General features: G+C 36.2%; 2 protein-coding genes across 2 annotated transcripts; both read right to left on the minus strand.

Moving 5' to 3' along the window:
- Nucleotides 1-6,360: 6,360 nt before the first annotated feature.
- Nucleotides 6,361-8,028, minus strand: LOC149238571 (uncharacterized). The gene is made up of 2 exons (XM_089367001.1): nucleotides 7,631-8,028; nucleotides 6,361-7,508 (listed from the first exon to the last, which is right to left on the minus strand). The coding sequence occupies exons 1-2, from the start codon at nucleotides 7,817-7,819 to the stop codon at nucleotides 6,996-6,998; spliced, it is 702 nt and encodes a 233-aa protein (XP_089223127.1). The 5' UTR covers nucleotides 7,820-8,028; the 3' UTR covers nucleotides 6,361-6,995.
- A 40,741-nt stretch (nucleotides 8,029-48,769) lies between these two features.
- On the minus strand, nucleotides 48,770-50,155 carry LOC149238572 (uncharacterized). Its single transcript, XM_089367002.1, has 2 exons — nucleotides 49,882-50,155; nucleotides 48,770-49,743 (listed from the first exon to the last, which is right to left on the minus strand). The coding sequence occupies exons 1-2, from the start codon at nucleotides 50,062-50,064 to the stop codon at nucleotides 49,231-49,233; spliced, it is 696 nt and encodes a 231-aa protein (XP_089223128.1). The 5' UTR covers nucleotides 50,065-50,155; the 3' UTR covers nucleotides 48,770-49,230.
- Between the last annotated feature and the right edge of the window lie 21,934 nt (nucleotides 50,156-72,089).

Consider the following 72,089-nt stretch of genomic DNA (forward strand, 5'->3'; position numbering starts at 1 on the left):
AGAAATATCTACTGCTTGTTATTTAGTTAACAACTCACCTTCAGTTGCCATTAATTGTAAAATTCCTGAAAAAGTTTGGTCGGGTCAATCTTGTGATTATTCACATTTAATGATTTTTGTTTGTGATTCCTATGCTCTTATTCCAAAGAATCAGTATTCAAAGTTAGACCCAGAAGAAAAATGTTATGTCTTTGTTGGGTATGACTATGTGGTGAAACGATATAGGTTATGGGATCCTTCTTTGTGGAAGATAATCATTAGTAGAGATGTAACATTTGATGAATCTTCTCTTCTAAAATCAAATGTTAAAAAATTTGAACAAGAATAGGTATTGTTGAATCAACAAATTCAGTTGGAGCTAAACCTTTTTTCAAAAAGTTGAAAGGAAGGAGAGACTTTTGAAGAAAAAGGTGAAGAAGATGCAAAGGAAATTGTTGAAGTTACAGTACCAGTTTAACAAACAATGACTCTAAGAAGGTCTACAAGGGAAAGAAAAACACCCAAAAGTTATGAAGATTCTACTTCATCTATTTCATTGATCACTGAAGATGGGGAACCTTCTTATTATCAGGAAGTAGTGGATGATGCAGATAGCGAAAAGTGGAAAAGGGCTATGGACGAAGAAATGGATTCCTTAGCCAAGAACAAAACCTTGGATCTTGTAGAACTTCCTAAAGGTAGAAGTGTTGTCGGATGCAAATGGATATTTAAATTGAAGCGAAATATTGATGGAAGTATCGAGAGGTATAAGGTAAGGCTGCTAGCAAAAGGGTATTCGCAGGTTGAAGGTATTGATTTTTCATGAGATTTTTGCACCACTCGTAAAAATTGTTTATATTTGTATTGTGCTAGCACTAGCTGCATTACTTGACCTTGAGTTAGAATAGTTAGATGTTAAAACAAATTTTCTTCATGGTGATTTGGATGAAGATACTTATATGGCATAACCAGAAGGTTTTGTACAAGGTCGCAACAAAAGATTAGTTGGCAAGCTTAGAAAATCATTCTATGGCCTAAGGCAGTCTCCCAGGCAGTGGTACAAGATGTTTGACTCCTTCATGGTGAGCTAGAACTTTACTAGAAGTGAGTCTGATCATTATGTATACTTCAATAGTTTCAATGGAATATTCATTATCTTGGTCTTGTATGTTGACGATATGCTTATTTCGAGCAAAAGCATGGAAGAGATCAACAAGTTAAAGGCTCATCTCTCTAGGACGTTTGATATGAAGGATCTTGTAGCAGCAAAACATATCTTGGGCATGGAGATACATAGAGATACAAAAAATGGAAATCTTTGCTTATCACAACAGAAGTATGTCGAAAGAGTGCTTGAAAAGTTCAGAATGAACAATGTGAAACCTATTAATGCTCCATTAGCTTCCCATTTTAAGCTTTCTTTGGTTCTGAGTCCTAAAATTTATGAAGATAAGAAGTATATGTCTCATGTACCATATGAAAATGTGGTAAGAAACTTAATGTATGTGATGGTATCTACAAGGCCTGACATTTCACATGCAGTTGGAGTTGTTAACATGTTCATGGCAAATCCAGGAGAAGAACATTGGCGAGCAGTGAAATGGGTGCTTCGGTATTTGAGAGGCAAAGTGATCATTGCATCATCTTTAATGGTAGTGAATGATCATTTTGCGTATATGTGGATTCTGATTATGCAAGTGATTCAGACAAAAGGATATCTACTACATGTTATTCCTTTACTCCTGTAGGTGGACCAATTAGCTGGATGTCAAAGCTTCAAGAAACAATTTCTTTGTCCATTACGGAAGAAGAATATATAGCTACTTTGAATGCCAGTAAAGAAGCAATTTGGTTAAAAGGTCTACTTGATGAGATTGGAATGATGCAGGAGAAAGTGAATGTGTTCTGTGATAGTTTGAGTGCTATTCATTTGGCTACAAATCCATCTTATCACTACAAGACAAAATACATTGATGTAAGGTATCATTTTGTGAGACATGTGATCAATGGTGACAAAGTAACTCTCACGAAGGTCCACACACAGGAGAATCATGTAGACATATTCACGAAGCCAGTTTTAGTAGAGAAGTTGCGATGGTGTTTGCCTTCTCTTGTCTTGTAGAAGAGATGATGTATGTACATGGGCAAGGGATTAGGAAAATTGTTGTCAAGGTGGAGATTGTTGAAAGAATGACAATAATTATGTAAATAATGTAATTATGGGTAAATTTAGTTTTTTATTGATTAGTTAGTTGTATAACAAGAAGGAGTTACGTAACGAAGTAACACATATTAATTGGGATTTCCTGAGAGGCTTGTAACCATGGAGAATCATCTTTGATCAATAAGGTTTCCAATCCCTTGCCCCGTGGAGGTTTCCTTAACACATTGTCAGGGTTTTACCACGTAAATTTTATTGTGTTCTTTATGTGATTCAATTTTATGTAACTTTTCTTCCTTGTGGATGATTAATAACTTGTAAAGACCAGCATATATATGGTGCTCTACTCACAAATATGACTTGGAACACTCCGTATTTGAGCTTCTTGGCTCCTAGGATGTACCAGTAGGGCTCTGTGGGGATCCCATTTGATTCTTGCAGCTGGCCGGATGCACACTCAATGTTGTCCCATATTCCCAGTCCCATAATATGATTTCCATTGAGAGAGTTTTAAAATGTGTAGGAACGAATCCCTTTCATCTACTTAAAATATTCTTTCAGAATGGCAAGGCAGTTGTAGTCGAGCACCTCCTGTTTCTTTCTGCTTGACCCTATTTTATGGATATTCACAATGTCTCTAAATCTCAACTCTACAAATGAATCTATATCTCGGTGCTCCTCACAGCTTAAGTGTAACCATCGCCACTCCACCACTCTCACTACTGATGATGCCCAATTCTTTCCTAATTCATCTGCAATTATAGAATCCTCTTTCTCTCGAGATATAAAAAATTGTGACCTATAATATCATATAGATATGGAATATATTTTCAGTGTATGAACTTCAATAATATATGTTCCTATACTTCAGTTATGACTGTATAACATACTTACCCAGGAGCCATTAACGGTGTTAAGGGTTATCTCTTTGGTGATGCCTACCTTGTGAAAGGCGGGGATGAGTTCTGTAGTGATATGATGGGACAAATAGTATTCCACCGTCTTCCATTAATAACCAAGGATGTGCTCAGTGAAATATATACAGAACATGACCATTGTTTCACCCTGACTCACAACATAATTACACCACAGAACATTACAACAATTACCTGAATTACTCAGATTATCATCCAAAATCCCAATCACCCAATAACTAATCAACTAACAACCAACTTGAATACCTTTGGATTTTTTATTTTTATATAAACATACATAGACTTGAATATCGTGAACAATACCCAAGAAAATAATTACCATGGACATTACCATAGGTAAACATGCTATAGTTTCTAAACTAGACCAAATCCAACCCAAGAAAGATAATGTAGTCAAACTTAGCCATTCTCACCTTTATGCTTTACATGTTGCTTGTTTTTGTGTAGTTTTCTAATCTGTGCTAATTTTGTGTGCTTCTCCTTTTGAAACATATCTATTCACTTCATTTTTGCATTGTTTCTGCACCGCTTCTCATGTATGCACCAAAATTGTTCAAAATTTCTTCTTCTTGTTTTCTTCCTTCCAAAACTAGCTCCAATAACAGCGTTGAGGTGTTGACACTTATATTGCAACTCCAAGGTGTTGGTACTCGTGCTACGACTCCTAGTTTCTTCAACTCACCTCAATGTTGTTGTTACAAGTCACACTAAAAGCCACTGCTGCAACTCCTAGTTAGTTAATTGTCTAGGAAGGAGCTACAACTTTGGACAACTGGTAAAACATATCATCTGAACGACATAATTGTCACTAACAGATCACCCAACTCAGTCAACCAATCAATTTACTGATGAAGGAAAGTGGCAATGCAATTGGTTGCTCCATAAGGAAAGCATGAATCAACTATCACTTGTCACATATCTAATCATGTCGAAATTAGCCCAATTTTATATCTTTTGATGAATTTGTTCTAACTAGATGGAATAGTCAGATTCGTATGAATATCCATCGAACTCTTAATTTAGTTCAAACATTTTTATAAGTAGAATAACAAGAGATAAATAGAATAATATTTTGATGAATTTGGTTTAACTAGATGGAATAGTTAGATTCTTATGGCAATCCATCAAATTCTTAATATACTTCAAACATTTCTATAAGTAGAATAACAAGAGATAAATAGAATAATCAGTTAGAATTCAAAATCTAGAGAGAGACTTAGCTAGTTTTTAACTGTAATTTAATTTATGCAATATACGTTCATGTTAATTTATGATTCAAATTGATGGTGGATTGATTGACTATCGTGTTGATGTTCATTTAACTATTGCCTCATCTATGGAGGTAGGCCCCCCTTCGTAGCTAGGTACTATCGGTAACATTACAATGTAATTCTTTTGTTTCCATTAATTCTTTTGTTGATCATATTATTGACTTTGATATATAATTTTGTTACTTACAAAGTACTACAACTCTAACATTTAATATGGTTAATTACATGGTGCTATAATTCTTGAACATATACATTGTTGCAACTCTTCCAGTTCCAAATTTGATTATCACTATCATTCATGTGCAAATATAGTTGTAGCTCACAATTCATGTTAATTCTGTAGCTCACAATTAACCTTATAAGGCTTTTTTTTGTAGATTTAACTAATTATCGTGTTTTCAAATTTAGCTTATTTTTTAAAAATTGTAACTATCCTTGTGGTGTGATTCTTTATAGCACAACTAGTCTGAATCTCTTATTTATTACATATTTTTTACCCATTGTATTTCATGTGTATCCATATTATAAAATTCAAAGTCATTTAAAGCACTTTAACAAGCCACCCTTTACTGTTAATGAGTTTACTTTTGTACAAGTGTGTTTAATGTACACATTCCTCTTGGAATTTGATGTACTTTGTAGGAGTTATGATTATGTGACATATGTTCAGAAGTTGAAACTATTTGTTTCCACACTTAGGAATGTTGCGTTATTCTTGTTCACGAGTCTTGGTAACAGTAGCATCTGCACTTGTAGTCAAATGAAGAAGAATTTCCAGGAGAATTATCTCTAGCAATATATTTTAGTTAGTTTTTATTTTAATTTTAAGTGATATACTAATAGATTTTGTAGTTTATGATGTAAAATTTTTGAACCTTTGCTACTGGTGTGGTTTCCCAAGTGGCATACCGGTAGTAAGTGAAAAACAATTATGTGCGTTTTCTTAGATCTAATAGAAAATGTATGACCTTATAAACAAAAAAAACCAATGTCATTTTCCTTTTTTTTTCTTATTACACCTAAACCTTACAAGAAAAAACCCAATCTCATTTTCCTCTCTTTCTTTTTTACTTATTGCACCTAAAGCCACTTCCACTCTTCAATTTAAGAGAGGGTACCACAACATCTCTTCTATATTATGTTATATGAAAATACATATAAGTTAGCAATTGAGCCTAGAGGTTCATTCTATAGTGCAGTGTGAAGGGGATGTGTAAGTATGTTCATCCTCAATTTGGAGTTGACATATGTACCTCTTAAAATAAAAATAAAATATTTTGTTGAACACACATTAAAATGATTTTTTATTTTTGTTATTAACATATTTTTAAGTATACGTCAATAATTAAAATATTTTCTTCATAATTCACATTCTGTATTTAGGATTTACAACATTAAAATATTTTATTTTAATATTTTTTTATATATATAAATATATGAAGTTTTACAATTGCTGATTTTTGGGTTCCAGGTTTTGACAATCAACAACCCATGACATTTGGGCATGGTAATCTTTATGTAATCTCTATAGCATTCAAAAATACAATTTAAACAATGAAAAATTACACATTGTTTTTTCCACTCTAAATTATGTTTGCATATGAAGAAATTTGATCCTTCTCGACTGATGTTAGATGATCTGTGCTTAAGATGAATACTGATAATAGTAAAGTCCAAGCTAAATGTCAAATTGAGAATTTTAGTTTGTGGGAACTTCTTTACATAGAGATTATTTGACTACCTAGAGATTTCACTATTAAAATTAAAAAAAATACACAAAAAAAGAAGAAGATAAAAGTTAATTTATTTTTTATCACTATGTCTAATAATAAGATAAATTAAATTGAATAATCATCATCAAAATATAAATATTATTACATGAAAAAATTATTTTTAAAATAAATAAATTATTATTTTTATATATCTATATCATTATTTTAAATTATTGTATTAAATTTATTATGAATCTATCATTATTTTAAATTGTCCCTTTTTTTAAATTAAAAAATTTATATTCGAATTCAAGCTTCTGTGATCCATTTCATAATTATAAAGTTTTTTTTCGGAATGAGTCACATTGAAGATTTTGGTCGACGGGTTTGGAACCAACAAGTGTGGTTCATCTTCATGACACAGTGAAGAAACAGATCTAGGAAGAAGGTTAAATAGCCAGACAGGTCAACCTATCAGCTAGAAAAAAAAGACTATATTTGACAAGGGGAGAAGAGGGAAAAGTTTAAAACCGGACAAGAATGGGCAACGAACCACGATTAGGAATTTCGGTCAATAGCTTTGCACATTGTCAACAGTATCCTCCATCAACTATATATTCGAAGTTGTTGGGTCCACTTCCCTCCAACGGACTTGACTTGTAACTCGGTTTCGCGGATTTTTCCGAGCAACCCTCGCTGTTGTAACTCGCTTTCGCGCACTTTTCCGAGAAACCCTCGCTGAATTCTTCAGAGCAATTCTTCTTCACGTTTTGTCTTTGTGACTACAAGCTGATTGCGAGACTAAAAAGTCAAAATCCCCATGGCACTGCAAAATCCGTGAGAAGGAGGGAGCGTTTTTGGAGTGGGGTTTTGGTCGCTGGATCGTGGAAAGAGGGTCAATTTGGTGGCACTTTTATCCAATTTCCTTTTACCCTCTCTAACACGTGCTACCAATATGCATCACTTTCTCCAGCTGCGGTGAGGTACTCACAAAGACGACTTGGCACACTTCGTATTTCAGCTTCTTGGCTCCCAGGCTGTACCAGTATGGCTCCGCGGGGCTTGCATTTGGTTCTTTCAGTATAGCGGATGCAGAGTGAATGTTGTCCCATACGCCCAGTCCCATAATCCGCTTGCCGTCCACAGAGCTGTAAAATGTGTAGGAACGAATCCCTTTCATCTCCTTAAAGTATGCTTTCGTTATGGCCAAGCAGCTGTAGGCGAGCACCTCCTGTTTCTTTCTGCTCGACCCTATTCTACGGAGGCTCACAATATCCCCAAACCTCATCTCTGCAAATGATACATCTCGGTGCTCCTCGCAGCTTAAGTGGAACCATCGCCACTCCACCACTCTCATTACTGACGACGCCCAATTCTTTCCCAATTCGTCTGCAATTCTAGAATCATCTTTCTCTGATACGGCTGTTTTCCACACAGAAAAAATTGCGACCTGTAATGTCACACAGATATGGAAATATATTTTCAGTTTATGAATTTCAAGAATATATATATATATATATATATATAGCTAAATGTTTCTATGCTTCACTTATGACTGTATAACGTGCTTACCCAGGAGCCATTGACGCTGTTAAGAGCCGCCGCTTTGGTGGTGCCTGCCTTGTGAAAGGCGGGGATGAGTTGTGTAGTGATATGGCGGAGCGCGTCGTGAATATCGTAGCCTGTGATTGGCTTATAGATGGCCAGCGCCACTCTGCTGCTCTCCTCTCGTGGAAGTGGAAGTGGAAGTGGAAGGGCCATTTATTAATTCCTTTTAACGAAGCGGAGGATGGGTGGTAACAGAGGTAGCAGCTAATGTGAAGAGAAGGCACTTGAATCCTGATGTGATCAAATTGTCGCTGGATGGATGAGGGTGAGGAGGAGGAGGAAGATAAAGGAGCAGAGAGAAGGGCCGAGTGGAAGACCTGCAACTTCGGTTGGGCTTCTCAGCCTGCGCTTGGAAACTTCGAACACCGTACATATCCCGCGTCAGAAGTTCAGGGTATTCTTTCCGTTCAAAGTAGCGGTGATATGTTTGATTTATTAAATATAAAAAGTAATGACAAGGCAAGCCAAATGGACATATTCCAAAGAGCGTACAACGGGGAGTTGGAATATGATAACGCACAACGCGCGTTTAGTTGAAAGTAGGAATTTGAAATGTCAACACGTTGATTGTGGAAAGGAAGAAACCAACGGAAACACGCAAACAATGGGCAGCTTCATGACGTGTAAGATTACGCCAAGGTCTGCATAAAGAGTAAACGTTTTGAGTGCGCCACATTACATAAGATTATTGTTGAACTGAATATTACCTGCAAACGACAATGATTTGGATCCGGACAATTCAAAGATTATAAATTCATGTATGTTTGCATCGATTTAGGTGCTATCGACTCAGCTAGATTATCCATGTCTTTACTCTGCCCAATAATTTGCCTATGGGTGCTTTCGAATCTCTAGGTTTTGTTGTAAAATGCCATGCGTTCAAAAACCAAAAGTAACCATCAAATGCATGATACATTGTAGCAGTAGTTATATATGAAGCTGATTTTATATATATATATTATTTTTGTTTGTAATGAAGGTTTTAATTTAAAGTTAAATTTAGAAAAAATAATTATATTAAAAAAAATTAACTATTTTATTTAGATTTATAATTAGCATAATTATATTAATAAAGTGGTTGACCCTATTATTTTCTATTTTTTAATGGTATCAATCAACATATAAAATGTGGAAAATGATGACAATATGTGTTGATCACCCACTTTATCAAAGTGGTTGCCTTAGCTTAAGGCCCAAGTGTGTGGGGAGGACCAATATCATTATTGACTATGTTTGACATGTGGTTTATTATGGTTAAGTTAGAAGAGTGAAATATCGTCAACAAATGGTTGAGTATGAGTGCCTGTGGTTGTCCATATTAGACTAAAGTTGTTTTATAAAAGATCATAGTTCACTTTTGTCAACCATGGTTGATTGTGGTTGAGCGTGCTTCACCATGTTTTGACCATGATTGTCCATAATTAAATATAGATGGCTATGTTCACCATGGTTGAGTATGATTGGACATGTTGGCCATGGTTGAACATGTTCAAGATGATTGACAATGATTTGACCATTCTGCCTATGGTTCACCTTGTTTGACTATGGTTTAATATAGGCAAGTTATGGTTGACCATTATCACAATTATTTGGACAACAATCAATCTCACAATAGGTAGGCTAATAACTTAGCATAGCGTAATAGGATCAAGGAGTAGGAATTACATACACCCCCTCCTTAGGAAACTTCATCCCAAAGATAGAGTAAAGAGGGTACAAACAACTAAGGAGTAATAGAAGAATCAAACATAATCAAAGCACGGGAAAGATATATAGTAGCCAAAGTTATGTAAAAGCATATGAAGAAATTATTTCCCACTCAAGTTCATAGCTAACCTATATCCACCCATCAATCCCTAACCTAGTTCCACTCCCAACCTCTCCAACCTTTATTGCAATATATTATGTCATTAGCTATACCAATCAATCCACTGATAGAACCAAAATGGTCGATGCATCAACTATATTGACCTAACTTCCAAAATAAGAAACTGACAATTGTAATCACACATTTAGGGGAGTGTGTCCATCACAAACCTCCCACAACTTTACACAATGGGTAATACCTCCTCTACTCCTAAAAAAAATAGGGTTAACATCTAACATGGACCACACTATAGTGTTGGTTCTATGTTCTTGTCATCAAATTAATTAGTCGACAACTCATGTTACCTACAAATCTGCACCTTACCAAATGTCCTAATAGTGCATATCAAGTAATACAAAATATAATAAAACAATGTACGTCACACGTACAAAATTGTTTAAACTTAAAAACCACCAATAATTTATATAGAATAATATAAAATTATTATCAATATAAATATAACTTCAAAAATATCACCAAACATTTTACAATTTGTATATTAGGGACTAGTAAGATTCACAAATGTTTCTAAACTTTAAGATAAACTTCCATCCTTAAAATTTTCCCTGTCGATGTATCAACATCATCTAGTTACTAGCCATTTGTCCATAATTTGAAATTAAACAATATTACATAGCCTTCATAAATAATATAACATGAAAAATACAAACATGGCCTCAATATAAGTGAGGGGTTGTCACTACATAAAGTCTATGCATCCTCCTAAGTAGCAAACCCTAGGCTATACTTGTTCCACTAGACCTTAACTTAGCCCACCACGTCGCACTTAAATTATTGAACTCTATGGTCCAATATGTGTAACGGTTTGATCATAATGATTCCCACACCCAATACTTGTAATTGTCTCCAATTAAGTTTGTGAGATTCATAAAAAACATTATGTTGTAGAAAAAATACAAGAAAAATGTCATGAGTTTTATGCGAGTGAGATGGTAGTACAAGGTGATATGAAATATTCAAATTTTCTCGTTGACCCTATTAGGTATTATAAATCGAGGTGAAAAATTTGTCCCTTTTCGAAATTGAATGGCACTCTTATTGGGTCAGATATGAATAAAATCTTGGTCCCCCGCCTCATAACTTTGATCAATCCTATGTGATTGAAATTTATTCTATCTATCATGTATTTCCTGCAACCATTGTCGAATTTGAATCACTTTCTCTGCCATTTCTTGTATTAATTTTGGTCCTACTATAACTCTACCCTCCAACCTTTCTTGACTTAGTGGTGACTTGTGTGGCCTCACATACAGAGCTCGATAAGGAGGAATCCCATTAAAACTATGGTGTTTGTTATTTTAGGTGAATTCTACCAATAGTAAGTATTTCTCTCATTGAGTTTGAATATCCATAACACACATTCTAAGCACATATTCCACAACCTAATTTATTCTTTCAATTTACCCATTTGTTTATGAATTATATCCAATTTTCATGTTCAACTAAGTCCCCAACGTTGACTGTAGAATTATCCAAAACATATAAGTAAATTGAGAGTCTCTATTAGAAATGATCTTCGTGGGTAATCCATGTAGCTGGAAAAATTTTCTTATAAATACTTGTGCCACATCTATGACATCATTAGTGTTTCTCATTAGGGAAGAATGTGCACTTTTTGTCAACTTGTTAACTACGACCAAGATGGTGTTTTTCCTTTGTGATGTGAGTGGAAAACCTACAACAAAATCCATAGAGAAAACCTTCCACTTAGAAATAGGAATGCCATTCAATTGTGGGAATCTTGCTAGATTGTGATGGTTTTACTTCACTTCCTAACACTCAAGATACTTAGCAACAAACTAGACCATGTCAAGCTTCATGCCTACTCAAAAGAAAAGTTTCTTCAGGTCTGCATACATCTTCTTCACACTAGGATGTGCATAGTAAATTTCTTTATGGGATTCCTTGAGGATGGTTCTTCGTATATTACCCTCTTTAGGGATATACATCCTTCATTGAAATCTCAAAAATCCATCTAGTTCAAGTGCGTAATCCTCAAACTTGTGTTCTCTATGATTCCACTCTCGAGCATTGATGTAACTTTTACATACCAAATATCTCTAAATATTCTTTCTACCACATGCTACATTAAATTGACCCTTAAGCATACCAGGGAGAATATTTGTGGTTTTTTACTTAGTGCATCAATCACCACATTCTCCTTTCCCTTGATGTATGAAATCCAAAAATCATACTCACTTATGAATTCACTCTGTCGCCTCTATCTAGCATTCATATCCCTTTGAGTGAAGAGATGATTTAGGATCTCATAATTAGTGTTTAGCTCAAAGCTTCTCCTAATATGGTAATACCTCAAAAGTTTCAAAGCTAACATCACTGTTACTAATTCGTGTTAATGGGTAGCATACAATTCTTCATGTTTCCTCAACTTCTTGGATGCAGAGACCATGACTTACCCTTCTTGCATTTAACACCACTCCTAATCCTTGCTTCAAAGCATCTACAAAAGCTTTGAGGTACTCTCCATGTCAAGCACTTCAAGGATTGGTGCACTAGTTAGTAACCTCTTTAGCATGATCAGTGCAATGTTGCATTCATTCTTCTATTCAAACCTAACTCCTCTACATTGTAATGTGGTGATCAAGTTTCACAATATGAAAAAAATCTTCCACAAATATTTGATAATAATTTGCTATCCCCATGAATATACACACCTCATGAGTAGTTTTCGTTATCGACCAATCCATTATGGCCTTCATCTTTTTTGACACCATCAAAATCCCCTCTCCTAAAATGATGTGGTGGAGGTAATGATTATTCTTTTAAAAGAAAGAGAATTTGATTAGTTTTTAATACAACTTGTTTTCCCTTTAGCCTGTCAACACAATCCTTAATTTCTCTTCATGCTCGCTTTCATTGTCAGAATACACAATATTTTCATCTAAAGTGACTCACAAAAAGTGGTTTAGATGCTTTCAGAACATGCCATTCATGAGGATCATGAACATTGTTGATGCATTGGTCAAAGAAAATAGCAATACTATGAACTCATAGTTCCCACACCATTCAAAAAGAAGATATTGGGATGTCCTTCATCAATCCTTATTAGGTGATATTTACATCAAAGATATATTTTTCAGAAAATTGTTGCTCCCTTCATTTGATCAAAAATATCATATATTCTAGGTATTAGGTACCTATTATTCATTGTGGCTTGATTCAAATCTCTTTAATCTATTCACAATCTCATTGAACCATCCCCGTTATTGGCCAAAATCACTAGTGCATTGTAAAGCGAAATATTGTGTCTAATGAGTCATATTTCTAATAGTTCTTTCAACTACATATACAACTCACAAAGTTCTGGAGATGCCATCCTATAGCGTGTCTTGGATATTGGCTCCACGTTGGGCTTTAGTTTTACTATGAAACAAATCTCCCTCTCAAGAGGTAATCATAATAAATCTTTAGGAAAAAAATCCTTGAATTCTAACAGAAATGGATGTTGTTATAAGAAGGGTCTTGTTGTCACTGGGATAAACACCCTACAAAATTTTGCATACACTCGATTTTGGGAGCCTACGATAGATTTTGCAATTAGTCATTTGGTAGTCACTTCTTGGTCAGTTGATGCTTTGAGCTTTCTTCTTGGATAGGAAGTGTCGAAGTCACTTTCTCACAGATTCTCAGTCCGTAACAAGTGCATGAGCACATTTTTTATGCAAGCTTGAAAAATCATAGCATAGTCCATCAAGATTGTTCCTATGAAATGTCCAATCCATGTCGACAGTTAGTGCACATTAACAATGATAGTTTCTCACATTCTAGCTACATTTGTACTCCCATTTTGGTGAGTTTTGCAAACTGTCACTTTTGTGAACCTTTGTTTTCACGAGTGTCCTTTTAATGTTTTCAACTATCACTTTCACTTTCTTTCACTTTAATTAGTGTCTTTTTCATGTTTTCTTTTCTCTGACATGTGTTTCTTTCATTGTTGTTCACATATCACAAGCGTCATTCACACTTTAGCAATTGTCATATCTTCTCATGTTAATTATGCACAATGTACATAAGCTTGTTTTAGTGAAGAAATCCAACACACTCATTTCCAAAGGTTTAAGCATTGTCACACAAGTGTTGTCACGGTCCTCTCAAAGTGTACCTTTAGTGTCACACTTGTCATAAAGTCATCACAAAGTTGTCACATTGAGGGAAATATGTTGTTTACATGTTATGGATGATCTATGTTGTTGTTTCATCAAAGTGTTTCAAGTATGTGATCACAATCAAGTCATATCACTGTTCATATCAATCTCTTTGGTCCCACACTTAGCCAATTTTCATAATTTCCCAACAACCTACCTACATTCGGCCTTCCTCAACTGTGCAATGCATAGTTCCAAACCTCAAGCTACATCCTTGATCCTTGACACTACGCAATGTGTAGTTCCTACTTCCCATGACTAGGCATTGTGTAGTTATAGTGCTCAAAACCTGGGTTTTGGTTCCCAGAATTGCACAATCCAGCTTGGACCCAACTATGCACTTCTCAATCTATGAGCTCAAGCTCAAACCCTGAAATATTTAACTATGCAACTGTGTAATTAGAAAGCCTACTTTGCCTCCCATAAATACAGAGTTGGATAAAATAGTGCAAAATCCCTTTAGCCTGACTCACTGACTCCTAGAACTGTGCAATTTCTCTCCCCTACCCAGTCAGTACTGCGCATTTCATAGTCTCAAGGCTCAAACCTTGGCACTGATCTCTTGAACTATGTATTCCTGCAATCACCTAGGCTCCTCTATCCTCCATAAATATGCAATATGTTGATCCAATGCCCATCCCCTCACCCTGTCACATTGAGCTCCTAGATTGCATATTTTTCTTCCATGATCCAACCTAAACTACACATTACGCAGTCTCAAGGCTCAAGCTTCACCCCTAACTTCCTGAGATGTGAAATTTCACAGTTACTAAGCCTCATTTCCAACCTATCACCTGGTTCCGGCTCAGTTAGTGGATCAATATGCACCATCTTAGACTAGGGGTTTATAAGACTGATATTGTCTTGTCATGAGTGGATTGCAGATGCATGTACTCTATCATGCTATGCCAATACCAGAATATAATGGAATATTAAGATCAAGATCACATGGAATAATCCTCATATTCAAGCCATAAGGAGGAGGAAGAAGAAGAAAATGTACCACATTTTCAAGAAGACACAAATAACGAAGCAACAAGAAGGACAACTTGGCACTATCACATCATCAAGTAGTCCATGTCATCAATCTCATGTCATGTCCTTTCACAAGTCATCATATGCCACATGATTATAGTGGATTATGTAATTACTATTCAAAATGTATTGTAAAGTGGAAGTCCAAAGGACACATTCGGAATACGAAAAGTCATGTAAAGTATAAAAGTCATAATAAGTCAAATAGTCATGAGGGTAGTCAAACAATTATGAGGGTAGTCAAAGAGTCACAAGGAAGGTGAAGCACCACCTCTTGGTTATATAAACACCCTCATTCTATGAGCAAAGGAATTTTTTCCTTGGCTCCTCCTGCGAGGCATTAGAGAGATAAGCTAGTTCTTTTGAGGAGAAAGGAGTGGTTCCAATGCTCCACTATTGGAGCTAATGATTTTCATTGTATACATGTTTGTTGGAACTTTTACTTAATACCAGAAGCCTTCATATCCAACATGTTATTCATGCATGGATTATGAATATTTGTAAGACTATTTTATGGATGTTTTGTTTCATGTCTTCTTTCATCTGTACTAAAGTAGTTGAACTATTTCGGTTATTTTAGTACTTATAATATTGAGAATTTGTTCTAATGGTTGTTATTTTTGCCCCATCCTTGTCGACTATTCCGTAGGATACTAGACAAGTTTTTCTCATTCATTGGTTTTAATGCTTGTCACATATTTTGTGGACTATTCCGCTAGATGTCAAACATATCCTTCTTGTTTGCGTGTGTCTCTACTTGGGTGGTACTATTACCTCTCTCTTAGAGGCTCACTTTAATCTCTTCCTCCATAGTAGAATAACTTTAACACACTTACAACTGAACACTCACCAGGCACACTTACTTGCTTTTCAAAGGCACACATGCATTCTTCTCTCTTGCTAGCAGTTGGAGCCAAGGAAAATCTATAAGAATACCTGGAAACCAGGCTGATACTATGGATGAGGATCCTATTCTAAATGGTGTGAGGTCTAATTGGGACTTCACATAAGGAGGGCTAGATGACAAGTTGTGCCTGTTGAGTATGTTTTGAACCTATTATCTCAATGGCTCATCCTCAAATCTTACTCCTAGGGTGTTTCTCTAATTTATCCATTTATCAATTTTCAATCCCTGATGAGCCTCTCTATCACTTGGCTTAGTTAAAGTTGGATGGTGTTTGGTCAATTTAGAGTGTCCTAAATTGCTATATTAATTGTCAATCCAGGAGTCGTAAACTGTTGAAGTGTGGCGCACTATATGTGCAAGATAACCTATTTCTTACTTTTTGTCGTTTTTGATTTTTTTATTTTGTTTTGGGGGTTTTTATCTTCATTTATCTCCTAATGTGAAATGGAAATTCTAAAAGACAAGTATGGATATAAATTTTCAAGGCAATTATGTTCTTTATAATGATTTCCAAAACTTCAAACTTTAGAGGGCCTTAGAACATACTAATGATGAAATTAGTTCTTAAAAGAAAATGAAAACGTGCCACTATTCTAATCAAACAAACAGTGAACTATTGATCATGAGACCATTATCCCTGCTGTTGTCTAAAAACAAAAGAAATGAATTAAGCTACCGTACTCAAAGAAATCCAAAAAATTGCAAGTAAAGTAAAGCTAAAATAAAATTACATCAATTCATATTTTGACCCCTTGCCAGTTAGTCTCACTATGGCTTTTGGAGGTAATCGTCAACAACTTGAGCAATCTGATATCTAATTGCAGAAAAGTAAACTTAAAATCAAATCACATCAATTCATAGTCTGACCCCTCTCCAGTTAGTCTCGCTATGGATTTCGGAGGTAATCATCAACAACTTGAGCAATCTAACATCTAATTGCAGAAAAGTAAACTTAAAATCAAATCACATCAATTCATAGTCTGACCCCTCGCCAGTTAGTCTCACTATGGCTTTCGGAGGTAATCATCAACAACTTGAGCAATTTAGTATCTAAGCTAACTAATAAAGCCAATGAACAAAACTGAAATAAATAAAACAGAACTGGAATTAAAAGCTAAGAAAAGTAATTAAGTAGAAAGACCGATTCCATGTCATTATTCATTGTGAAAATTATATGCAAATGCCTGGGCTGCCTACTATAATCTGGAACATACACACTGATCAGCGTTAACAGCAATGTAAAGCATGTAAAATCATGAACAAGAATGAAACATTAGTACCATAGTAAATGAAATATACATATGTGTAGGGGCCCTCTGCACAACCTCGGGCAACAACTATCAATCAAGAGTTATGCTTAGAAACAGAGTCTTCTCATATATTTCAGAACGCAGTCGCAATAATGAAACTAGTGTGACGACACAGTGGGCTTTTTAACAGCAAAATTATATTCAAAAGACTAACTACTATGCATATAGAAACGCATTATTTATAACAAAAGATTACATAACTGTTTTCCTATAAACTGCAGTGACAGAGGACATGTAAATGACAACGTCCATGGATTTAGCGTCATGCTGTCGAGATTATGCAATCTATTGAAAACGGCTTGTTGGATTCACATCGTGGGCAGCCTACAGGTGTTAGCGTGCCTCCAGAAATCTAGAAACGACCACGAAAATCTTTCACGTGCTTGGAAACGGAGTCCTATTGCCGTAGGACTCTTCTGTTTGACCACTGCTTGACCAACATTGACCACGGCCTCCTCTAATGAATCCGATTGAGCCAATAGGACTCGGTCCATGTCCAAGTCATTTCCAACTTGCCCATGTGGCTTGGTTTGCCTGATGACACCTGCAATGTAGACTTTAACAAAATCAACTGCGAAAAGTTGAAGCAGCTGTGGAAAGTTAAAGTAGCTGCGGAAAGGGACAGGATTCCACAGCTTAATGAGCAAAAATCTAATTCAAACAACAGATAAAAAACATAGGTAAAAACCACTTTAAGTGCTCTTTTATTATTAATATGCAATGATGTTGATAGCTTAGGAGGTCCAAGTGAATGGAAAAAGTCTAGGAAGGTGTATAGGAAAGATGCAAATTCAGGGCTCAACAGATGGTGAGGATGAAACATCCATAACCACACACATTTATGATTTCCTTAAATTTTGTGAATCTTACGAAATCAATGATGAAGATTTTGCTTATGTGCTTTTCTTCCTCACCCTTGAAGGTCGTGTTAATCAATGGTGCCATACCTTACCACCCGCCTCTATCCATCATTCCCATCATTTTCTCAAGGAGATTTATCAATCCTTTGATAGGTATGATTACTAAAATGTTTATAAAAGAATCAATTATTTAATAATGAAGCCCGATGAATCAGTCGAGGATTTTTCTAATTGATTCCTTCACATTTGTTATTAATTTTCTGAAGAAGATGTGGATTGGGATTTGTTTAAGAAAATGTTTCAGCATTTGGTTCATGTCTCTTTGCACGGTGAACATGAACCCCCTAATGTTTCTACTTTCCCAACTCTTGCAAATCATGAGACACCTCTAATTTCAGAGGAGGAATTACTTATCCTTTTGTTCTTTGTCCTCCTCCTTTTCTAGTTCTGATGAGAGTGTCTCCATGTGATGATAATAAAGTTGGGAAATTTGCAAATGAAATTCCTAATCCATCTTCTCATTCTTCTTCCACTTGTCATGACTATGATTCAATGGAGGAAATCCCATAATGGCTCATAAAGCCCATGGTGAAGACTAACTCCTCCATTTTGTAAGATGATGTTATTATTCATGACTCTACTCTCAAATCTAATCTGGATTTTTGTTATCCTCTATCATCTACATGCCATGACTCTTTGTACTGTGGTACAGTCGATTAACCTACTCCACCAACTAGTTTTTTACACTCTCTCAATTTTTGAGTTGCTCGTTCAAATTGCGACTAGATACAAGGCAGTCACATTACACAGGTAGGGGAATCAGAAGGTGAATATGATTTCAATATTTTTTCTCTTTTCCAAAAGCCTCCATGTGAAGATGATGCACTTCCATTCTTGGATGATTTTTAATCTGTTAATCTCAGTAGTGAATGAAATGCTATCAATTCTTTCAATCAATCTGTTGCCTTTGTCAACAATCATTGTGATGATGACGACTTTGTTGATGTATGTGATCAAGAATGCCCAGGTGCATCATCTGATCTTTCATTTTCTCATGAAGACATCACTTTAGATCAAAAATATGATTCGGTCAAAGAAGACACGCTTGTCAAATCTTCCTCTTCATCTCACTACCTCTTGTGCTCTATCGTTGGCGATTAATATAGTCATGATGAAGATACTCAATACTCTTCAAGTCCTTCATTTGATGAGTTAACCTCTCAATTGGCACAAGGTGGTGAGATTATCCATGATGTAAATGAAAAAAATCAAATCATTGAGTATTCTTCCCATCCCTCATCATCTCTTCTCGTGAATGAAGACAACTCTTCAAATCAGCTTTCTCACGAAATTTCCCCGATTCATTCATCTTCAAAATTACGATCAGAAAAATATTTCAACTTCAGTAATCTGGGTGCTAAAGTTGAAAAGTCTGGTAAAATCAGTGACAGATATGGCTACCATTCAGTGAGTAGTGTCCTTATTGAAACTAGTGGTAGCACCTATCCTCAAACCATGCACGATCTAGTTCAATATTTAGAATGTGATTTTACAATCCTAGAAAGTTCTGGGACTTTCCAGAGAGTCGAGGCACTTCAACTTCTATTGATGGTTATGTCAGGATCTCGCAACTATTGTAAGCTCCCCGACCTAAGTCAGATATGGTTTATCTCGCACAATTATTCTCTTTGCAAGGTTTCACTAGATGTAAATCTCTTTCTAAAATATTTTTGGTATTTCAGATGTAATCTTTTGAACTTTTGAGATTTGGTTTCTGATTGGATTCAAGAATATTCTTTATTTGATTCATCTTCATGCAAATTTCTCGCATCAAACCTAGGTTTGCAATGTGTATCTCTCATAGAGTCATGGAATTGTGAATATGATCATATCAAAGACTATATTTGGCTGAAGGGACCATGCATATGAGATTCATTTCTTAGTAATCAACTCATGGTTTTCCTTGAAAACGCTGTATTGCAAATCTTTACTTTCATCGCACCTGAAATCCTTTTGAGTGGTAATGTATGCACGAGTTATCGTGTGAATCCAATCCTTCTCCGCTCACTATGTACTGACTGGTCTCATGTGTTTGTTGTGTTGGAATCCTTTTTAAATTCTCTCAATGATTACGATGCTTGTACAACTCATCACCAGTTCTAGGAAAATGATCTATCACATTTTCCCTACAAGGAAGTTGGCTCGATTATTCGGAGTATCCGCAGAGTTGTTCAAATTGATTTATCTTTGTTAATTACAAGCTGGGAATCTGATAATTTAACTAGTGAATTTGATCATGATTTTGTCTCTGATGACTGTCATTAAACTTATTATTTTCCCATCAACACATCCAATGATAGTTGTTCTACATCCTTTTGTAACAGCCCCAAGTTAAAAGTTCATGTAATAAAAGTTAGTAAAGGTAAAATAAGAGCACATGCAAGGGAAACTTATTCCAAGCTTAATGTTGGGAAAAATATCCTAGTGGGCATCACTTGTTGTGTTTTATGGGTATGGGGAAATTAGAAAAGGAAATGGCTAAGGCTTTGGAAAGGAAAAAATATATTTTGGCACATTACTTATGAAAAAATGGAAATTAGGATAAAAGGAAGGTGAAAGGTCATAGGTTTCATGTGAGGAGGAAAATGAAGGAAAACAATGGAAAATTGAAGAAATTAGAGGCCTCATAAATAAAAATACATTAGATCATCAGTTGTAGCTTTGGTCAGCTTAGCCTTATGTAATTTAGTGTTAGAATTTTTCTTAGAGAGGAGAAAGCACCAAGAGGAGAAATAAAGTAAGCAAGGAAGGGAAAGGAAAAGAAAGGAAATGAAAGGAAAGGAAATCAAAGATGGATAAGGAAGGCAAAGGAAGGCAAGGATCAAGAAGTTTCAGTGAGAATACTTCCAGGTAACAGATTTCATGTGTGATTTTATAGCTGGTTTTGACATGCATGGTATGTGAATGTTGGTATATGGTTCTTTTGTTGTCATTGGCATGGATTTTTCCAAGATTCGACAGTGGATTTTAGCTTAGCCTTTCCAAATCCAGAGGTCCATGGTGTGATGGGATTATTCTCGGTTTGAGCTTTGCATTGCTAGATGGTTTCAAAATCCATGGTGAGGTGGTAATAGGAAAATTCCCAAAGGCTTAGGAATCCCTTGATCGGTAATGGTAGGATACACCGTTAAGCCTGAAGGTGGAGACAGGAAAAATTCCTCAAGGATGGTGAATAAATTTTGAGGCATCCAAGCTTGGTTCAGTTTTGTGATCTCGACACCAGTTTAAGTGTGATGATGGTATGGAGAGGGTGGAGGTGGTTTAACCTCTGGATTACCTTGGTTGTTTATGGATTGGTTTATCCCATGAAATCCCACATTCATGCTTGGAATATGGAATGGGGGTGATTGGATGAAGAAAGATCTGGTTCAGCCAATCTATGATCGGGTGGAATGTGGAAGTCCTAAACTTGTTTGGCGTTTCCCTATGGATAATAAAAGCTAATTTTCTCTTGCTTTTGGTAAGGAAATGTATTGGTTATTATGTGGCTTGAATGGTTGTGCTCTTATTGTTATTGATCTAGTTATATGCTGGTTATAAGCATGATTTTATGACATATCTTAGTCATGGGTCTTTTCATGTTTTCACTTATTACTAAATAAATAATGAATGCAAGACCTAATTGATGTTATTCTAGCTAATGTGAGAAGGTATAAACACTTCTTGTTAAACATCAAATAAGTTTTTAGTCCCTTATGTTCAAACTTGCATTCATTACTTGTAGGTTGCATATCTACCAAGTGTTTGATAGAATGTCAGTCCTGGTTAGGGATGGCTTAGTCAATTCTTTGTTCCATTTTTTTATTTACAAGCATTGTATTCATGTCTTTAATGAGTTCTGGAAGTTTCATAGCTTTCTAGGCAGAGGCTAAGCCCTAACCCTGGAAAATAACCTTAATTCTCGCAATCGCTAGCACAACAATGGTAGAAAAAGGCCACAGTTGCACTGATGAAGGTCTATGGGAGTGAATGGGAACCCATAATTACATGGAGGCCTTGGAAAGGGAGTGGCTCGGGCTCTAAGTTAGGGAAAATGTGAGTTGTCTCAGGGATTGGACACCTAGAGGGGTTGGGTTACTCCTGTGGGCCTTGTGGCACCTAAGGGAAGTTAGGAAGGTTTAGTTGTGATGACTCCATTTCCTTAAGTTAATCTAGGAGGTTGAGTCATATCATAGTAACCCCTCATCTCATGTTGACCTCGGGTACGCTGATGAAAATGGGTAGATGTGAGAGGAGGAATCATTACATGGTGGTACCAGAGCGGGTTGTGCTCTCTTTGGGTCATATTTGATACCACAAGGTGGTACCACAACATGGTTTCGCTCTCTTTTGGTAAGTATGATGTTGTCAAGGTTATGGTTGTCATGCATGGGATCATGGTATACAGTTATTATGATCATGAATGATTTTGTTATGATGTTATGTTATTACATGGATATGGTTATGATTATACATGAACATGCTAATGTGGATTGATCTTGCAGATGAGATAAGCCTCCCCCATACATCACTAAGGTATGGATTTGGTTTTGGTATATATTTGGTTTATCTGACATGGTATACTTGTAGGAACACGAGAATTCAAGATGACAAGAAAAATGGTAAACTATAGTTCTTGTGACACTTCCTACACATCAGTTGGTCAGCAAGGAGAAGAGTATTCACCTGGTATAGCAGATACATTAAGGAGCTTGAGGGTAGAGATCAGAAGTTGTAAATCACACAATGACAGGTTGGTTGAGGCTGAGGAAATGCTTGCAATGATTCATGAGAAGCAAGTAGAGGTTAATGCAACAATCCTTTAGAGCTTGTCAGAGTTGCAAAAACATGGATAAATGAGAATCAGTCAAGAACAAGAAGAGAAAAATAATGGGGCCTATGGTAGCAGATATCGGTATAGATAAAAATGGGATAGAGGGGACACAGTTATAGGTGGTAGATCATTGGATACACCAGATAGGAATATTGGTATGTATGGGCATCATTCTAGCTCCTCATCCAGGAGAAATCATTACTGTCATCACCATCATCATCCTTATAGGAGGAGGGAGTATTTACCTGAGGAGTTCAAGAAGGTGAAGCCTCCTACATTTGATGGAGAGGTGAAGAAGCCATAAGATACAGAGGCATGGTTGCTTGAAATGAAGAAATTCTTCAAATTGCATATCTACTCATAGAACATGAAAGCCAAGATAGCCACCTTCAGTCTTAAAGGGAAGGCAGATATCTTGTGGGAAGATGGGAAGAATGTCAAGGGAATTAGGGAAGAATACTTGATTTGGGATGATTTCAAGAGGATCTTCAAGAAGAAGTACTTATCATAGAGGTACTATGATGATAAATCTAAGGAGTTTTATGAGCTATAGATTGGTTCTATGACAAATGATGAGTATATTAGAAGGTTCTTGGAGTTGTTGAGGTATGTGCCATATCTCAAGGAGGGGAAGGCTAATATTTAGAGATTCATGAGTGGATTTCCAACAACATACAAATACCGGATTGAGTTTGATGAGCCTAAATCGTTAGAGGAAGTCATCTGTAAATTGAAGCATTGTTATGAGCAGTCAAAGCGAAAAGTTGAGACTAAATGTGACTTGAAGGGAAATGAGAAAGTAAAAGGAAAATGGAAACCAAAGAAGGGAAGACCTCAAGATGCAGGTGAGAAAGAAAATGTTTCTCCTTATAAGAAGTTCAATGTAGTTGAGAAGGGACATGTGTCGCAACCTAGAGAGAAACAAACTAGAGGTGATATTAGAGAACCGTAGGAGTGTTGGATATGTGGCAAAGATCATCGTAAGGAGGTAGGCCTCATATCTATAGTGTTTAGGAGGTGCAAATAGTTGGGGATGTTTGTCATAGTATTCCTTGGATTTTTCATAGTATTCCTGTGGACAATAGTCAGGCAAATTACCAAGAACCTATCATTGAGATGGACGGTAAGCTTTGTGATCAAGTTATTTCTATTTTGATTGATCTTGGATCTAATTATAGTTCTATTAATATTGACCTAGTGGATATGTGTGGCTTGAGAAAATAAGTTCATGCAAAGTGTTTTTTGGTGTAGTTGGCTACATGTACAAAGAAGAGAGTTCATCACTAAGTAAGATCTTGTGCATTTGAGTTGAATGGTATGCATACAAAAAATAAATTGAATGTACTGCCATTGGGATCATATAGTATGCTTTTGGGTATGGATTGGTTGTATATTCACAAGACCCAAGTAGATTGCTATGATAAGGCTATGGAGTGCCTGCATGATAATGGAGAGAAGAGAATCTTGTAGGGGAAGAAGAATCCTTCATCAGTGAGGATGGTCACAACCATGCAAGATAAGCCCAACTGTAGAAAAGGATTGTTTGATGTTTGTAGTTCATATTTCTAGTGAGAAGGGTAAGGATGTTGAGGATGAAAAACTATTCAAGCAATACCTTGTATTGTAGTAGTTTCAGGATGTGTTTCCAACAGAGATTCCAGAGTTGACTCCATAGAAGGAAGTAGAATTTTCTATTGAGTTTGTACGAGGGGTAGCACGAACATCAAGGGAACCTTATAGGATGAGCACTCCAAAATTAGTAGAGTTAAAGTTGCAACTGAAGGAAATGCTTGACAAGGGATACATAGGCAAAGTGTATCACATTGGGGTGCACGAGTATTGTTCATGAAGAAGAATGATGATACTCTTAGATTGTGCATTTATTAAAGGAAGTTGAAAAAGGTGATGATAAAGAACGAGTAAACATTGTCGAGGATTGATGATTGTTTGATCAATTGAAGGTACCAGTAGTTTTCTTAAAGATAGATCAGCGATCAGGATACCATCAGGGACACATCAAAGAAGAGGACATCTACAAGACTGCCTTTAGGACCTGGTATGGGCATTATGATTTTTTTGTAATTCCATTTGGTTTTCCTATTGCTCCAACTGCTTTTATGTGTTTGATGAATAGTGTGTTGCATCCTTATTTGGACAAGTTTGTTATTGTATTCATTGATGACATCTTGAAAAATTCTAAGAATGAGGAAGAGCATGCCCAACATTTAGCAGCAGTGTTGAGATTGCTAAGAGAGCATCAGTTGTATGCTAATCTTAGCAAGCATAGTTTCTTTTAGAAAAAAATACACTACTAGGGACATGTTCTTTCCAAGAATGGCATAGTAGTAGATCCAGAGAAGATAAAGGCTATCATGGAGTGGGATCCTCCTAGAAATGTGGATGAAGTTAGATCATTCATGGGCTTATCAGGTTACTACAAGAGGTTCATTAAGATCTTCTCACACATTTCATATCCTATTACATCATTACAGAGGAAAGGTAAGAATTTTGAATGGGTAGAGGAATGTGCAACTAGTTTTGAATAGTTAAAGTAGTTGTTGACAAAATCTTGAGTGTTAAAGATTGCAGGTCTGGATAAAGAGTTTGTAGTATGTACAGATGCTTTCAAGAGAGGGCTTGGTGGAGTCCTTATGAAGGAGGGACAACTAATATGCTATGAGTCTAGGAAAATAAGCATGAGTAGAACTATGTGACTCATGATCTTGAGTTGGAAGCTATTATTCATGCCTTAAAGATGTGGAGACATTATCTTCTTGGCAGGAGGTCTGTGTTGATGAGTGATCACAGTGGGTTGAGATATCTATTTGACTAGCCGAATTTGAATCCTGTGCAAGCTAGATGGTTGGCTACCCTTAGTGAGTTTTACTTTGATATCAGGTACATTAAGGGAAAGGAGAACAGGTTTGTGGATGCTCTCAACAGGAAAGTGTAGTTGAATCCTGTTGCAGTAGTGAGCTCATATGGGATAGATTTATAGGATCAAATCTTACAAGAAGGACAATAAGATGACAGGTATAGGGAGCTTATGCTCAAGTTATAGCAGGGTACAGGTGATTAGGATGTGGATTATCATCTCACAATAGATGGCTTGGTGATATTTAGGGACATGATCTATGTGCCAGATGAAAGTGAACTCAAGACGTTTATCTTGAGGGAGTTTCATGTAAAACCATATTCAGGTCACCTAGGATATCAGAAGACATTGACAACAGTAAAGAAGCTCTACTACTAGCTGAATATGAAAAAGGAAGTGGCAGAATTCGTGGTGAGATGTTTAGAATGTCAGCAGTTCAAAGGAGAGTGTAATTATCTAGGTGGGTTGCTTCAACCTATTCTGATTCTAGAGTGGAAATGGGAGGTCATTTCCATGGATTTCATTCCAGGTCTTTCGAGGACATCGAGGCATCATGATTCTATCATGGTTGTGGTTGACAGGTTGAGTAAGGTAGATCAATTCGTTCAAGTGAAGGACTGCTTATTGATCTAGTGAGGTAACATAGGTCTTCATTAGGGAGATCATGAGATTTCATGGTGTTCCAAAGAAGATTGTGTCAGACAAGGAAGCCAAGTTCACTTCCAAATTTTGGAAGGAGTTGTTTGTAGGATTGGGGACAAAGTTGGATTTCAACACAACTTATCATCCACAAATAGATGGATAGACATAGAGGGTTAACAAGATATTGGAGGATATGTTGAGGATGTATGTCATGCATCAGCAAAGGAGATGGGATGAGTACCTTCCATTGGTTGAGTTTACATACAACAAGAGTTATCAAGAATCACTAAGGATGAGTCTGTTTGAAGCATTGTATGGGAAGAGTTGTAACACTCCCATTAGCTAGAGTGATCCAGTGAACAAAGTACTTATTGAACCGAACATGTTGACAGACATGGAATAGTAAATGAAGGTTATAAATAAGAATCTAAAGGCAACACATGACAAGAAAAAGATATATGCATACCAGCATAGGGAATTTAAGGAGTTTTAGGTTGGGGAGCATGTGTATTTTTGCATCAAGCCCAAGAAGAGCTCCTTGATGATTAGATCACGTGTCAAGTTGGCGCCATGGAATTACGGGCCTTTTAATATCCTTGAGAGGCTTGGACCAATGGCTTATAGACTTGAACTGCCTCTGACAGTGAGATTCCATGATGTTTTTATGTTTCATTGCTTAAAAGATATGTAAAGGATGTTGCTCATGTTATTGATTGGTTTGTATTGCAAGTGGAGAAAGAAGGAGAATTCCAGCTGGAACCCTAATGCATAGTGGAGTGGAAACATCTTGTGGTCTAGAATAGAGCACTTGAGCAGGTTAAAGTGTAGTGGAACTACTTTGGGCCCGACGAAGCTACATGGGAGATGGCTGAGCATATGCAGGATATGTATCCTTCATTTTTTGTTGGTGGAGGAAAATGAGTCTTGGTATTTGTACATATTTATGTATGGTTTCTATTTTAAATGCCTCAATGAGCTAATTTATAAAGCTCCAATAAGCAGTCCAATAAGCGGTATGGTTGTCATGCTGTCATGTTTTACATGATGGTTTTTCTTTTGAGCAGGATGATATTGTAAATAATGTAATGAGATGGGTTATAAATCTCCATACGTAGTATTTCTTTTCTCTTCAACAGTTTTGTTGGGTCTAGGTGTGGTTTCACACCGAGCATGGTGTTCCCCTAAGGGGGAGGGGTATGTAACAACCCCAAGTTAAAATTTCATGTAATAAAATTTAATAAAGGTAAAATAAGACCACTGGCAAGGGACACTTAATCCAAGTTGAATGTTTGGCAAAATATCCTAGTGGGCATCACTTGTCATGTTTTATGTCTAAGGGGCAATTGGCAATGATAATGGTTAAGGCTTTGGAAAGGCAAAAAGGTATTTTCGACACATTATTTATGAAAATAATGGAAACTAGGAGAAAAGTAAGGTGAAAGGTCACATGTTGCATGTGAAGAGGAAAATTAAGTAAAATAATGGAAAATTGAAGAAATTAGACGCCTCATTAATAGAAAGACCTTAGAGCATTAGTTGGTAGCTTTGGTTAGTTTAGTGATAGAATTTTTTTAGAGAGGAGAAAGCACTAAGAGGAGAAAGAAAGTTAGAACAGAAAGGAAAGGAAAAGAATGTAAAATAAAGGAAAGAAAAGAAGGACAAGGAAGGCAAAGGAAGGCAAGGATCAAGCAAATTCAACGGGAATACTTGCAAGTGACAGATTGCATGTGTGATTTCCTAGCTGGTTTTGACATGCATGGTATGTGCATGTTGGTATATGGTTCTTTTGCTATCATTGACATGGATTGTAGCCTAGCCTTTCCATTTTCAGATAGCCATGGTGTGATGGGATTGTTCTCAGTTTGAGTTTTGGATTGCTAGATGGTTTCAGAATTCAGGGTGAGGTGGTCTCAAGAAAATTCCCAAAGGCCTAGGAATCCCTTGACTGGTAATGGCGGGATACAAAGTAAATCCTAAGGGTGGAGACAAGAAAAATTCCTCAAGGATGGTGAAGAAATTATGAGGCATCCACACTTGATTTTGTTTTGTGATCCAGACACTAGTTTAGGTATGATCACAATATGCAGAGGGTGGAGGTGGTTTAACGTCTAGATTCCCTTGGTTGTTTATGGATTGGTTTATCTCACGAGATCCCACCTTCATGCTTGGAATATGTCATGAGGGTGATTGGCTAAAGAAAGATCTAGTTCAACCAATCTATGGTCGAGTGCAACATGGAAGTCCTAAACCCAGTTGGTCTTTTGCTATGGATAATAAAAGCTAAGATTCTATTTCTTTTCGTAAGGAAATGTATTGGTTATTATGTGGCTTTAATGGTTATTCTCTTATTGTTATTTATTTGGTTATATGTTGGTTATAAGGGCTAAGGGAATTGGCAAAGGAAATATCAAAGTATTTGGAAAGGCAAAGTGCCATTTTGGCACATTTATTTATGAAAATAAAGGAAATTAGGGAAAAGGGAGGTGAAAGGTCATAGGTTGCATGTGAGGAAAATGAAGGAAAATAATGGAAAATGAAGAAAAATAATGGAAAGTGAAGAAATAGAGGCCTCATTAATAAAAATTCTTATGAGGATCAGTACACAAACCTTTTCCAGTTTAGTTTTGGAGCTCTCGCTCTATTTTCTCTCTCTCTCATACTCTTGGAAACTTAGAATTTCTGGGAACACTCTTGGAGGATTGTGGCATACTTGGATTTTTGGAGCAAGAAGGAAAGTAGGAAAGTTCAAGAGGACATCGGGATCAACAACTACAACTAGTTTTTCTTGTAGGTACCAATTTGTGTGTATGTTTTCCTCACTATTTTTGGTATGCATGGCATATGCATGTCATTTATTGGTCATGATATCTCACTGGCATGGAGGATCTCCTAGATTGTCAATGGATTTTCCTAGTCTTGCAATTTCATGGATAACCAATGTGTTGTGGGTTTATTTTCTTTGTTTTTTTGGTTAGTTCTCATGTTTCCTTTAGCTTGGGTGGAGTTACTAGTTCCAGGAAGCCCTGGTTGCACAAACACTCAGGAAGCCCCATAAAAACTTGGGTTGACTTACTAGTCCTGGAAGCCTTGGTTGGAAAAAAAACTCTGGAAGCCCTTAGTGGGTTGAGTTACTAGTCCTAGAAGACTCGGTTGGAAAAATTCTCTAGAATCCTGATGACAGTCGTGGGTTGAGTTACCAGTCCTCGAAGCCTTGGCTAGAACAAAAGCTCTAGAGCCATGGAAGGCTTGGGTAGAGACCAATCTAATGATGGTTTTGTGATGTTTGATTGCGAGGTGGAATCACTATTTGATGGGTTGAGGTGGTTTGCCTTTGGAGCCCTTGATGGTTTTGGATTGGTATGTTTTATGAGATCCCACATTTATGCTTAGAATATGGCACGGAGGTGACTGGCTAAAGAGATTTTTGGCTTAGCCATGTCTATGGTTAGGTGGTTTGTGGAAGTCCCAAAACTGGTTGGCATTTGCATAATTAATATGAGGTTATTTCTCCTTGTTATTCCATGAGTATTATACTAGTTTATATGTGGATTATATGGCCGTTGTTTCCTTGGTATTTATGTTTTCTATTATGCTGGTTATGGACATGTATTGTGACATTGTCTATGTATGTCTCTCATCACATTTTGACTTGTAAATGAATGAACAATGTATCTATGACCTAATGGATTAAACTACAACTAATGTGTTGAGGAAAAAATGCTTCTTAGCAATTCTCAGATGAGTATGAGACCCCTATGCTTAGGTCTGTTGTTTACACCTATAGATTACATATTTGTGATATGTTTGATGAAATGCTTGTCATGGATAGTAGGGGTCCAGAAAAGCTCTTGTTTAAGTAATTGCATTTGTATCATCATTCCATTGTTATTTTTCTGTTCTGAAGGTTTCATTTAGTTCTTGGCAGTGACCTGGGCTCTGGGCTTGAAACGTGGCTCAAATAATGGGGATGTAAGCACAACATTAGGAAAAAAAGCCATTGGACACTAGCATACCATGTTGTGGGAGTGTCCAGAGCCCTCTAGATGCATGCATGCCCATATCAAGGGAGCGTCCACGTGTGTAATGGTCTAAAAAATTAGTTTGTCTGAGGGGATGGTTGCTTGAGTGGTTGGGATAGTTCTTGAGAGTCTTGTTGTTGATGTGGAAGGTCTGTATGGTGTGTTTTTGTCAGTTCCACTTCCTTAAGGTGACTTAGGAGGTCGAATCATATCATAGTAACTTCTTGTGACATGTTTACCCCGGTTGGTCGGTTACTTGGTTAGATGTGGGAGGTGAGTGTTATAGAGTGGTATTAAAGCATGGTTCACCTATCATACTAGATGGGCTATGTGTTGGTCATGAATTCATGTCAGTTGCATATGTGTTTCTTATGTTGTAAGACCATGTGTTTGTTCCATTTGTATGGTATGGGTCATGGTTGTAGTGATGTCACCATGGGAAGTTGATGGCATTGTTGTGAAGTGTTTCGTCAAGAGTGTATGGTTGATTATGCATCATTTATGCACGTTAGTATTCCCATGTGGCGAAGTGTATAGGGATGTGGTGGTTGTTGTCATGCATGAGGTCATGGTCTGTGTTGTTGACATGGTCATGCATTGATGACTGGACTCTAGCTAGAATGATGGTTATATGCTTATATGCTTATGTGTTATATTTCTATATGATGTCATGATTATGTTATACATGTATTATGCTTATTTGTTGATCTTGCATACGAGGTATCCTCCTCGAATTATGCTAAGGTACATTGGTTTATTCTGATTTGGTTTAGTTGATATGATATACCTTGCAGGAAGAATATCAAAGATGCCTAGCAAGATGGTACTATAGTTCCTAAGACTCTCCCTATGGATTAGATGAGCAACGTTGTGTTCGGAATTCTTTTGATTTGGCAGATACATTGAGAATATTAAAGGTAGAAATAAGGAGTTGTGGGGTAGACAATGACATAATCATATAAGCATAAGAGAAATAAGCAGAGGTAAATGCAGTGATACTTCAAAGTTTGTTAGAATTGTAGTGGCAGGGAACCCTTCAGATCAGCCATGAATAGGAGGACATAACTAATGGGGCATATGGTAGTAGGTCTCATGGTGGTCACAGGTCAGATAAAGATGACACTGTGAGAGATGGCAGGTTTTTAAACACTCCAGATAGGCGAGGTGATGGACACAGGTACTATTCTAGTTCTGGTTAAGATAGGCACCATGATTGTCATTGTTATCATCCTTACAGGAGGAGTGATAGGGGATAATTTCCAAATGAGTTTAAGAAAGAAAAAAATACCTACATGTGATAGAGAGATGAACAAATTACAAGATGTAGAGGCATGGTTTCTTGGCATGAGGAAGTTCTTTAGGTTGGATGATTATTCAGAGAACATGAAATCCAAAATAGCTACATTCAGTCTCAAAGGTAAAGTAGATATTTGGTGGGAGATGTGAAGAATGTTAGAGGTGTTCATTAGGAGGGATATAATTGGAGTGAGTTTGAGAGGCTATTCAAGAAGAAGTATTTATCAGAGAGATACTTTAATGACAAGGAAAAATAATTCTATGAGATAAAGATAGGTTCTATGATAGATGAGTACACTAGCAGGTTCTTTGAGCTGTTGAGGTATGTGCCTTACCTAAAGGAGGAGAAGGCCAAGATTCAAAGATTAATTAGTGAATTACCGATTGAACTAAAAGACAAGATTGAGTTCTATGAGCCTAGATCATTGGAGGAGGCCATCTGAAAGCTAAAACATTCCTATAAGAAATCTAAGCGCAAATATGAGATCCCCTGATTTAAATTTTTGATTAAAAAAATAGCAATATAGTTTTATCAATGTTAATAAATACATTAAATAAACAAGGATTGTTGCAGAGCACTGAAAGCAGTGAGTCCCTTCCTTTGTGGACTATTGCCATTGAGTTAGGAGTGTACTGTACATGACGGGTGGGCAGAGTGTGGTGCATGATGAGTTGGCTAGATGAGGTATAAGATGAACCTAATGACGTGTAAGATTACACCAAGGTCTCTATAAAGTGTAAAAGTTTTGTGTGGGCCCACACCAGAACGAAGACAGAATGATGTTAGTCTGAAACAGTTCATAAGATTATTGTCCAATTGAATCAGACCTACAAACAACAATGATTTTAATCTAGATGGTTCAAAGATTATAAATTCATGTATGTTTGCATCGATATAGGTGTTATCTGTTCAACTAGATTAAACATGAGTTTACTCTGCCTAAGAAAACATGTGTATGCGTGCTTTCGAATCCCTAGGTTTTGGAGTTGTAAAATGAAATTCTTTCAAACATCGAATTCAAGAGGAGTTATATTGAAGCAGATTTTAAATACATTTTGATATTTTATTGTAAAAATATTTAATTTATATATACATTATGAAAAATTTAATTTAAACAAAAAATAGAAAAGAAAATGATTATATTTTAAAGTTTTAAGTGTTTTATTTAGATTAATAATTAGAGAAATCATGATATCAATAAAGTGACTGATATATTTAGACATGGTTTTCCAATTACTAAGAGATATATATCACTCATTGTATTAATGTGGTTGTGTTAGCTTATGGCCCATGTGATTTGGGAACACTAGTATATCATCATTGACTATGTTTGACCTTGGTTTATTATGGTTAAGTTATGGTTGAAAAGGGTGGATTATGGTCAACAAATGGTTGACTATAAGTGACCATGGTTGTCCACATTAGACTAAAGTTGTTTATTTAAGATTATAATTGACTATTGTTGACCATGGTTGATTGTGCTTGAGCATGGTTCACCATAGTTGTTCATAATTAAGTATAGTTGGCAATGTTGACCATGGTTGACTATGACTAGACATATTGGTCATGGTTAAACATGTTGAAGATGGTTGACAATGCTTTCACCATCATACCCATGGTTCACCTTGTTTGACTATGGTTAAATATGGAAAGTTATGGTTGACCATAACCGTAATTGTTTAACTATGGTTGACTATGATTGAATTAGTTGACTATTGTTGACCAAGGTTGAAATTTTTTTATGATGTATGACCATTGTGGGCCTTGGTTTAATGATGTTTGACCTTGGTTAACCATAGGTGACCATGGTAGTCCATTTTGACCACATTTGTCCATGGTTTGACCATGTTGAGCATGGTTGACCATGGTTGGACATGGTCAATAGTGGTTGGCAATGTTGTCCATGGGTGAATATGTTTGATCATGGTTAACCATGGATGAACATGGTTGACCATAGTTGAGTGTGTTTAACCATGGTTGAGCATGTTTGTCCATGCTTGACTATTGTCGACATATGGTTTATTGGGGTTATTATCATTTAATTATAGATGATTGTGGTCAACATATGGTTGATCAGGGTTATCAACATTTAACTATAGATAACTATGGTCAACATATGGTTGATTTGGGTTGTAAGTGTTTACCTATAAATGACTATCGTTGACCATGGTTAACCATGTAAATAATAGTTGACCTTCATTTAATGTTGTTTGACCTTGCATGGCCATAGTTGACCATGATAGTCCATGTTGATCATAGTCGTCCATGGTTTGACCATGTTGACCATGGTTGAGAAAGGTTGACCATATTCTCAATGGGTGACTATGGTTGATTACCGATCCTCATGGATAAACATGGTTGACCATGGTTGAGCTTGTTTAACCATTGTTGAAGAACATTGGCCATGGTTGAACTTGTTGACAATGTTTAACCATGTTTGACCATGGTTTATCATGGGTGAGTTTGTTTGACCATGGTTGATTATGGTGTACATGGTTGACTAAGTTTATTAATGTTTTCCTAGATAGATGACTATAATCAACTATGGTTGACCATGATGCCTTTGTTGACTATGGTTGACCACAATTAATTATAGTTAATCATGTTAACTATGAAGATCATGTGAGGCCTCTAACTATCACCTCAACATTTTGGTCTCTATAACTAAGTTTTTTTTATCTAAAATAAATAAAATAATAATTTGTCATTCAACACTATTCTATCTAAAATAAAATATCTATTTTTTGTGGGAATATACAATATTCATAAATTAACTTAGATAACTACAACCATAAGAAGAGTACCTAGGAGCTTGTGAGGTAAGTGCCTTGAAGCTAATTTCCTTCCCATAACCTTCGAATCCCGCTCGACTTAATTTTCCACCCAACCAACTAGGAATATCCTATCCAACTTCGTTGCCTTAGGGAACCTCAAAAGATTCCCTAGCTCTCTGAGACAAACCCTAGAACCACTACTCATAACGTGTCCAAATTGAGTGCTCAAATCACCAAATTCCCAACACTTCTCTCAATCTCCTCTAAGAATAAAAACATAGTGTCCCAACTCCATGTTTTTCCTCTTCTCCCTCTTCTCTCATATTAACACCCCCAAAAATCCATATGACATATGTTGAGTAATTAAAAAAGGTAATTAAAATTCCTATCATTTTTGGCACCATTACTGGGAACTATCAATAGTACAATCACTACTTTATTACCTTATTTTTTATTATGATTGTTACTTTCTTTGGTTGAGATAATTTATTTTTAGCAGTTTAGGCAATCAATTTCTTTCTACAAAAAATTACTTTAGATATAATGTCACTCTAATTTTTCATGCCCAGAGTTAGAGATTAGTAGATAGATTTACAAAAAAAGCCCCATAAAAATAAAAATGTAGGTCAGTCCCAATAGGAGAAAGAGCATAGTCAATCGAACTACTTGACTCTCACATCAAGTTTTATTTCCAAGAAGAACCCTGAAATCGTTGGCCATGAGTCTAAAGTTGTACAAGCTTCATCCTTTACACCAATGAGAACTTTGATTCTTAAATATCTACTCGGTAAACAGTTCCACTCCAAAGAATTTATTTTTCCTAACTCTCGTAAAGCACCTTTAGAAGAAGACAACAAGTCCCAAGAAGAGATGGCCCACAAAGTTAATGAAGAGGAAATTACCTTCAGATTCCCTATCCTAGAGTCAGATGAGGAAACCAAAATGAGGAACATTCCTCACTAAGCTCTGCCAAACTTTCACGCTCTATCCAAGGAAGACCTCGACGCATTCCTCTTGGAATTTGATGTAATCTATATCAGTTATGATTGTGTGATAGATGCTCAGAAGTTTAAACTATTTCTTGCCACTCTCATGAATGTTTTGTTATGTTGGTTCATGAGTCTTTGCAAGGGTATCATTTGTACTTGGAGTCAAATGAAGAAGAAATTCGTCGAGAATTGTCTCTAGCAATATATTTCAATTAGATTTTTATTTTAAGTGATACACTAATAGCTTTTGTGATTTATGATGGAAAAATATTGAAATTTTTCTATTTGTTTCGTTTACCAAGTGACATCTCTCCTATATTTTGTTTGTTAAAAATATATATAAGTTAATAATAATAATAAAGTCATGACCAAGTTAGATTTTAAATTTATACTTTTAGTTGGTAGGAACTCCTTTACTTAAAAATTATTTGACTAAGTAGATATTTGACTATTAGAAAAGTGAATTAAAATAAGATAAATAAACACTATCACTATATTTAACAATAAGATAAATTAAAATGAATAATAATTGTCAAAATAAAAATAGTATTATGTAAAAATATATTTTAAAAAAAAATATTATTTTAATATATCTATATCGTTATTTTAAATTATACATTTATATGAATCTATCATTATTTTAAATCATCCAAATTTTATTTCAAATAAAAGGTTTACAATTTAAGCTCACTAAAAAATTTTACAATTTATAGTTTTTTATAAAAAAAATATTTTAGTATAGTTATCTCACCGTTTTATATTTATTTTAAACTAGTTTAGATCCATCTTAACTTCGGATCTACCAAGTCGGGAGAGGGATCAAATCTCCTTTCGCTCTAAAAGAGGTTTGTATCTCAAAGGATTTGATCTCTTTTGACATTTTGTAGATTTGGAGTTAAGATAGATCTAAACTGGTATAAACATCTCAACAAACATTCATTTATGTATCTCAAAGGATTTGATCTCTCTCGACACTTTGTAGATTTGGAGTTAAGATAGATCTATATTGGTATAAACATCTCAACAAAGATTCATATAAAATTATTTAATATGAATAATTAAGTTGAATTCATTTTCTTTAAATAATATCTAATTCATCCATATGTATCTCGACATAAAAATACAAAGATTTATTATATATTAATGTAAGTTGTGAGATGTGATATACATTTCTATAAAGATTCATATAAAATTATTTAATATGAAGAGTTAAGTTGAAGTCATTTTCTTTAAACAATATCCAATTCATCCATATGTATCTAGACATAAATATACAAATATTTATGGTATACTAATGCAACTTGTGAGATGTGATATAGATGTTTGTTAGTATATTTAAATAAGAAAGGAAATCTTTTAGAGTGAAAGGAGATTTGATCTCTCTCAGGTTAGTAGATCCAAAGTTTTTTTTGAGAGAGTGGTTCACGGACACCCTGGTCAACGAGTGGCGCTACGTCCACAGAAAAATCTGGGCTGACGCCCCTCAGCCTACTACAAGACCTGACCCCAAGGGCTTCGGGGAGAATGGACCCTATGACCTCCCGATGGCGAGGCACTGATTTTGACCAACTAAGCTAAGCCTTGGGGCTTAGATGGATCTAAGTTAGTTTTATTATTAATTATAATTATAATTATTAATTTTATTTTTTATTTTAATTTTATTTTAATTTTAGTTTAACCAATTCAAAATGTTTATAGGGTATTACAACATCTCTACATACTAGGTTGAAGAGTGCCTCTCTAGGTAATTACTTAACCTTTTATTATTTTTTAATTGAACCCACATGTAAATATTTACAAGCATTTATACCACTACAATATCTCTCTAATAGCTTTTTTCTTTTAGATTAAATTTAAAAAATGTTTTAAAATAAAATTAAAATAAAAAAATTTATAAAAAAATTGACTTTGAAATTAGTTATGTTTATTGGCCAAGTGGTATTGATAAACCATGTTATTGGCCAACAAATCTTATTTACAAATTAAGAATATCATGGTAAAATGGGGCCGAATATCCATCGTTATGAATTGTTATATTGTATGTTTATGAATCTTGTTATATTGCATGTTTATTGTGAGTACTACGAATTATCATTTTCATATATGGTATTGACAAGCCATGGAAGTTTTTGGGTATATAGTATTGACAAGCCATGGAATTGGCACATGGTATTATAAGAAATCCTTTTTAGAAGTTAATAATATTCATGGTAAAACCAAGGTTAATATTCATGCATAAGAATCATGTTATATTGTAAATATTAATTCTTTATATGCTTATTAGTTAAATTTAAATATGATTAATAAATCATTATTATAATTTTTATTATAAAATAGATGTTAATTCATTATATACTATATATTTTAATGTTATTTATATATTATAATTTTCTTTTATCTAAAAAATGTTAGTAATTTTATTAATAAAAACAAAATTACAATTAAAAAAAATTGAATTTAAAAATTATTTACATTTCACATATATCTTATATTGAGTTGTAGAGCACATTGGGTAATCATTAAAAATAGAAAAAAAACTAAGATAATTTAAATTAATTGTCATTGTTTTTCATAATTATAGCTAATAATGTTTCTATTATCTCATATACAAGGCGACATTTAAATCATTGTTTAAAAGAAACCAGACAAGTGTGGGCAACGAACCACGATGATTATGGTCAACACAACCTGTCCCCCACCACATACAAATTTGAACTCGCGGATTCCATTCACCCTCGCTAAATTCGTTAGTGCAATTCTTCTTAACATTTTAAGTCTTTGCGACTATAAGCTGATTCGGAGACTAAAAAGTCAAAATACCCACAGAAAGTCTTCCGGGTGGGGGTTTGATCACTAGATTGTGGAAAGAGGGTTGATTTTGTGGAACTTTATCAATTTCTTCTGTTTCTCTCTTTCCCACGTGCTATTAATTTGCATCATTTTTTCAAGCTTGTTGAAAAAATAACAATAATTATGTAAATAATGTAATAATGGATAAATTTAGTTTTTTACTAGTCAATCAGTGGTATAACAAGGAGTTATGTAACGAAGTAGCCCATATTAATTGGGATTGCCCGAGAGTCTTGTAACTATGGAGAATCATTTTTGATCAATAAGTTTCTCCGTCGAGGTTTCTTTAACACATTGTCAGGTTTTTACCACGTAAATTTTGTTGTGTTCTTATGTGTGATTCAGTTTTATGTAATTTTATTGCTTGTGAATGATTAATAACTCTGAAATACCAACAAGTGGTATCAGAGTAGTGAGAGGTTGATAAAATGTGACCAGAATCGTTATCTCCTTGATTTCCATCATATATGTCAGTCGATGAATTTGGAGTCGCTTGAACAATGTCACAGAGGGGGAATCCCATGTTGTTTGTTTCTTTTTCATTGAGCTACCAATACAAAACTATGTTCGCCATTTGTTGCGTGAGTACACAAGAAGATGCGTTTCCATTGTAAAAAAAGGAATGTTGCATTTATCTTGCACCATCTGCTTGGTATGTGAAAAGGAGCACATCCTAAGTGAAGAGCCCGCGTCTGCGTTCACCATTTAATTGAAGAGCCATCAACATTGCCTCTTGATAAATCCACTTAAACAAGTGATCTGAGCCTGTCGTTGACGCCAAAAAGGAAGTTAACCGTGCTCCTGAGAAAAAATAGAGCTCGTTGGCGCTGGAAAGAAAAGAGTTGAAGCCGTCGAGCACATTGCCTTAGCCGCTGAGTCAAGAGACAACCGCAAAGGTCAAATGTGACCCAACCATTAATGCCATAGGCGAGTACCTTCTCCTGCCTTCTCAAATACAGTCGCTGCCTCACTGACCTGAGTACTTCCTTTGAGTCTCTAAAGATTTCCAATATTTTCTGCCTTCATAACAAACAGGGTGCCTTTCAAAACTTTCAACACTCCATTCTAACCTGTAAAGTTGTAACCTTCTGGGTCCAACACTCCCAAAGAAATAAAAAGATTTCTCAATTCAGGTACATGTCTAACATCAATTAATATTCTAACTATATCATCATACATTTTAATTTTGATATTTCCCATCCCAACAGTCTGACAAGATACATTATTACTCGTAAACAAAAAACTACCATTCACAACTTCATATGAAGTAAACCAATTTATGTGCGGACTCATGTGATGAGAAGCACTAGAATCTAGCAACCAATTTTCATAATTCTGAGAGACATTAAAAACAGGTAAAGCTTCATCTATCATACCTAATTCAACAAATAAAAATTCATCAATCATACCTGAATCAACTTGATTTGCCTCTTTCTTTTGCTTTTCAGGCTCCTTTCATTTCCAACAGACTTTCTTGAGCTGTCCAATTTTGTTGCAGTACCAGCATTTGGCTTTACACTTTTTTCCCCTTGATTTTGATCTAGAAGAATTCCTTTCTTTCTTCCCTCTTTCCTTTAACCAACCTCTAGCTATCATGGCTTATGGTGCGGAGGTTTCAATGTTGGACTTCCTCCATACTTATTTAGATAAAAAGGCTCCCACAACTGTATCAAATTCCAATGATTCAGGTTTGCTCAAATTGATAGAAGTTACAAAGTGGTCCCATGACTCGGGCAGAGAAAACAACAGGGTGATAGCTATGTCTTCTTCCTGAAATTTAACTTCCATATCTGACAATTAGAAAAGAAGTGTATTAAAAACATTTAAATGTTCTGCAATTTTTGTGCCCTCATTCATCTGAAGACTATACAACTCACTTTTCATATAAATTCTATTGGTTAAAGATTTGGTCATATACAATGTTTCCAGTTTTCCCCATAAACCTGATGTCGAGGTTTCTTCAACAATGTTGAAGAGAACTTCATTTCCCAAGCACAACCTGATATAATTGGGAGTTCAGACATCCAAGTCCTCCCAATCCAAATTTGTCATGCCAATGGGTTTCTTTTTAACCCTGTCTAAAGCTTTATGCAACCCTTGTTGCACCAACAAATCCCTAACTTTCAATTTCCATAATGCAAAATTGTTCTTGTCACTGAACTTCTCGACCTAAAATTTAGCATTCATCATTTTTTCCATTTCTTTCTACAAAACCTCCTAGTAGGGTTTCCTTCCTTCAACTAGGGTTTCTAAAAAAAAATGGTTTCCCTTCCCCTACTCCATTTCACTTTCAAGAATTTCAAAATTCAGTTTCTTTTCAGAATAAAAAATAAATAAATAGATTTTCTTTCCTTCAATCAATTAAACCTTACTCAAAAACCTTCATTCAACAACATTCACCAGTTTTCTAAAAAACCCAACAAAATTTTCTAAATTCTGAAAATACAAAAAATTACCTAGTGACTGGATTTGAATTGCTGCCACAAAAAAAAACACTTCTACGTTGTGGATTTCTCCCTCTTGGAGGCCTTTTTTGTGCCTTGGACGTCAAATAGATAGAGCTCTCCCCTTCCAGTGATGGCAGCCTCAACGTCAAGCCTTAAAAAAATGGCTCGAATAGACTCTGAAAATCATGCTCTATTCCCTCTCTCCAGTGGCAACGTTAGACTTTGTTTTGACCGATGGTAGAAAATATTGAAAATATTTACATAATCAAAGGAAGTACTCAAGTCAGTGAGGCAACGACTGTCTCTGAGAAGGTAGAAGAAGGTACTCACCTATGGCATCAACAGCTGGGTCACATGAGCGAGAAGGGTCTTCAGGTACTGATGAATCACAAGTTGCTTCCTGATTTGAAATCCTTCAAGTTGGATTTGTGTAAACATTATGTGTATGGAAAACAATGTAAACAAAAATTTAAAACTAGAAGTCATAATAGTAAATAAATTTTGGACTATCTTCATTCTGATCTTTGGGGACCATCTCCTACTATATCTTATGGAGGTGCATTATACTTCTTAACATTTATTGATGATTTCTCCAGAAAGTCTAGGTCTAGATGTTGAAAAGAAAAAACGATGTATTTAATGTTTTTAAACAAATTAAAGCTATGGTGGAGAAGAAAACAAGAAAATCAATTAAATGTTTAAGAACTGACAACGACAGTGAATTTACATCCCTATAATTTTAACAATACTGTAAGGATGAAGGGATTGTTAGACATAAAGATGTTATTTATACTCAACAAAATGGCATTGTTCAACGTATGAATCAGACTCTTATGGAAAGAGCCAAAAGCATGATCAATAATTCTAACCTGGAAAATGAGTTATGGGCAGAAGAAATATCTACTGCTTGTTATTTAGTTAACAGCTCACCTTCAGTTGCCATTAATTGTAAAATTCCTGAAAAAGTTTGGTCGGGTCAATCTTGTGATTATTCACATTTAATGATTTTTTTTGTGATTCCTATGCTCTTATTCCAAAGAATCAGTATTCAAAGTTAGACCCAAAAGAAAAATGATATGTCTTTGTTGGGTATGACTATGTGGTGAAACGATATAGGTTATGGGATCCTTCTTTGTGGAAGATAATCATTAGTAGAGATGTAACATTTGATGAATCTTCTCTTCTAAAATCAAATGTTAAAAAATTTGAACAAGAATAGGTATTGTTGAATCAACAAATTCAGTTGGAGCTAAACCTTTTTTCAAAAAGTTGAAAGGAAGGAGAGACTTTTGAAGAAAAAGGTGAAGAAGATGCAAAGGAAATTGTTGAAGTTACAGAACCAGTTTAACAAACAATCACTCCAAGAAGGTCTACAAGGGAAAGAAAAACACCCAAAAGTTATGAAGATTCTACTTCATCTATTTCATTGATCACTGAAGATGGGGAACCTTCTTATTATCAGGAAGTAGTGGATGATGCAGATAGCGAAAAGTGGAAAAGCGCTATGGACGAAGAAATGGATTCCTTAGCCAAGAACAAAACCTTGGATCTTGTAGAACTTCCTAAAGGTAGAAGTGTTGTCGGATGCAAATGGATATTTAAATTGAAGCGAAATATTGATGGAAGTATCGAGAGGTATAAGGTAAGGCTAGTAGCAAAAGGGTATTCGCAGGTTGAAGGTATTTATTTTTCATGAGATTTTTGCACCACTCATAAAAATTGTTTATATTTGTATTGTGCTAGCACTAACTGCATTACTTGACCTTGAGTTAGAATAGTTAGATGTTAAAACAAATTTTCTTCATGGTGATTTGGATGAAGATACTTATATGGCATAACCAGAAGGTTTTGTACAAGGTCGCAACAAAAGATTAGTTGGCAAGCTCAGAAAATCATTGTATGGCCTAAGGCAGTCTCCCAGGCAGTGGTACAAGATGTTTGACTCCTTCATGGTGAGCTAGAACTTTACTAGAAGTGAGTCTGATCATTATGTATACTTCAATAGTTTCAATGGAATATTCATTATCTTGGTCTTGTATGTTGACGATATGCTTATTTCGAGCAAAATCATGGAAGAGATCAACAAGTTAAAGGCTCATCTCTCTAGGACGTTTGATATGAAGGGTCTTGGAGCGGAAAAACATATCTTGGGCATGGAGATACATAGAGATACAAAAAATGGAAATCTTTGCTTATCACAACAGAAGTATGTCGAAAGAGTGCTTGAAAAGTTCAGAATGAACAATGTGAAACCTATTAATGCTCCATTAGCTTCCCATTTTAAGCTTTCTTTGGTTTTGAGTCCTAAAAATGATGAAGATAAGAAGTATATGTCTCATGTACCATATGAAAATGTGGTAAGAAACTTAATGTATGTGATGGTATCTACAAGGCCTGACATTTCACATGTAGTTGGAGTTGTTAACATGTTCATGGCAAATCCAGGAGAAGAACATTGGCGAGCAGTGAAATGGGTGCTTCAGTATTTGAGAGGCAAAGTGATCATTGCATCATCTTTAATGGTAGTGAAGGATCATTTTGCGTATATGTGGATTCTGATTATGCAAGTGATTCAGACAAAAGGATATCTACTACAGGTTATTCCTTTACTCTTGTAGGTGGAGCAATTAGCTGGATGTCAAAGCTTCAAGAAACAATTTCTTTGTCCATTACGGAAGAAGAATATATAGCTACTTCAAATGCCAGTAAAGAAGCAATTTGGTTAAAAGGTCTACTTGATGAGATTGGAATGAATCAGGAGAAAGTGAATGTGTTCTGTGATAGTCTGAGTGCTATTCATTTGGCTACAAATCCATCTTATCACTACAAGACAAAATACATTGATGTAATGTATCATTTTGTGAGACATGTGATCAATGGTGACAAAGTAACTCTCACGAAGGTCCACACACAGGAGAATCATGCAGACATATTCACGAAGCCAGTTTTAGTAGAGAAGTTGCGATGGTGTTTGGCTTCTCTTGTCTTGTAGAAGAGATGATGTATGTACATGGGCAAGGGATTAGGAAAATTGTTGTCAAGGTGGAGATTGTTGAAAGAATGACAACAATTATGTAAATAATGTAATTATGGGTAAATTTAGTTTTTTACTGATTAGTTAGTTGTATAACAAGAAGGAGTTACGTAACGAAGTAACACATATTAATTGGGATTTCCTGAGAGGCTTGTAACCATGGAGAATCATCTTTGATCAATAAGGTTTCCAATCCCTTGCCTCGTGGAGGTTTCCTTAACACATTGTCAGGGTTTTACCACGTAAATTTTATTGTGTTCTTTGTGTGATTCAATTTTATGTAACTTTTCTTGCTTGTGGATGATTAATAACTTGGAAATACCAGCATATATATGGTGCTCTACTCACAAATATGACTTGGAACACTCCGTATTTGAGCTTCTTGGCTCCTAAGATGTACCAGTAGGGCTCTATGGGGATCCCATTTGATTCTTGCAGCTAGCCGGATGCACACTCAATGTTGTCCCATATTCCCAGTCCCATAATATGATTTCCATTAAGAGAGTTTTAAAATGTGTAGGAACGAATCCCTTTCATCTACTTAAAATATTCTTTCAGAATGGCAAGGCAGTTGTAGTCGAGCACCTCCTATTTCTTTCTACTTGACCCTATTTTATGGATATTCACAATGTCTCTAAATCTCAACTCTACAAATGAATCTACATCTCGGTGCTCCTCATAGCTTAAGTGTAACCATCGCCACTCCACCACTCTCACTACTGATGATGCCCAATTCTTTCCTAATTCATCTGCAATTATAGAATCCTCTTTCTCTCGAGATATAAAAAATTGTGACCTATAATATCATATAGATATGGAATATATTTTCAGTGTATGAACTTCAATAATATATGTTCCTATACTTCAGTTATGACTGTATAACATACTTACCCAGGAGCCATTAACGGTGTTAAGGGTTATCTCTTTGGTGCTGCCTACCTTGTGAAAGGCGGGGATGAGTTCTGTAGTGATATGATGGGACAAATAGTATTCCACCGTCTTCCATTAATAACCAAGGATGTGCTCAGTGAAATATATACAGAACATGACCATTGTTTCACCCTGACTCACAACATAATTACACCACACAACATTACAACAATTACCTGAATTACTCAGATTATCATCCAAAATCCCAATCACCCAATAACTAATCAACTAACAACCAACTTGAATACCTTTGGATTTTTTATTTTTATATAAACATACATAGACTTGAATATCGTGAAAAATACCCAAGAAAATAATTACCATGGACATTAGCATAGGTAAACATGCTATAGTTTCTAAACTAGACCAAATCCAACCCAAGAAAGATAATGTAGTCAAACTTAGCCATTCTCACCTTTATGCTTTACATGTTGCTTGTTTTTGTGCAGTTTTCTAATCTGTGCTAATTTTGTGTGCTTCTCCTTTTGAAACATATCTATTCACTTCATTTTTGCATTGTTTCTGCACCGCTTCTCATGTATGCACCAAAATTGTTCAAAATTTCTTTTTCTTGTTTTCTTCCTTCCAAAACTAGCTCCAATAACAGCATTGAGGTGTTGACACTTATATTGCAACTCCAAGGTGTTGGTACTCGTGCTACGACTCCTAGTTTCTTCAACTCACCTCAATGTTGTTGTTACAAATCACACTAAAAGCCACTGCTGCAACTCCTAGTTAGTTAATTGTCTAGGAAGGAGCTACAACTTTGGACAACCGGTACAACATATCATCTCAACAACATAATTGTCACTAACAGATCACCCAACTCAGTCAACCAATCAATTTACTGATGAAGGAAAGTGGCAATGCAATTGGTTGCTCCATAAGGAAAGCATCAATCAACTATCACTTGTCACATATCTAATCATGTCGAAATTAGCCCAATTTTATATCTTTTGATGAATTTGTTCTAACTAGATGGAATAGTCAGATTCGTATGACTATCCATCGAACTCTTAATTTAGTTCAAACATTTTTATAAGTAGAATAACAAGAGATAAATAGAATAATATTTTGATGAATTTGGTTTAACTAGATGGAATAGTTAGATTCTTATGGCTATCCATCAAATTCTTAATATAGTTCAAACATTTCTATAAGTAGAATAACAAGAGATAAATAGAATAATCAGTTAGAATTCAAATCTAGAGAGAGACTTAGCTAGTTTTTAACTGTAATTTAATTTATGCAATATACGTTGATGTTAATTTATGATTCAAATTGATGGTGTGTTGATTGACTATCGTGTTGATGTTCATTTAACTATTGCCTCATCTATGGAGGTAGGCCCCCCTTCGTAGCTAGGTACTATCGGTAACATTACACTGTAATTCTTTTGTTTCCATTAATTCTTTTGTTGATCATATTATTGACTTTGATATATAATTTTGTTACTTACAAAGTACTACAACTCTAACATTTAATATGGTTAATTACATGGTGCTATAATTCTTGAACATATACATTGTTGCAACTCTTCCAGTTCCAAATTTGATTATCACTATCATTCATGTGCAAATATAGTTGTAGCTCACAATTCATGTTAATTCTGTGGCTCACAATTAACCTTATATAGGGCTTTTTTTTTTGTAGATTTAACTAATTATCGTGTTTTCAAATTTAGCTTATTTTTTAAAAATTGTAACTATCCTTGTGGTGTGATTCTTTATAGCACAACTAGTCTGAATCTCTTATTTATTACAGATTTTTTACCCATTGTATTTCATGTGTATCCATATTATAAAATTCAAAATCATTTAAAGCACTTTAACAAGCCACCCTTTACTGTTAATGAGTTTACTTTTGTACAAGTGTGTTTAATGTACACATTCCTCTTGGAATTTGATGTACTTTGTAGGAGTTATGATTATGTGACAGATGTTCAGAAGTTGAAACTATTTGTTTCCACACTTAGGAATGTTGCGTTATTCTTGTTCACGAGTCTTGGTAACAGTAGCATCTGCACTTGTAGTTAAATGAAGAAGAATTTCCTGGAGAATTATCTCTAGCAATATATTTTAGTTAGTTTTTATTTTAATTTTAAGTGATATACTAATAGATTTTGTAGTTTATGATGTAAAATTTTTGAACCTTTGCTACTGGTGTGGTTTCCCAAGTGGCATACCGGTAGTCAGTGAAAAACAATTATGTGCGTTTTTTTAGATCTAATAGAAAATGTATGACCTTATAAACAAAAAAAACCAATGTCATTTTCCTTTTTTTTTCTTATTACACCTAAACCTTACAAGAAAAAACCCAATCTCATTTTCCTCTCTTTCTTTTTTACTTATTGCACCTAAAGCCACTTCCACTCTTCAATTTAAGAGAGGGTACCACAACATCTCTTCTATATTATGTTATATGAAAATACATATAAGTTAGCAATTGAGCCTAGAGGTTCATTCTATAGTGCAGTGTGAAGGGGATGTGTAAGTATGTTCATCCTCAATTTAGAGTTGACACATGTACCTCTTAATATAAAAATAAAATATTTTGTTGAACACACATTAAAATGATTTTTTCTTTTTGTTATTGACATATTTTTAAGTATACGTCAATAATTAAAATATTTTCTTCATAATTCACATTCTGTATTTAGGATATACAACGTTAAAATATTTTATTTTAACAATCAACAACCCATGGTATTTGGGCATGGTAATCTTTATGTAATCTCTATAGCATTCAAAAATAGAATTTAAACAATGAAAAATTACACATTGTTTTTTCCACTCTAAAATATGTTTGCACATGAAGAAATTTGATCCTTCTAGACTGATGTATGTTAGATGATCTGTGCTTAAGATGAATGCTGGTAATAGTAAAGTCCAAGCTAAATTTCAAATTTCAAATTTAGTTTGTGGGAACTTCTTTACATAGAGATTATTTGACTACCTAGAGATTTCACTATTAAAATTTAAAAAAATACATAAAAAAAAGAAGATAAAATTTAATTTATTTTTTATCACTATGTCTAATAATAAGATAAATTAAATTGAATAATCATCATCAAAATATAAATATTATTACATGAAAAAATTATTTTTAAAATAAATAAATTATTATTTTTATATATCTATATCATTATTTTAAATTATTGTATTAAATTTATTATGAATCTATCATTATTTTAAATTATCCCTTTTTTTAAATTAAAAAATTTACATTCCAATTCAAGCTTCTGTGATCCATTTCATAATTATAAATATTTTTCGAAATAAGTCACATTGAAGATTTTGGTGTTTCGAACCAATAAGTGTGGTTCATCTTCAGGACACAGTGAAGAAACAGATCTAGGAAGAAGCTTAAATAGCCAGACAGGTCAACCTATCAGCTAGAAAAAAAAAGGCTATATTTGACCAAGGGAGAAGAGGGAAAAGTTTAATATTATTTTAATTAAATTTAATTAAATAATTAAACTTTTTCTATTTAACCTTCTTCCTATATCTGTTTCTTCATGGTGTCCTGAAGATGAAACTTGTGATGAAACTTGTTGGTTCTAAACGGGTCGACGGAAAATCTTCAATATGACTTATTCCCAAAAAAAAAATTATAATTAAAAAATTTACAATTTAAGTGTACCCCAATTTTTTAATGTTTTTTTAAATAAAAAGTTTACAATTTAAGCTACCCAAAAAAATTAATTTCAAATAAAATGTTTACTATTTATTTCCATATCAAATTTTAGATTTTTGAGACTAATTTTTTTTATTGCAAATTTGAGACAAGTAAAATTTATTTCTAATAAAAAGTTTACTATTTATATGAGAGTTTACCATAAAGATTTTGGGGGTTATGATATGTCATCTTCCCCATACCCATAGTCTAGATAGGTAATTTATTTCTAATAAAAAGTTTACTATTTATATGAGAGTTTACCATAAAATTTTTGGGGTTATGATATGTCATCTTCCCCATAGCCTAGATAGGTAGCCTAGATAGATGTTTTGAACCTGGGTTTTTTAAGTTTCAACAATTTCATAATTTTGAGATTAACCAATTAAACTACCCCAAAGACCAAATGTTTCTAATAAACATTTTAAATCAATTTTTAATTTCATCATATAAAATTATATTTAAATCAAAACATTTCAAATCAACCATTGTGATTCATTTTCACCATAAAAACCACATCCAAATAAAAACATTTCAAACCAACGACTATGATTCATCTTTACGATACAAAGCGACATTTAAATCAAAACCGGACAAGAATGGGCAACGAACCACAATTAGGAATTTCGGTGAATAGTTTTGCACATTGTCAACAGTATCCTCCATCAACTATATATTCGAAGTTGTTGGGTCCACTTCCCTCCAACGGACTTGACTTGTAACTCGGTTTCGCGGATTTTTCCGAGCAACCCTCGCTGTTGTAACTCGCTTTCGCGCACTTTTCCGAGCAACCCTCGCTGAATTCTTCAGAGCAATTCTTCTTCACGTTTTGTCTTTGTGACTACAAGCTGATTGCGAGACTAAAAAGTCAAAATCCCCATGGCACTGCAAAATCCGTGAGGAGGGAGCGTTTTTGGAGTGGGGTTTTGATCGCTGGATCGTGGAAAGCGGGTCAATTTGGTGGCACTTTTATCCAATTTCCTTTTACCCTCTCTAACACGTGCTACTAATATGCATCACTTTCTCCAGCTGCGGTGAGGTACTCACAAAGACGACTTGGCACACTTCGTATTTCAGCTTCTTGGCTCCCAGGCTGTACCAGTATGGCTCCGCGGGGCTTCCATTTGGTTCTTTCAGTATAGCGGATGCAGAGTGAATGTTGTCCCATATGCCCAGTCCCATAATCCGCTTGCCGTCCACAGAGCTGTAAAATGTGTAGGAACGAATCCCTTTCATCTCCTTAAAGTATGCTTTCGTTATGGCCAAGCAGCTGTAGGCGAGCACCTCCTGTTTCTTTCTGCTCGACCCTATTCTACGGAGGCTCACAATATCCCCAAACCTCAGCTCTGCAAATGATACATCTCGGTGCTCCTCGCAGCTTAAGTGGAACCATCGCCACTCCACCACTCTCATTACTGACGACGCCCAATTCTTTCCCAATTCGTCTGCAATTCTAGAATCATCTTTCTCTGATACGGTTGTTTTCCACACAGAAAAAATTGCGACCTGTAATGTCACACAGATATGGAAATATATTTTCAGTTTATGAATTTCAAGAATATATATATATATATATATATATATATATATATATATATAGCTATATGTTTCTACGCTTCACTTATGACTGTATAACGTGCTTACCCAGGAGCCATTGACGCTGTTAAGAGCCGCCGCTTTGGTGGTGCCTGCCTTGTGAAAGGCGGGGATGAGTTGTGTAGTGATATGGCGGAGCGCATCGTGAATATCGTAGCCTGTGATTGGCTTATAGATGGCCAGCGCCACTCTGCTGCTCTCCTCTCGTGGAAGTGGAAGTGGAAGGGCCATTTATTAATTCCTTTTAACGAAGCGGAGGATGGGTGGTTACAGAGGTAGCAGCTAATGTGAAGAGAAGGCACTTGAATCCTGATATGATCAAATTGTCGCTCGATGGATGAGGGTGAGGAGGAGGAAGAAGATAAAGGAGCAGAGAGAAGGGCCGAGTGGAATACCTGCAACTTCGGTTGGGCTTCTCAGCCTGCGTATGGAAACTTCGAACACCGTACATATCCCGCGTCAGAAGTTCAGGGTATTCTTTCCGTTCAAAGTAGCGGTGATATGTTTGATTTATTAAATATAAAAAGTAATGACAAGGCAAGCCAAATGGACATATTCCAAAGAGCGTACAACGGGGAGTTGGAATATGATAACGCACAACGCGCGTTTAGTTGAAAGTAGGAATTTGAAATGTCAACACGTTGATTGTGGAAAGGAAGAAACCAACGGAAACACGCAAACAATGGGCAGCTTCATGACGTGTAAGATTACGCCAAGGTCTGCATAAACAGTAAACGTTTTTAGTGCGCCCACATTACATAAGATTATTGTTGAACTGAATAATACCTGCAAACGACAGTGATTTGGATCCGGACAATTCAAAGATTGTAAATTCATGTATGTTTGCATCGATTTAGGTGCTATCGACTCAGCTAGATTATCCATGTCTTTACTCTGCCCAATAATTTGGCCGTAGTCTTTAACGCGACTTTTTGAAAGCTTTTCCGGCGATTTTTTCCGGTGAAAATCCGGCAGTAATTTATTGAAATCCAAGTTTGATAACTACTTTCTGCACAATGAAAGCGTCCCAGGGGTTTTTCAGGGTGCTGAATCCGAATATGCAGTTAAAAAACCATTTTAATTGCAACAAATCATAATTTCATCTCAATTTCTTCCGCCGGATTCCGTCACCGGAATCTCAAAAAGTCGCATTATAGACAACTCCAATAATTTGCCTATGGGTGCTTTCGAATCTCTAGGTTTTGTTGTAAAATGCCATGCGTTCAAAAACCAAAAGTAACCATCAAATGCATGATACATTGTAGCCGTAGTTATATATGAAGCTGATTATATATATATATATATATATATATATATATATATATATATATTATTTTTGTTTGTAATGAAGGTTTTAATTAGAACAAGTTAAATTTAGGAAAAATAATTATATTTTAAAAAATTAACTATTTTATTTAGATTTATAATTAGCATAATTATATTAATAAAGTGGTTGAGCTTATTATTTTCTATTTTTTAATGGTATCAATCAACATATAAAAAGTGGAAAATGATGACAATATGTGTTGATCACCCACTTTATGAAAGTGGTTGTGTTAGCTTAAGGCCCAAGTGTGTGGGGAGGATCAATACCATTATTGACTATGTTTGACCCATGGTTTATTATGGTTAAGTTAGAAGAGTGAAATATGGTCAACAAATGGTTGAGTATGAGTGCCTGTGGTTGTCCATATTAGACTAAAGTTGTTTTATAAAAGATCATAGTTCACTTTTGTCAACCATGGTTGATTGTGGTTGAGCATGCTTCACCATGTTTTGACCATGATTGTCCATAATTAAATATAGGTGGATATGTTCACCATGATTGAGTATGATTGGACATGTTGGCCATGGTTTAACATGTTCAAGATGATTGACAATGATTTGACCATTCTGCCTATGGTTCACCTTGTTTGACTATGGTTTAATATAGGCAAGTTATGGTTGACCATTATCACAATTATTTAGACAACAATCAATCTCACAATAGGTAGGCTAATAACTTAGCATAGCGTAATAGGATCAAGGAGTAGGAATTACATACACCCCCTCCTTAGGAAACTTCATCCCAAATATAGAGTAAAGAGGGTACAAACAACTAAGGAGTAATATAAGAATCAACCATAATCAAAACACGGGAAAGATATATAGTAGCCAAAGTTATGTAAAAGCATATGAAGAAATTATTTCCCACTCAAGTTCATAGCTAACCTATATCCACCCATCAATCCCTAATCTAGTTCCACTCCCAACCTATCCAACCTTTATTGCAATATATTATGGCATTAGCTATACCAATCAATCCATTGATAGAACCAAAATGGTCGACGCATCAACTATATTGACCTAACTTCCAAAATGAGAAACTGACAATTGTAATCACACATTTAGGGGAGTGTGTCCATCACAAACCTCCCACAACTCTAGTTTTGGAGGTTACACAATGGGTAATACCTCCTCTACTCCTAAAAAAAATAGGGTTAACATCTAACATGGACCACACTACAGTGTTGGTTCTATGTTCTTGTCATCAAATTAATTAGTCGACAACTCATGTTACCGACAAATCTGCACCTTACCAAATGTCCTAATAGTGCATATCAAGTAATACAAAATATAATAAAACAATGTACGTAACACGTACAAAATTGTTTAAACTTAAAAACCACCAATACTTTATATAGAATAATATAAAATTATTATCAATATAAATTTTTCTTCAAAAATTTCACCAAACATTTTACAATTTGTATATTAGGGATTAGTAAGATTCACAAAGGTTTCTAAACTTTAAGATAAACTTCCATCCTTAAAATTTTCCGTGTCGATGTATCAACATCATCTAGTTACTAGCCATTTGTCCATAATTTGAAATTAAACAATATTACATAGCCTTCATAAATAATATAACATGAAAAATACAAACATGGCCTCAATATAAGTGAGGGGTTGTCACTACATAAAGTCTATGCATCCTCCTAAGTAGTAAACCCTAGGCTATACTTGTCCCACTAGACCTTAACTTAGCCCACCACGTCGCACTTAAATTATTGAACTCTATGGTCCAATATGTGTAATGGTTTGACCATAACGATTCCCACACCCAATACTTGTAATTGCCTCCAATTAAGTTTGTGAGATTCATAAAAAACATAATGTTTAAGAAAAAATACAAGAAAAATGTCATGTGTTTTATGCGAGTGAGATAGTAGTACAAGGTGATATGAAATATTCAAATTTTCTCGTTGACCCTATTAGGTATTATAAATCGAGGTGACAACTTTGTCCCTTTTCCAAATTGAATGGCACTCTTATTGGGTCAGATATGAATAAAATCTTGGTCCCCCACCTCATAACTTTGATCAATCCTATGTGATTGAAATTTATTCTATCTATCATGTGTTTCTTGTAACCATTGTCGAATTTGAATCACTTTCTCTACCATTTCTTGTATTAATTTTGGTCCTACTATAACTCTACCCTCCAACCTTTCTTGACTTAGTGGTGACTTGTGTGGCCTCACATACAAAGCTCGATAAGGAGGAATCCCATTAAAACTATGGTGTTTGCTATTTTAGGTGAATTCTACCAATAGTAAGTATTTCTCTCATTGAGTTTGAATATCCATAACACACATTCTAAGCACATATTCCATAACCTAATTTATTCTTTCAATTTACCCATTTGTTTATGAATTATATCCAATTTTCATGTTCAACTAAGTCCCCAATGTTGACTGTAGAATTATCCAAAACATATAAGTAAATTGAGAGTCTCTATTAGAAATGATCTTCGTGGGTAATCCATGTAGCTGGAAAAATTTGCTTATAAATACTTGTGCCACATCTATGACATTATAAGTGTTTCTCATTAGGGAAGAATGTGCACTTTTTTTCAACTTGTTAACTATGACCAAGATGGTGTTTTTCCTTTGTGATGTGAGTGGAAAACCTACAACAAAATCCATAGAGAAAACCTTCCACTTAGAAATCGGAATGCCATTCAATTGTGGGAATCTTACTATATTGTGATGGTTTTCCTTCACTTGCTAACACTCAAGATACTTAGCAACAGACTAGACCATGTCAAGCTTCATGCCTACTCAAAAGAAAAGTTTCTTCAGGTCTGCATACATCTTCTTCACACTAGGATGTGCGTAGCAAATTTCTTTATGGGATTCCTTGAGGATGGTTCTTCGTATATTGCCCACTTTAGGGATATACATCCTTCATTGAAATCTCAACAATCCTTCTAGTTCAAGTGCATAATCGTCAAACTTGTGTTCTCTATGATTCCATTCTCGAGCATTGGTGTAACTTTTACATACCAAATATCTCTAAATATTCTTTCTACCACATGCTACATTAAATTGACCCTTAAGCATACCAGGGAGAATATTTGTGGTTTTTTACTTAGTGCATCAATCACCACATTCTCCTTTCCTTTGATGTATGAAATCCAAAAATCACACTCACTTATGAATTCACTCTGTCACCTCTATCTAGCATTCATATCCCTTTGAGTAAAGAGATGATTGAGGATCTCATGATTAGTGTTTAGCTCAAAGATTCTCCTAATATGGTAATACCTCAAAAGTTTCAAAGCTAACATCACTGTTACTAATTCTTGTTAATGGGTAGCATACAATTCTTCATGTTTCCTCAACTTCTTGGATGCAGAGACCATGACTTCCCCTTCTTGCATTTAACACCACTCCTAATCCTTGCTTCAAAGAATCTATGAAAGCTTTGAGGTACTCTCCATGTCAAGCACTTCAAGGATTGGTGCACTAGTTAGTAACCTCTTTAGCTTAATTAGTGCAATGTTGCATTCATTCTTCTATTCACACCTAACTCCTCTACACTGTAATGTGGTGATCAAGTTTCACAATATTAAAAAAATCTTCCACAAATATTTGATAATAATTTTCTATCCCCATGAATATACACACCTCATCCGTAGTTTTCATCATCGACCAATCCATTATGGCCTTCATCTTTTTTGACACCATCAAAATCCCCTCTCCTAAAATGATGTGGTGGAGGTAATGATTATTCTTTTAAAAGAAAGAGCATTTGATTAGTTTTTAATACAACTTGTTTTCCCTTTAGCCTGTCAACACAATCCTTAATTTCTCTTCATGCTCGCTTTCATTGTCAGAATACACAATATTTTCATCTAAAGTGACTCACAAAAAGTGGTTTAGATGCTTCCAGAACATGCCATTCATGAGGATCATGAACATTGTTGGTGCATTGGTCAAAGAAAACAGTAATACTATGAACTCATAGTTCCCACACCATTCAAAAAGAAGATTTTTGGATGTCCTTCATTAATCCTTACTAGGTGATATTTAAATCGAAGATATATTTTTCAGAAAATTGTTGCTCCCTTCATTTGATCAAAAATATCAAATATTCTAGGTATTAGGTACCTATTATTCATTGTGGCTTGATTCAAATCTCTTTGATCTATTCACAATCCCATTGAACCATCCCCATTATTGGCCAAAACCACTAGTGCATTGTAAAGCGAAATATTGTGTCTAATGAGTCTTATTTCTAATAGTTCTTTCAACTACATCTACAACTCACAAAGTTATGGAGATGCCATCCTATAGTGTGTCTTGGATATTGGCTCCACGTTGGGCTTTAGTTTGACTATGAAACAAATCTTCCTCTCAAGAGGTAACCATAATAACTCTTTAGGAAAAAAATCCTTGAATTCTAACAGAATTGGATGTTGTTATAAGAAGGGTCTTGTTGTCACTCCAATAAACACCCTACAAAATTTTGCATACACTCGATTTTGGGAGCCTACAATAGATTTTTCAATCAGTAATTTGGTAGTCACTTCTTGGTCAGTTGATGCTTTGAGCTCTCTTCTTGGATAGGAAGTGTCGAAGTCACTTTCTCACAGATTCTCAGTCCATAACAAGTGCATGAGCACATTTTTTATGCAAGCTTGAAAAATCATAGCATAGTCCATCAAGACTATGCCTATGAAATGTCTAATCCATGTCGACAGTTAGTGCACACTAACAATGATAGTTTCTCACACTCTAGCTACATTTGTACTCCCATTTTGGTGAGTTTTGCAAACTATCGCTTCTGTGAACCTTTGTTTTCACGAGTGTCCTTTTAATGTTTTGAACTATCACTTTCACTTTCTTTCACTTTAATTAGTGTCTTTTTCATGTTTTCTTTTCTCTGACATGTGTTTCTTTCATTGTTGTTCACATATCACAAGATTCGTTCACACTTTAGCAATTGTCATATCTTCGCATGTTAATTATGCACAATGTACATAAGCTTGTTTTTGTGAAGAAATCCATCACACTCATTTCCAAAGTTTTAAGCATTGTCACACAAGTGTTCTCACGGTCATTGCAAAGTGTACCTTTAGTGTCACACTTGTCGTAAAGTCATCACAAAGTTGTCACATTGAGGGAAATATGTTGTTAACATGTTATGGATGATCTATGTTGTTGTGTCATCAAAGTGTTTCATGTGTGTGATCACAGTCAAGTCATATCACTGTTCATATCAATCTCTTTGGTCCCACACTTAGTTTTCATAATTTCCCAACAACCTACCTACATTCGGCCTTCCTCAACTGTGCCCTGCACAGTTCCAACCCTCAAGCTACATCCTTGACCCTTCACACTACGCAATGTGTAGTTCCTTCTTCCCATGACTATGCATTGTGTAGTTCTAGTGCTCAAAACTTGGGCTTTGGTTCCCAGAATTGCACAATCCAACCTGGACCCAACTATGCACTTCTCAATCTATGAGCTCAAGCTCAAACCTTGAACTCTTTAACTATGCAATTGTATAATCAGAAAGCCTACTTTGCCTCCCAGAAATACATAGTTGGCTAAAATAGGAAAAATCCCTTCAGCTTGGCTCACTGACTCCTAGAACTATGCAATTTCTCTCCCCTACCCAGTCAGTACTGCACATTGCATAGTCTCAAGGTTCAAGCCTTGGCGCTGATCTCTTGAACTGTGTATTTCTACAATCACCTAGGCTCCTCTATCCTCAATAAATATGCAATATGTTGATCCAATGCCCATCCCCTCACCCCGTCACATTGAGCTCCTAGATTGTGTATGTTTCTTCCACAGTCCAACATGAACTACACATTGCGTAGTCTCAAGGCTCAAGCTTCATCCCTGACTTCCTGAGATGCGAAATTGCGCAGTTACTAAGCCTCATTCCCAACCTATCACCTGGTTCCGGCTCAGTTAGTGGATCAATATGCACCATCTTAGACTAGGGGTTTATAAGACTGATATTGTCTTGTCATGAGTGGATTGCAGATGCATGTACTCTATCATGCTATGCCAATACCAGAATATAATGGAATATTAAGATCAAGATCACATGGAATACTCCTCATATTCAAGCCATAAGGAGGAGGAAGAAGAAGAAAATGTACCACATTTTCGAGATGACACAAATAACGAAGCAACAAGAAGGACAACTCTATCACTTCATCAAGTAGTCCGTGTCATCAATCCCATGTCATGTCCTTTCACAAGTCATGATATGCCACATGATTATTGTGGATTATGTAATTACCTATTCAAAATGTATTGTAAAGTGGAAGTCCAAAGGACACATTCGGAATATGAAAAGTCATGTAAAGTATAAAAGTCATAGGAAGTCAAACAGTCATGAGGGTAGTCAAACAATTATGAGGGTAGTCAAAGAGTCACAAGGAAGGCGAAGCATGACCTCTTGGTTATATATACACCCTCATGCTATGAGCAAAGGAATTTTCTCCTTGGCTCCTCCTGCGAGGCATTAGAGAGATAAGCTAGTTCTTTTGAGGAGAAAGGAGTGGCTCCAATGCTCCACTATTGGAGCTAATGATTTTCATTGTATACATGTTTGTTGGAACTTTTACTTAATACCAGAAGCCTTCATATCCAACATGTTATTCATGCATGGATTATGAATATTTGTAAGACTATTTTATGGATGTTTTGTTTCATGTCTTCTTTCATCTGTACTAAAGTAGTTGAACTATTTCGGTTATTTTAGTACTTATAATATTGAGAATTTATTGTAATGGTTGTTATTTTTGCCCCATCATTGTGGAATATTCCGTAGGATACTAGAAAAGTCTTTCTCATTCATTGGTTTTAATGCTCATCACATATTTTGTGGACTATTCTGCTAGATGTCAAAAATATCCTTCTTGTTTGCGTGTGTCTCTACTTGGGTGGTACTATTACCTCTCTCTTAGAGGCTCACTTTAATCTCTTCCTCCACAGTAGAATAACTTTAACACACTTACAACCAAACACTCACCAGGCACACTTGCTTTTCGGAGGCACACATGCATTCTTCTCTCTTGCTAGTAGTTGGAGCCAAGGAAAATCTATAAGAATACCTGGAAACTAGGCTGATCCTATGGATGAGGATCCTATTATAAATGGTGTGAGGTCTAATTGGGACTTCACATCGGGGAGACCCCTTGGTTGATGGATTTCCAACACCATCAAAAATGGAGCTAGAAGGAGGGCTAGATGACAAGTTGTGCTTGTTGAGTATGTTTTGAACCTATTATCTCAACTGGCTCATCCTCAAATCTTACTCTCAGGGTGTTTCTCTAATTTATCCATTTATCAATTTTCAATCCCTGATGAGCCTCTCTATCACTTGGCTCAGTCAAAGTTGGATGGTGAGGATGAAACATCCATAACCACACACATTTATGATTTCCTTAAATTTTGTGAATCTTACGAAATTGATGATGAAGAGTTTGCTTATGTGCTTTTCTTCCTCACCCTTGAAGGTCTTCTTAATCAAAGGTGCCATACCTTACCACCCACCTCTATCCATCATTCCCATCATTTTCTCAAGGATATTTATCAATCCTTTGATAGGTATGATTACTAAAATGTTTATAAAAGAATCAATTAGTTAAGAATGAAACCCGATGAATCAGTCGAGGATTTTTCTAATTTATTCCTTCACATTTGTTATTAATTTTCTAAAGAAGACACAGATTGGGATTTGTTTAAGCAAATGTTTCAGCATTTGGTTCATGTCTCTTTGCACGGTGAACCTGAACCCCCTAATGTTTCTACTTTCCCAACTCTTGCAAATCATGAGACACCTCTAATTTCAGAGGAGGAATTACTTCTCCTTTTGTTCTTTGTCCTCCTCCTTTTCTAGTTCTGATGAGAGTGTCTCCATGTGATGATAATAAAGTTGGGAAATTTGCAAATGAAATTCCTAATCCATCTTCTCATTCTTCTTCCACTTGTCATGACTAAGATTCAATGGAGGAAATCCCATAATGGCTCATAAAGCCCACGGTGAAGACTAACTCCTCCATTCTGTAAGATGATGTTATTATTCATGACTCTACTCTCGAATCGAATCTAGATTTGTTTTATCCTCTATCATCTACATGCCATGACTCTTTGTACTGTGGTACACCCGATTAACCTGCTCCACCAACTAGTTTTTTACGCTCTCTCAACTTTTGAGTTGCTCGTTAAAATTGCGACTAAATACAAGGAAGTCACATTACATAGGTAGGGGAATAAGAAGGTGAATATGATTTCAATATTTGTTCTCTTTTCCAAAAGCCTCCATGTGAAGATGATGCACTTCCATTCTTGGATGATTTTTAATCTATTAATCTCAGTAGTGAATGAAATGCTACCAATTCTTTCAATCAATCCATTGCCTTTGTCAACAATCATTGTGATGATGATGACTTTGTTGATGTATGTGATCAAGAATTCCCAAGTGCATCATCTGATCTTTCATTTTCTCATGAATACATTACTTTAGATCCAAAATATGATTCGGTCAAAGAAGATGCGCTTGTCAAATCTTCCTCTTCATCTCACTACCTCTTGTGCTCTATCGTTGGCGATTAATATAGTCATGATGAAGATACTCAATACTCTTCAAGTCCTTAATTTGATGAGTTAACCTCTCAATTGGCACAAGGTGGTGAGATTATCCATGATGCAAATGAAAAAAAATCAAATCATCGAGTATTCTTCCCATCCCTCATCATCTCTTCTCGTGAATGAAGACAACTCTTCAAATCAGCTTTCTCACGAAATTTCCCCGATTCAATCATCTTCAAAATTACGATCAGAAAAATATTTTGACTTCAGTAATCTGGGTGCTAAAGTTGAAAAGCCTGGTAAAATCAGTGACAGAGATGGCTGCCATTCAGTGAGTAGTGTCCTTATTAAAACCAGTGGTAGCACCTATCCTCAAACCATGCACGATCTAGTTCAATCTTTAGAATGTGATTTTACAATCCTGGAAAGTTCTGGGACTTGCCATAGAGTCGAGGCACTTCAGCTTCTATTGATGGTTATGTCAGGATCTCACAACTATAGTAAGCTCCCCGACCTAAGTCAGATATGGTTTATCTCACACAATATTCTCTTTGCAAGGTTTCACTAGATGTAAATCTCTTTCTAAAATATTTTTGGTATTTCAGATGTAACCTTTTGAACTTTTGAGATTTGGTTTCTGATTGGATTCAAGAATATTCTTTAGTTGATTCATCTTCATGCAAATTTCTCACATCAAACCTAGGTTTGGAATGTGTATCTCTCATAGAGTCATGGAATTGTGAATATGATCATATCAAAGGCTATATTTGGCTGAAGGGACCATGCATATGAGATTCATTTCTTAGTAATCAACTCATGGTTTTCCTTGAAAATGTTGTATTATAAATCTTTACTTTCATCGCACCTGAAATCCTTTTGAGTGGTAATGAATGCACGAGTTATCGTGTGAATCCAATCCTTCTCTGCTCATTATGTATTGACTGGTCTCATGTGTTTGTTGTGTTGGAATCCTTTTTAATTCTCTCAATGATTACGATGCTTGTACAATCATCACCAGTTCTGGGAAAATGATCTGTCACATTTTCCCTACGAGGAAGTTGGCTCGATTATTCGGAGCATCCACAGAGTTGTTCAAATTGATTTATCTTTGTTAATTACAAGCTGGGAATCTGATAATTCAACTAGTACATTTGATCATGATTTTGTCTCTGATGACTGTCATTAAACTTATTATTTTCCCATCAACACATCCAATGATAGTTGTTCTACATCCTTTTGTAACAACCCCAGGTTAAAAGTGCATGTAATAAAAGTTAATAAAGGTAAAATAAGAGCACATGCAAGGGAAACTTATTCCAAGCTTAATGTTGGGAAAAATATCCTAGTGGGCATCACTTTTTGTGTTTTATGGGTATGGGGAAATTAGAAAAGGAAATGGCTAAGGCTTTGGAAAGGAAAAAATATATTTTGGCACATTATTTATGAAAATAATGGAAATTAGGATAAAAGGAAGGTGAAAGGTCATAAGTTTCATGTGAGGAGGAAAATGAAGGAAAACAATGGAAAATTGAAGAAATTAGAGGCCTCATCAATAAAAATACATTAGACCATCAGTTGATAGCTTTGGTCAGTTTAGCCTTATGTAATTTAGTGTTAGAATTTGTCTTAGAGAAGAGAAAGCACCAAGAGGAGAAATAAAATAAGCAAGGAAAGGAAAGGAAAAGAAAGGAAATGAAATGAAAGGAAAAGTAAGGAAAGGAAAGGAAATCAAAGAAGGATAAGGAAGGCAAAGGAAGGCAAGGATCAAGCAGCTTCAGCGAGAATACTTCCAGGTAACAGATTGCATGTGTGATTTTATAGTTGGTTTTGACATGCATGGTATGTGCATGTTGGTATATGGTTCTTTTGTTGTCATTGGCATGGATTTTTCCAAGATTCGACAGTGGGTTTTAGCTTAGCCTTTCCAAATCCAGATGTCCATGGTGTGATGGGATTATTCTCGGTTTGAGCTTTGCATTGCTAGATGGTTTCAAAATCCGTGGTGAGGTGGTATTAGGAAAATTCCCAAAGGCTTAGGAATCCCTTGAACGGTAATGGTAGGATACACGGTTAAGCCTGAAGGTGGAGACAGGAAATTCCTCAAGGATGGTGAATAAATTTTGAGGCATCGAAGCTTGGTTCAGTTTTGTGATCTCGACACCAGTTTAAGTGTGATGATGGTATGGAGAGGGTGGAGGTGTGTTATAGAAATTTTGAGCACTGCAACCCCAAGCATAAATGTCCATAAACCAAGGGCTCCTAAGTCCCTAAAGGTGTTGTTTCAACCCCTAAAAGAACAAGGTCAACTCATTACAACATCTCCCAGAAGTTCTCCATGAAAAACTACTCAGAACTGGTCAAAACTGGACCATTTCAGTTGCTCCATAGGCAAAGTGCGTTGCATCCCACCTAAATACACATAGTAGGTGCGTTGCATTTCAAAAAGCCCTTCTATGGGGTGCGATGGGTGAGAAGGGACAAATGGCAGGGTCAATCCACAAGGTGGAGAAGCATGGAATCTTCCAGAAACTTCTCCTGTGACACCTGCCTCTCTGAATTCGACCAGGAATGAGTAAGAGATCATCAATCTCCAAGTGGAATCAAGAACTATTAGAGGGAAGACACTAATCAAATCTCAAGCTAACTCACCTCCCTTGCAGACATCTATATATGGATCCCTCATCCCAGAGATCCAAAGGCTGGAATTTTGCATCTTGTAAGGAAGTGCTGTTGGTTTCTTGAGAAAACATCATAGTGTTGGGTGATCTAAGCTTTTCATGAGGTGAAGAGGGGCTTACTTGCTGAGAGGATGATGCTGGGTCAGAATAATTGGTTGTAATTCTCTTGGCTCTTTCTTTATTATAAATAAAACTATTCAAGTTTCCCTCCATACACTTGTGTGATTGATGTTTTATGCATTTGTGTGGTTAATATACATCTGATCCTGTATTTCTTATGATAATAGATCTATGTTCTCGTATAGTGTTATGCTGCTTTGATTCTACAGGTACTCTGTGAAGCTGGGTACAAAAGCAAGTAGCAAAGGACTATCAGAAGAGAGAGGAATCGAGCAAGGAACCAAGCGCAAGATAGAGGTTGGTCTCCTTTATTCTTCTCTCATCTATCTTTCATAAAGGAAAACGAAAGTAGTTTTAGTTTGTTTGTTTCTAAGGTAGCTACTAGCCTTAGTGGGATTAACAGTTCTGCATAGACACTATTCACGGTAACAAAATGGCGACTCGACTGGGGAGGTGCCTCACCCATGAGGAAGCCGAAAAAGTTTTGAATGATTGCCATTGAGCCGCGTGTGGGGGGCATCAATCCGGTTACGCTACGACGCAAAATTTCTTACGAGCAGGATACTTCTGGCCAACAATGTTCAAAGATTGCATAACCGTAGTCAGAAGTTGCTATGCCTGTCAAATTTTTGATAGCAAAACCAGGAAACCACCTGCACCTCTGCAGCCAATAGTTGCTGTTGGGTCATTCGCCAAATGGGGCATCGATTTCATGACATGTAACCCCACCTCGACCGGGGGGCAAGGGTATATCATAGTCGCAGTGGACTATTTTACCAAATGGGTCGAGGCGATGCCTGCATTAGATAACACTGGTGAAACAACTGCCCTTTTCTTTTTCAACCATGTAGTTGCCAGATTCAGCGTTCCACAGGCTATAGTCACAGATCATGGATCATATTTTCGCAATCACATGATGGCCGAGTTAGCTGCCAAATTAGGGTCGTCTCATGACAGCTCTACTCCATACTACCCGCAGGCCAACAGACAAGTTGAAGCAATCAACAAAGTCCTGAAGCACATGCTGCAAAGGATGATTAGAGTCCACAAAAGGAGTTGGCACCTGATCCTATACTCAGCCTTGTGGGCATACTGGACATCGATAAGGAATGAAACTGGGTTTACACCCTTCCAACTGGTGTATAGCCTAGAAGCAATCTTACTAGTTCAATGTGAAATCTCGTCCCTCAAACTCGCAATCGACCTTCTCCCCGGAACTTCAGAAGAGGAGGCTCGTTTCTTGGAACTAATCCAATTGGATGAAACCCGTCGTGATGCCACTTTGGCTAACGAAGCCCATAAGAAATGAGTCAAGGCGCAGTTCAACAAGAATGTCAAACCTTGTGTCTTCTTAGAAGGTGACCTGGTTTACTTTACGACCAAGAATCCGATAAATTGGGAGTAGGTAAATTCAAGTCTTTATGGATGGGCCCCTATATTTTTAAACATGTATTAGCAAAAGAAGCCTACGAGTTAATGGATTACGATGGAATTCCATTGGCGCAACCCCGTAATGGGTTGTACCTTAAGTGTTACTATGCATAATCAGTATGGTAACCTATATGCTTTTGTTACATTTTTGTTTTTGCTAAGGGTAATAGTTTTGGTCAAGTAAATCCACTTTTTACATTTGTTGCAGAACTTGAACCTATTGGAATCTTTTGTTGGATATGCCAACGGAGCAAGTCATAGTTCGCGGAACCTATCTTCTGCGGCCTGGGCCATTTTTGATCCAAGAGGCGAGTTAGTAAGTTTCAGAGGGGTATGTATTGGTTGATCAACGAATAACATCGCTGAATATAGCTCGTTGATAGAACTTCTCTCTGATGCCATCACACATGGCATATGCTGACTTGTCGTCAGGCTAGACTCACAGCTCGTCATACTACAACTCACTGGTATCTACTTCGTCCGAAATCTAGCTATCTATCGCATGTTCCTAAGGGTCAAGATTTTGGAAAGGCAATTTGATTTTATTCAATATTAGCATATTTCCAGAAGCTTAAACACATTAACTAACTCATTAGAAAATTATGTGTTGGATAGACATTTGCAACTTTTATGAAAAGAAGCATTTCATCAATATTTTCATTCGGATTATGTAACTTAACCAAAAATAAAACTCCGAAAATAAAAAATATATATATAATTGTTTATGGTTTACACATAATGTTCTGTAACCAAGACAAAATTAGTCAAATGACCCAAAACTCAAAACGCTAGGGGGCACCCTAGTCTAATGATGCTTGTGATAACAAGTCACCGCCTGTGCAATCATGTGTAAAAGCCTAGTCCATTGACTTGGCACGCCAGTGGTATGTCGCTGCAACCTAAAAGGCAGCTCGTTAGTCCTCACATCTAGAATACTAAGAGTGAGGCCCTCGACCTGATCCTGTAATGCTGAAAGAGTCTCGGCCACATCAAGGTCGCAACGGATAGCCCTTCCCATAGCCTCCCCTGCTGGAGTGGCGGCTGGCACTCTCAGACGTACTACTGGCCAGAGAGGACCAACATCTGCATGAGCACATGAGTTCTGATTATTCTTGATAGAATAAATCACAAGGACATTATAAAGGGAAATGATAAACAGAAAAATGGTCAAAGAATTTACCAATGGCACCCCACTGCTCGCTAGCCGGTAGTACCAAATCCGGGTCACCCCGGAAGTCCATACCAGCATATGGATACTCGGAAAAAACCATCTCCTGACGATCGAACCACCCGAAGAAGGTACCAAAAAAGGAAATCTAAGACTGACCAGCATTTCTGGACATATGGTCGACCCACCTCTGCATCCGTGGTTCAGTCGGTGGAGGTAAACCAAGTGAAATATACTATGGCTGCATCAGTGGGATCTTTTCGAAGGCGAAGGCGGTCAAAATAGAACCATATCCAAAGTTCTTCAATCTCCCATTTTTCACCTTGGTCAACTGTTCTTTCATTACAAGGAGTGCTGCATCACACCAGTTGAACACCTTCGGTTCGAGACATTCTAAGGCGTACTGCATGTAAGACCGATTGGCCACATGGAGAGCCGCACCGCCAGCCATCCTACCAAAAGTGAACAGAATGGTCCTCAAAGACCTGTCAGTGACATCTCGGATGATGATCTTGCCGTCTTTACTCGGTTGAGATCCCTCTCTACAATACCTGCGAACGTAATCTCTCACAGATTCACCTCCACGGGCCGAACCTGATAAAGAGATAAGGGCACCCTGCCTCGATAAGCCGGTCAAAAAATAGATGTCCATGACAGTCAAGGGGATGGATTTGCCCCTAATCTGGAACACCTGGCTGGTAGGGTCCCAAGAATTGAGAAAATACTGCAGCAAGTTGATATGTTGTCTCATGCTAGAGATGCAGAAAAAATTCAACAGGCCATAGTTCTGCAGTGCGTTTACTGTAACCAGATCATGTAAAGAAAGCATGTCCTCTTCTTCATGCTCACGTTCTCGCCATGTAATAGTCATTTTGCTCCGATAAATCTCTGAAAACAAACAAGAGAGGAGTTAGATCCTGATTTGGTGAGAAACAGGCAAAAATTTCCATTGAAAACTATGCATAAATTTCCTTCCTTGCGGCCATCACACCTCTAGCAGTGTTCTAGGTGCATTGCATGCTAACTGTCCAGTGGGTAGACCAACATGCAACGCACCTTTTGATATAGAAAGGGTGCGATGGAGCCAGGGCAAGTTTTTCAAACCCTAGGGGCTCAGAAAAACCAAAAATCAGGCTCAGAATGCAAAATGGAAAGGATGAAATGAAAGAGCTCAGGTTTAGCTCCTACCTGGTCTAGACGGCACCAAAAATCATCCACAGAATCTCCTGGAATCAGCTGGTGAAAATCAAAGGGGGAAAGCACCTCCAAAGCTCCAACCAGCCAAAGTTCAAATGAAATGGTAAAATGAGGGGTACAAGCACTTTTAAATTACTTTTTACATAATTCAAGTAAAATATTAGTGTCTTAACTCATTTTCCAAACATGTATTGTTCATTTCTAACTTGTTTGATGAAGCAATTGAGCATGCAGCGCAACATTTGAAGGAACAAAGTCATTAATAGTAAAGTCAAGAAATGACCATTATATCGAGCAGTTTAATCGCGGAATTCAAGCTCGTTACAAAATAAACATAAGCAATGAGCAAGTGTTTCCCCAAGTGTTTAAGCTCATTAAAAAATGAACCAATTTCCGGTAAATAACCATCTTGAATGTATTACTTCAGCCTTTGAAGCCTTGGTCGTGTTCTCATCATCACCTCCACTCTGTATTGGCCGATCATTCACCTCCACTTGATTGTTTACCCCTTTTGAGGAACAACTGCGAAGAGTGATCTTGTTAGCCATCCTTGTGACACTGCCGTGATTGGAAAATTCCAAACCTTACCTGGAATCAGTTGCTACACGAACCTATCACTCGTTCCTCAAAAAATGAGTCTCTTTTAAGATCTTTTCAACTAACTCGTAAAATATGAAAAGATTGCTGAGCTATTGGCCTCTCCAGCTCATTAAAGCAACCGGAAGTGCTATCCCTCCTTTAGATTTTAATCTTTTTGGACCTAAGGGATTATTACACAAAATATCGAGTCCTTGTCTTGTTCGGCTCGTTAAAATTACCGAAAATTCATCCCTTTCGTATTATTTTATACTTTTTCGGACTTAAGGGATTAGATGACGAAAAAGGATTTTTTGGAGTTTCCTTTATGTCCCTTTTCAGACTCTCTAAAATTGAAAAGGACTGAGTTATCTTTGTCGTTAAACTCGTTAAAACCTAATAGCGACAAACTTGTCCATAACAGACAAGAACGAGTTTCAAATCGCTAGGATCGTTAAAACATAGCGATGGGTTTGCCCGAAGGGAAAATTATAGAACAAGCATATGTTATCCTCCTCAAACTTGAAAAAAATAAAGAGGTACTGGTCAGCAATGACTGGGGAAAGATTGGGAAGAAAACTTGAAGAAAATTTGTTGGTAGCAAGTCGCTCTTGAACATGACACTTTCACTTCGTCGAGTTGAGTTGGGTTGTTCCATTCACTGGTCAAATCACCATGATTCCATCACACCATCCACATTTGGGGTTAATGCTACCAATCCATCATGTCAGTGTCGCCGGTATGTTCAAGAGAAGTCACTTAGAGAATTCACCTGTGTCTCACCCACTATAATACATTTTCGCTCCATTCTTTCATGACTGCCACCCTGAACCGTATATCACCAGATTGTTTTCACCTCCATTAAAATCATTTTCTCCCTTCCATGTCATTGATGTGGGATTCATTAAGGCCCTCCTATGACAGATCTCTTCTTGTTGACAACAGCTCATTATCCAAGAAGTCGATCTAGGAACAACCCTTTCAGTACTTTGAAGCTTGCATGCCTCAATGGCAAGTTTCTCACTTCCGACGACAGGTTTACATCAATGGCCTTCGACCGAAAGATTTTACGTGGTGTTCGACGCCAAGTCCCTTATTCACGCCACGTGAATTGTACTGTAGTACCTTGAGGATCTTTATCATTATCGGTGATTCCTCTCACACCTATTAACAACTTACATCATTGGTTGGTAATCAGGTGATGTCTTTCCATGTTCGACTCCAGAACATATTTCACATGGATCGACTTGTACTTTGAGTGAAGATCGAATGAGATTGAAGACCCCGGATCTAGTTTCATCCATCCGGGCTGCGATATATATTCAGGAAAATAAAGACATCAAATGTACATCATTGCTGCACAGATAATCATCCAATCTAAGGGATGATGGCTCTACCAGAATCATTAGTCTACACTCAGACGATTGTCTGTCCTATGTACATGAAAATGAATTTATAAAGCTGAGCATGGGAATGCCCGCCTTAGCTAGATCATGAAAATAAAATGAAGATAAGGTATTGTATTGTATCTTATTACAGGTCTCCTTCCAGCTTGAAAGAACTTCGGATCCTCATGATAAAGCATTTCACCCGACATCAAAAGATTAATGACCTCATGCTTTAGGGGGAAACTGTTATAGACATTTTTGGGCACTGCAACCCCAAGCATAAATGTCCATAAACCAAGGGCTCCTAAGTCCCTAAAGGTGTTGTTCCAACCCCTAAAAGAACAAGGTCAACTGATTACAGCATCTCCTAGAAGTTCTCCATGAAAAACTACTCAGAACTGGTAAAAAATGGACCATTTCACCTGCTCCATAGGCAAAGTGCATTGCATCCCACCTAAATACACACAGTAGGTGCGTTGCATTTCAAAAATCCCTTCTATGGGGTGCGATGGGCGAGAAGGGACAAATGGTAGGGTCAATCCGCAAGGTGGAGAAGCATGGAATCTTCCAGAAACTTCTCCTGTGACACTTGCCTCTCTGAATTCGACCAAGGATGAGTAGAGATCATCAATCTCCAAGTGGAATCAAGAACTATCAGAGGGAAGAAAATATTCAAATCTCAAGCTGAATCACCTCCCTTGCAGACATCTATATATGGATCCCTCATCCCAGAGATCCAGAGGCTGGAATTTTGCATCTTGTAAGGAAGTACTGTTGGTTTCTTGAGACAACATCATAGTGTTGGGTGATCTAAGCCTTTCATGAGGTGAAGAAGGGCTTACTTGCTGAGAGGATGATGTTGGGTCAGAACAATTGGCTGTAATTCTCTTGGCTCTTTCTTGATTATCAATAAAACTATTCAAGTTTCCCTCCATACACTTGTGTGATTGATGTTTTATCCATTTGTGTGGTTAATATACATCTGATCCTATATTGCTTATGATAATAGATCTATGTTCTCGTATAGTGTTATGCTGCTTTGATTCTACAGGTACTCTGTGAAGCTGGGTACGAAAGCAAGTAGCAAAGGACTATCAGAAGAGAGAGGAATCGAGCAAGGAACCAAGCGCAAGACAGAGGTTGGTATCCTTTATTCTTCTCTCATCTATCTTTCATAAAGGAAAACGAAAGTAGTTTTAGTTTGTTTGTTTCTAAGGTAGCTACCAACCTTAGTGGGATTAGCAGTTCTGCATAGACACTATTCCTGGTAAAAAGGTGGTTTAACCTCTGGATTACCTTAGTTGTTTATGGATTGGTTTATCCCATGAAATCCTACATTCATGCTTGGAATATGGAATGGGGGTGATTGGATGAAGAAAGATCTAGTTCAGCCAATCTATGATTGGGTGGAATGTGGAAGTCCTGAACTCGTTTGGCGTTTCCCTATGGATAATAAAAGCTAATTTTCTCTTGCTTTTGGTAAGGAAATGTATTGGTTATTATGTGGCTTGAATGGTTGTGCTCTTATTGTTATTGATCTGGTTATATGTTGGTTATAAGCATGATTTTATGACATATCTTAGTCATGGGTCTTTTCATGTTTTCACTTGTTACTGAATAAATAATGAATGCAAGACCTAATTGATGTTATGCTAGCTAATGTGAGAAGGTATAAACACTTCTTGTTAAACATCAAATAAGTTTTTAGTCCCTTATGTTCAAACTTGCATTCATTACTTGTAGGTTGCATATCTACCAAGTGTTTGATAGAATGTCAGTCCTGGTTGGGGATGGTTTGGTCAAGTCTTTGTTCCATTTTTTTTATTTACAAGCATTGTTTCATGTCTTTTATGAGTTCTGGAAGTTTCATAGCTTTCTAGGTAGAGGCTAAGCCCTAACCCTGGAAAATAACCTTAATTCTCGCAATCGCTAGCACAACAATGGTAGAAAAAGGCCACAGTTGCACTGATGCAGGCCTATGGGAGTGACTAGGAACCCATAGTCACATGGAGGCCTTGGCAAGGGAGCGACTGGGGCTCTAGGTTAGGGAAAAGGTGAGTTGTCTCAGGGATTGGACACCTAGAGGGGTTGGGTTACTCCTATGGGTCTTGTGGCACCTGAGGGAAGTCAGTAAGGCTTAGTTGTGACGACTCCATTTCCTTAAGTTCATCTAGGAGGTTGAGTCATATCATAGTAATCCCTCATCTCATGTTGACCTTAGGTAAGTAGATGAAAATGGGTAGATGTGAGAGGAGGCATCATTACATGGTGGTACCAGAGCGGGTTGCGCTCTCTTTGGGTCATATTTGATACCACAAGGTGGTATCACAACATGGTTTCGCTCTCTTTTGGTAAGTATGATGTTGTCAAGGTTATGGTTGTCATGCATGGGATCATGGTATACAGTTAGTATGATCATGAATGATGTTGTTGTGATGTTATGTTATTACATGGATATGGTTATGATTATAAATGAACATGCTAATGTGGATTGATCTTGCAAATGAGATAAGCCTCCCCTAAACATCACTAAGGTATGGATTTGGTTTTGGTATATATTTGGTTTATCTGACATGGTATACTTGTAGGAACACGAGAATTCAAGATGACAAGAAAAATGGTAAACTATAGTTCTTGTGACACTTCCTACACATTAGTTGGTCAGTAAGGAGAAGATTATTCACGTAGTATAGAAAATACATTAAGGAGCTTGAGGGTAGAGATCAGAAGTTGTAAAGCACACAATGACAGGTTGGTTGAGGCTGAGGAAATACTTGCAATGATTGATGAGAAGCAAGTAGAGGTTAATGCAACAATCCTTTAGAGTTTCAAAAACATGGATAAATGAGAATCAGTCAAGAACAGGAAGAGAAAAATAATGGGGCCTATGGTAGCAGATATCGGTACAGATACAGATGGGATAGAGGGGACACAGTCATAGGTGGTAGATCATTGGATGCACCAGATAGGAATACTGGTATGTATGGGCATCATTCTATTCCTCATCCAGGAGAAATCATTACTGTCATCACCGTCATCATCCTTATAGGAGGAGGGAGTATTTACCCGAGGAGTTCAAGAAGGTGAAGCCTCCTACATTTGATGGAGAGGTGAAGAAGCCATAAGATACAGAGGCATGGTTGCTTGAAATGAAAAAATTCTTAAAATTGCATATTGTTTGCGGGAAGAGTGTCTACTCAGAACACCCCTATCCCACTAAGGTGTGATAGTACCTTAGAAACAAACGAGGAAAACTACTTTCGTATTCTTCTTTATGAACTATAAAAGAAGAGGAATAGGATGAACCAACCTGTGTCTTGCGCTAGTCCTTTGATCCAATCTCTCTCCTCTTTGACAGCTTCCAGCTACCTGCTCCCTTACTTGCCCAGCTTCACCAAGTTCATGCAAGATCACAGAAGAGGAAAACTACACAAAGACATGGATTTACATTCATAAATAACTTAGGATCAGATTTAAGCTAAACATGCAAATATAACAAAACATCACTGATACACAAGCATGTAGGAGAAACTCAAATAGTTTTATTGATATAACAAGAAGGTCCAGGAGGAGTTACAACCGATGATTCCTGATCCAGCATCAACCCCCCAGCAAAGGAATCGCCTCTTCACCTCCAACAAAGCATAAATCACCCAATACATTGATCTCTATCTCAAAACCAACAACAATTCTCTGCAATGTACAAAATTCCAGCCTTTGGATCTTTGGGATGAGGGATCCATATATAGATGTATGCAAAGAGGATGAGTCAGCTTATGATTTGACTAGTGGCCTCTCTCTGTCAGTTCTTGCTTCCA

This window comes from Pinus tabuliformis, chromosome 8, assembly GCF_031772625.1.
Source record: "Pinus tabuliformis cultivar Carrire ecotype Pingquan chromosome 8, CPIR1, whole genome shotgun sequence".
NCBI lineage: Eukaryota > Viridiplantae > Streptophyta > Pinopsida > Pinales > Pinaceae > Pinus > Pinus tabuliformis.

Coding starts and splice junctions, on each gene's coding strand:
- LOC149238571 (XM_089367001.1), bottom strand. CDS start 7,819: ATGGCCCTTCCACTTCCACTTCCACTTCCACGAGAGGAGAGCAGCAGA. Junction 7,509..7,630: donor ACAGCGTCAATGGCTCCTGG/GTAAGCACGTTA, acceptor GTGACATTACAG/GTCGCAATTTTTTCTGTGTG.
- LOC149238572 (XM_089367002.1), bottom strand. CDS start 50,064: ATGGCCCTTCCACTTCCACTTCCACGAGAGGAGAGCAGCAGAGTGGCG. Junction 49,744..49,881: donor ACAGCGTCAATGGCTCCTGG/GTAAGCACGTTA, acceptor GTGACATTACAG/GTCGCAATTTTTTCTGTGTG.